General features: G+C 41.0%; 1 protein-coding gene across 1 annotated transcript; it reads left to right on the top strand.

Moving 5' to 3' along the window:
* Positions 1 to 464: 464 nt before the first annotated feature.
* On the top strand, positions 465 to 30,727 carry LOC115014094 (drebrin-like protein A). Its single transcript, XM_029440744.1, has 16 exons — positions 465 to 809; positions 17,592 to 17,647; positions 17,895 to 18,007; positions 18,764 to 18,838; positions 24,149 to 24,292; positions 24,595 to 24,672; positions 24,814 to 24,965; positions 25,124 to 25,178; positions 26,144 to 26,218; positions 26,386 to 26,494; positions 26,676 to 27,215; positions 27,753 to 28,187; positions 28,343 to 28,441; positions 28,527 to 28,660; positions 29,437 to 29,488; positions 29,603 to 30,727. The coding sequence occupies exons 1-16, from the start codon at positions 718 to 720 to the stop codon at positions 29,737 to 29,739; spliced, it is 2,346 nt and encodes a 781-aa protein (XP_029296604.1). The 5' UTR covers positions 465 to 717; the 3' UTR covers positions 29,740 to 30,727.
* Positions 30,728 to 72,089: the final 41,362 nt, after the last annotated feature.

Consider the following 72,089-nt stretch of genomic DNA (forward strand, 5'->3'; position numbering starts at 1 on the left):
CTGTAGCCCCTCTAACCAACATCAACAATTCATCTTCTGGATGTTTGCTCAAACAATAGCCATTACAATTGTTTGAAAAATAACAATAACTATAATTAGCCAAACATATTTTATTGGATTGTTCAATGCCGTTGACCCTCAGCTATCATTAATTTGCTGGCAGTATTATGTAAATAGTGGTGAAGTGGTGCAATAACTCCAGTGCTCTGCTCTGCTCTGCTTTAGTCTTTAACACAGCAAAGTGTAGGTTTGTTGCAGTGTCGGAATTTGAAGCGCAGGCAAATTGCCTAATACAAAACAAGAGTTACCAAGTGACTATCAAGATAAGAAGGATGCACGACACAGTTATGATCTGTACGTGTGGCTGAGCAGTTGCGTTTCCTCCAAATGACCCAGCTAGTGAAGTCATTATGCTTTCCACCCTCTCAACGGGAGGTGGGGCTTTATAGTGAAAACGTATTCTACCCCGCTGCACAAAGACCAGTGTGCAGTTGCAGTCTCCTCCACGCTGTGAGTGCGCAGCGCTTGCACAGATCGCTCCAATTTGGAACTTAAGCCCACATTGCATGAACCTGCATAACTTAACTGCTGTTTTCTCGGCCGTGAACAACCCTCAGTGCTCCGCTGTGGCTGTTTACCAGCAGATACTCCGACCCGAAAACCGTCGGGACCAGTGAAGAGAGAAGCTGCGGGAGTGGTCTGGAAACTTTTGCCATCATGAGCTCGCAGACGGTCAACCTTGATACCTACAGCCTGTCGTTGCTCACGGCCAAAGAGGACATCCTCAACCCCCGCTCCTCCACCAACTGGTAACATATAGTGCTCTTGAATTAAACTGCATCTACCTTCCGTTTCAGAATCCTATTCGTCTATACCTTGACATATGAGATTAAATGGCAATTTAATAATTATTCGTCATTATAATACGAAGACAAGTAGAATCAATAACTTTAACGAAACTTTCATGTTCTCCATCTTGTTTTACGGAGTGAGTTGTAGCCGTTTACGCTTAACCAGGTTGGCTGTTGCGTGAGAAGAGGCTTGATTTCAATTAATCCAATGAGGGATACGGAGGTGGCCAGCACAGATACAACAGGCAACCTGGACTATCTTTACAAGTAGCCTACAGTAATGACAAATGCATGCAGGCTGGGTTTGTAGCTCAGGGATGTATTGACTCTCCCATCCACTCGGAGAGCTGACGTGAGGTGTGGATTGCAGTCTATTACGCACGCCAGGCGGCTGGTGGTGTGGCTCAGAGCGCAGCACCTGGTCGGCGGCCCGCTGCCCTCAACTGGGCCTTGCGCTCAATGACTTTGCTATTCTCCCTCAGGAGTTAGGCTTCATTCTTTGTGCTAAGGTTAAAGTTTCTTTTGATTTGCTGATCTCTGACAGGAGTTGTCTTTCAGGGAGAGGCTCTTTAATTTGACAGACAACCTAGTATGCATGCATGAGTACCAGCCACATGACTAACCAATAATAATGATGAGCATTTACACTTGTAGTGTACAACAAGTAGGTTATTTAGAAACACAATATTAAAGACCAACCAGTATTCAGATTACAAGCAACAAAATTAAGTGTTTTACTCGAAAAACTAGGTCACTGTTTTCATTTTCAACGTAGATTTCAACTCTCGACATATGCAATTAATTAATTCTGCTCTAGTGTAATGTGAGACCACATCTGCTGTAACCCTATCACCTGTCACTGGCACATTTCTTTTGTCACAGGGTTTGGCTGGTTTGTAACTATGGTGACCTATCCATCTTTTCCAAACAATACCATTCTCCCTGTCTCATTCTCTTTCTCCATTATCCTCTCCTGTGTGTGTGGTATTGTCATCTCCAGCTACAGACATGTTGTCACTTGCTATATTCAGCTAGCACAGAGAGAATTAGATATAATATGACCCCACACTTTCCACATATCAACTTACTTTGAGGAAGTTATAGTTTGGCGAAGTAGGCCAAGGCCCACACACACACACACACACACACACACACACACACACACACACACACACACACACACACACACACACACACACACACGTGTGCTCATGTGGAAGTAGAGGGCTGATTATGTCCATCTCTGTTTCATCTTCCTCTGCCTCACATCTCTCGCTGCCGCAGGGTTTCTCTGCCCACATTCTTCCTACCTTCTTCCTGGCTTTTCATGACGTCATGCAGACTTGATAAAACGGGATTCAGAACACTATGGTTTAACTTTGACAAGCTGAAATCTAACATTTTCATGAATGGGGTGGAAATAAGTTCCCCATCCAGGCAGAACATGCTCAGTTTCCATTCTTTCTTGCGTTTGGAAAATCTCTAAAAGTTTCCATGTTCAGTATCACTATGGAGGTTTTGTCCCATGGCAACACCTCACATTGATACTTCACTGATCCAGCAGTTTCTCATTGGAGAGCATTTCCCTAAAGTTTCAGTGAACAACAGATCTGCATTGTGTCTCTGCCAACCCACAAGCCTGTCAAAAAATCACACATACACACAACACACACACACACACACACACACACACACAGACACACACACAGACACACAGACACACACACACACACACACACACACTCACACATAAAGATGCATCTATCCAAAACAAGCACATGTTTAGTCGAGCTTACAAGAGAATAATAAGAGAAAGAAAAGGAGAAATCCCCCTACATTCACTGAGCCCACTTTAGAGGCTAAATAACTCTGCTGTGACTGAATAGAGAGGTGGGAGGGGGACACGATGATGTCATGATTCCCACTGTCAAACCACCGAAACAGAACCCACCACACGTGTGTGTGTCTGTGCGTGTTGAAGGGATTGTATGTGCGTGCATGTGAATATGTTTGTCTCTGGATGTGCATATGCATCCTGTAGAGACTATTAAAGAGAGTCTGAGGCGTCGAGAAGTTTGCATGGAGAGGGGTAGGAGGCTTGTTTTGTTGAATGATCCCGCCCCCACTGCGTGGCCTTGAGATCCCTGTGTGTATTATCTAATGACCTTGTGTCCTGAATGGGAAACAGACCCTTTGTGGGGGAGACTCTGAAGAAAAGAAGAGCTATTTCAATGCATCCTTCATTCAGACCTCTCTGCTCAACATACAGCCTTGGAGGTCTCTCCTCAGACTCCCAGACCATGGAGGACTACAAAGTGTCTCACTCGTAGGCTGGAAACCTGCACGGTCTGCATGTGTTTTGTGTTAGTGTGTGCTTTGAGAGACAGAAAGAGAAACAGTGATAATGCATGTTTCCAAAGACATTGTCTAATCCTTTCATCAGGAAATACTTCTAATTCTTAGCAGCAGACATCATGACTTATGTCCAACATACGCCAAACTAAATGACCCAAATTAGCACTTTAGATCAGCTCAACGTGGCCATGGACAAATGGAAATGTTTGTAGTTTTTAAGCAACTATGCTAACTTCTTCGATATGTGCATTTGCTTTTCATTCTGTATGAAAGGATGAGTGTATGTTGTAGTTCCAGCACAAAGTCAAAAATGTTTCTTACATTTTTTCTTAGAATTCAATAAAATACCTCAGTGAGTGATTTGTTCTGCACATTTTGTGAAGTTTTAACTCAGCCAATAAGACCAAAGCAGCATGCACTACGAGAGGTGTCTTCCTGCCAAATAATGTGCAGCACCAGCTTAGCCAAGCATGTTAACGAGGTGGTGGAAATCAGTTTAGAAAAATGTTTACAGCATTGTTTTGTGGAGCAGTTTAACTTCTATTCGACTTGGGTGTGGGCTTTATCCAGACATCTTGGTGACTTTGAACACACCTTCTTCATAAACTTCTTTCTTGCTGTCCACACTTTGATGCTGTGTGCTGTGTTAAGTGTTTCACTATGTTCTCTTGCGGGGGATTATTACAGTCAGCGGTGACACATAAAGTAAATATCTGATTTCATTGTAGTAACAGAGTGATTCAGTTTGGACAGAGTATTCAGAGACCAATCAATCTCTTCTTCATTCAAACCAGGTTGAAGTTCTATTTTATTTACATGTATGAATGAAATATTTTCAAAAAGAAAACAGGCTGCTTAGAATATGGCAGATTATATTATTATATTATAAAGCTGGTACAAACTGTATTATAATTGTTGTTGAAAGAGACACAACAATGAATGAATCCTCTTTTAGGGTGATGTTTTTACAAGCTCAGATTTTACTTGACCCGGTACTGAGAAATTAAGAAGAACTTCCTGTTGATATGTCTTTACTTGCGACCTTTTTTTTGTTGGCAGAATGGTAGCAACAAATGATCCGTCCCGAGAAGATCAGGGTCATGGAATTCCAGATATTATGTTTCAGTTTCGTCATTGTTTTTAAATATAAATTCACCTCTGACAACACTTATTTTTTCAAAGGCTTCCATTTTTTTTTCAATAACACATATAAATGGTATCCAAGATGTTGTTCTGTTGCAGCTGTATGAAAATAATCTTCCAGTATAATTCAACAAACTGAATTCATTAATTATCTGGCTACGGATCATGTCTTTTTTTTAACCTTCATTTATCTATCCTTTGATTTCGACAGACTGCGGGAAACTTAAATAATCACTCTTATCCATTTTCATCAACACACTATCTCTCTCCATGTCTCTGATGTCCTGTGAAGGGACTCTCCTGTTGATAAATGGAGGGGCCTTTATTTCAGCATCGGCCCGGGGTGTTTGCGCTGCTGCTACTGGCCAGAATTTCCACAGGCTCATGCATGATTAACCGAGACCTAAAGAGTTCCTGGGTCTAAAGTTACGCGCTACATGGAATACACCTGTGTTTGTCGGGATAGGATAGGAGGGAGGAAGGTAAAACGCAGGGCTGCCATTGTGTAAGGATGTGCTTCTGCTTGTATATAGGTGTACAGCATTTCCTGTCTGACTAGATTATATGTGCAGCAAGTCAGTTATCTTGTTTGTAAAGGTAAACAACCATTATCGTCACACTGTCATCAAGAAGTTACTCGCTGCCTGAACTTCCGTGCACTTGGTTCTACTTTTTTTTCAGTTACTTAATTATCCGCAAACATCCACCCGTCAAAAAAGAGACTAAATGGCATAATAATGCCAGCTTTCTACACATGAGCTGTTGTGTAATCCTTATCTAGCTTGGTAAAGGTTGTCATAGCTTTGTACAATGAAACAAATCCTTCAGATCACCTGACTGTGAAATCCAGCAGACGAAAAAAAAAGAAGTCTGGCTGGTTTCCGCTGACTGTTCAGGATAAGACTTCAAAGGCAGCACACGGTGTTTTAATCAGGCTGAACGACAACAGGAAATGTTTGATCGATCCTTGATATAAATAGCGATATACTGTAAAAGTGAAAGAGCGGTAACAAGTCCTCTCTCTCACTATCATACTAGCATGCTATCTCTTATCACACTGTTGTTGCTGTAAAACCAGAAACAAAAATACCAGTTTTGATGTTTTTCAGTGTTAAATCCAATACCAGGGCTGCTTTTCACACCGTGGTGTGCACAGACTCTGTAAGGGTAAGCCGTAAAAAATCACAAAGGATTCAGGATTAGGAGCAATTTTACACTAAAGTCACACCACCGTTGCAAGAGCTTGCAGGACAGGAACCAGAGGAGCTTTACTTCTTGGCTGGACACCGGGGCACTTGAGCATTAACTTGTGGGACATTCAAGGCCTTCTAGTGGGACATCAGAGCAGACATGAAGCATTCAAGTGTCCCATTTGAGCACAGACATATCCTTGTTGGATATTTGTTGACCTCATACATAGTTCCCATTTTAAAGACACAGGGTTTGCACCTGAAAACAGCCCTGTGTAGCTTTAGTCTTCTGCAAAGAGTGCCCTCAACATAGCTTCTTGTGTGATCGTGTCCGTGGGTGGCATGTTGGAAGATGATGACAATGATGGCTGTAATGGCTGTTATATCTGTTTAGATGGACTTAGAGAATAATTCTAACAGTAATCACTAAACAACTGCTTACTACGCATATAAACATTGTTTAGGTTCATTTGGGGTCTAAAATGAAGCTGCAGGGTAATAGTAGGTCTCAGGCATGATGAGACATGGCTGTAGTAAATGATTCTGTATGTGTGTATTGCACGTGTCACTGTATATTTGAGTTCCTTAGCGTGCAAACTCAAGACCACAAATTGACACCGTGTTGAAGTGCGACTTGTAATTGCCCCATAGAAGATGCAAAAGGTTGGTAATTAATGTTTCATGACTTGGTGGCACTGCAGTTGCCACTGTTATTCTCGGTGTCAGTTTTCCATAGGTAACACAATAGCTTCAAGACAAACACAAAAGAGCTGCTAACTTAAAAACAACATTGTATTGTAATAAGAGGTTTATATAAAGATCACTGTGAACAAAAACCGTCCTCACACCTGACCTTTCTATCAAATCCTCCTTTTGTTCGTTCAAGTTCCTCAGAGCAGTTGACCTTAATCCAGATGCCCTCTGCGCATTGTTTCCACTGAAAGCTGTCCTTTATATGCCTACAGCAGTGAACACAACAAATGCGTTATTGTTTTCTTTTGCAGTTCAAGATCAAGGCGAACACGCTCTGCTGGAAAACTTTGGCTGAGTGTTGAATTGTTCATGCAAATACTAGGAAGCTGGATTGAGGTGAATTGCCTGTTTAATCTAACTAATGGGCCTTAAGCGTAGCAGATGGAGTGGAATTACCAAGGGTGTGTCAGATAGCTGTCTAGAAACATCTGTATTTTAGTGTTTCAAACATTGGCAAGAGAATGAATATGGTATAGTGTGTGTGTGTGTGTGTGTTTGCGTGTGTGTGTTTGTGTGTTCTTAGCCCAGCTGAGGCAATTTTAGGGTATGTCTGAGCAAGAAAGTGATACCATAGAAATAGATTCTTCTGCTAATTCTTATGTCTGAGCTGACAAATTTGCCAAATATATAATCTTTAAAAATAAAAACCTAGCTTTTGACACTCAAGTACATTGCAACTCCTGTTCTAGTATTGCAGAAATGAGAGTGACCTATATCGATCTTAATGTTGTTTCCATGATACAATTGCAAAGTGCTGAAGTAGGGCATAGAGAGACATAATGTTCTCTTGTGTTTTGCTCCCACATCTTCCACAGTAGCTCCCACACAGCTTTCTAATGACTAAAGAATTAACTCAGGAAAGATGGTGTTAGAGGGTCAAATGAGGGTAATCTCTTTAAGACTCTTGTGGGCAAGTTAACAAGTGTGTTGCCCTATTTCAAGAAAAAACCCCAAATATGTGATATCTAGAAAAATGCTCATAACTCCATAACTTCTCTCTGGCATCTTTTTTACTAGGCTACTTAATTAGCCAGAGCTTGAATGAATGTTGTGAAAGGAGTAACCAAGGGCACGCTGAAATGTCTCGTCATGTTCTGTGTTGCTTTGTCTCGTCTTTTTGCAAGCGTGCCAAGCAGAACACCGGCAGTGTCTGACAGCCGCAAATCTTTTGACAGACGATAACATGTCAGTTTTTTTGCACTTAATTACACAGTTACAGACATAAGAACAACAGAGTTTTTGCATATATCAATGCACGCTTTTATATAAATTGTGTATAAAGTGCGTGCATTGATACATGCAAAAACACTAACACGCAACACACAGACAGACACTGGGCCACCTCAATAAGGACGCACCCCACTCTCATTCCTATAGTTGTCCTGACGCTGTGAGGTTTGCTGCTTAAACAGTTTCTCCCACTTCACCATGGTAACAATGGACAACAGTCGTTATAATCACGACATTCTTAGGGTTAACTATTTGCATCTTGCAAAGTCACACTGCAGGGCCTTGACTGGGAACTCTCCTTTCCTTTTTGCCTTGTTTGTTCACTTGCTGCTGGTAGAATTGTGTTGTGGGTGGGTGAGGAGAGTCGGGGGGCTCTGTTGTCCTGACGACTCGGGGGGGGGGGGGGGGGTTGTTTGTTGAGAGACTGAATGAAGCGGGGGAGATGAGTGCAGAGGGACTGAGGCGGCTGGGAAGGGGGTGCAAATGAATGGGCAATGACACTTGGTGAGAAATATAGAGGAATAACGAGATGAGAAAGGACAACACGCGAGAGGAAAGAGAAAGAATTGCAGTGAGAGTGGGGTGGTCTTGACAAGAGGTTGTTGAAAAGCAGAATGATTGAAGTTGGAGGAGTGACAGAGCCAAGAGAAGGGAAATATGAGATCACAGGTGGAGGGGGGAAGAGGGAAGAGGGAAGAGAGGAAGATCAAAGCATTAAGAGAGGCAGCAAAGACGACGAGCCAAATGAGGTCTAAGTGGGGATGTGATACTTGAGAGAATTGACTTTGTTTAACTGAAGGAAATGGTTGACGATAAGATGCCATCGTGTTTTTAATGGTCCCATAATAACTATGATATAGAGATATGAGGCTATTCCCGTGTGTGTGTGTGTGTGTGTGTGTGTGTGTGTGTGTGTGTGTGTGTGTGTCTTTAGCAGTGTGGGACAGCATGCACAGGAAATGCCAGCATGATCCCAGTGGACCACAATTTTAGAGGATTTATCGTCACACATTCCTCTCTGCTCCTCTCCTCTCCTCTCCTCTCCTCTCCTCTCTGCTCCTCTCCTCTCCTCTCCTCTCCTCTCCTCTCCTCTCCTCTCCTCTCCTCTCCTCCTCTCCTCTCCTCTCCTCTCCCTTTATTCCATCCAATGTCAGGTGTAAGAAATGTCTGTTCCTTCCCACTCCCCTATAGCTCTCTTAAAAAGACATATACCTCCCTTTAAGACTCATACCAATTTACTCCATAGAGACCCCTTTGATACTTCCATCAAGACACTTGCTCCCAATACCCACATACTCTTCTGCCCCCTTGGAAACCTCCAATACACTCTGGCTGTTTCCCATTATGCGCCATTGTTAAATGTGCCCCTCTTGCCCTACCCATTTATACCTATCTCCCCTGGAGCTTTTCATCATCTTCCCCATGTGAACCCTATCGTTGAGGCTTTTCTCCAACCTGAATAGGCTAGCACTCCCTCACAATGTGGCCCGTCACTCTTAAGCTCACACCCTCATGACATTGAACTTCATGTAACCATCTTTCTTTTAGACCCTAAACACGCACTCAAGTACTAAAACTTACTTAATCTGCAAAATATGGCTATTTCACTGCACAGCATTTGCACATGGAGCTCAGCTCTACATACACTTTTTATTCAGAGAGGAAACATGTTTATTATACAGTGATGCGAAATAAAGTATTGTTTGATCAACTCCAAACGCTGCATTCTGTAATGCCAACACTCAGGTTAATAAATATTAAAAGGAAATTATGTTGGGAATACAGTAGTGACAATATCTGTCTTTTCTATAGTAAGTGTACAGGGACATACATTTTAAAAGTAAATTACGGTTTGAGGTACTTCAATACATTTGTATTTAGATCTGAGTTGAGTTAGAGCTGAGTTGGACCTTTGAGTGTAAACATACCTCAGTTATCAGCTCTTATATACAGTATGTAACACACATGTAACAGGAGAGGTCTAGACTTCTTCATCTTGCTGAATAAATATACGTCCTGTAGCTTTGAGAAAAAAATATCTTATCTATGGGTTAGGGTTAGGGTTAGGGTTAGGGTCTATAATATCTATGTCTTTAAAACCAGTGAGACTGAGCTGCTCCAAGCTTCAGCCTGTTTAAGAAATAGTGCAACACGTTATGGTACAGAAATAAATATTGCTCACACATTCTGTGTCATTCTGCCACACACACACACACACACACACACACACACACACACACACACACACACACACACACCTACTCTGACACACACACTTGCTTTTCTTGATGATGGGTATTATATTACACAGAGAGAACTTCGGTAGCAAAGTAGTAGTACATGTGCAGCTCTATTTACACAATGAATGTGAGTTTATTTTCATATGATAGACAAAACTGATGTGTTCCGCAGAGACTTTATAGCTACATTATAGCACATTTTCAACTGTCGTCCCAAGTTGGACTTTTACATGTGTAGTTTAAATATACAGCGACAATAATTGTATATGACTGGCTGGTGTTATCTGTGGATTAACTCATGGCGGTAACACGGGACCAACCACCACTACTGCCTCTCAGATCATCCCTGACAACATAATGTCCACGCCTGTTCAGCTGCGTCATACCCCAAGAGTTAATGATGTGTTTTGCCTGTATTTGTGGTTTCAGGACATTTCAAATTGACTTACATCTACTTTACAGCAGCATGCCTCTTTCTCTCTCTGTCCATCCCCCGCTCCTTTCCATCTGCCTCAACACAGAGAGGGCTGTTTTCTCTCACTGGTCTTTGGCACTGATTTAATTACTTATTTGTTTAGTTTGTCATATTCTAAACTTCTCTGTCTCCATGTTTTGCTGAGAACAGACATTTTCCTCCCTCTCCTCCTCCTGTCCGCATTCCATCCAGTCTCTCCCTCTGCCCCCAACTACCTCACCCCCCACTGACTGATATTATATGCACTCTGTTGTTTTACTTTTTCTATCCATGTTTTCCCTTCGTTTAATTTAGCTACACTTTCTGCTCTTTCTTATAATTTTGTTCTCCATCACCGTTTTCATTTCTCCCACTTTTTTTGACATTCCCTCCAGGCCAAATAGCTTCAGTGGTCTGTAATAGTCTCCAGGGGAGTCTGCTGTGTCCTCCACCCAGTCAAAAGCTATACAGATCAGAAAGTGTTACGCAGTGGGTGGATCTGAGCAAGTACTCTTATTACTTACAAATAGGCAGCCAACTTGTACTTCAAATGTACGTGCACAGCTGTCGTTAAAAGGGGAGTTAAACATGATTTATCAACAGTATGATCTTTACTCCAGCAATGCACAAGTAAAGTAAAGGTTTCTTGAAGTTTTCCTATTCAATACACGCACGTGGAAACCAATTGACTTTTTATTTAATTTTTGCACAAATAACCAAAACAATATGACTAAGCACACAACCCCTTAGAAAAAAAAAACAGTCTTTGGACTAACAAGAGGTCACATTTCTACCACGGCAAGTCTCAACATCCTTTAGTCCAACTGTCAACGTTTTCAAAAGTATTTGAAACATGCAAAGCAAGCAGTGGGTTTTTTGCATTCATTTGTTTGAACTGGTGTCACTGGAGCTCTGCGAGGTTTCTTGATTGGTAGATTTCTATTGATACAGACCTTTTAGAAGCGTTGGCAGCTAATGACAATACATAATTATATCAGTTCAGCTTCCCTCAAACACGATAGTCTTATAAGTACACCAATAATACATTAGCTCAAAAGCAAAGCTTCACATGGGACATTTCAATTGCATCAATTAAAAAGTATTTATATGGATTCACGCTTGATTTAACAGTTGATCTGAATGGTCGGACCATAAGGGGAAGCTTTTCAACAAGGCTTCTGTTTGTTGCTATTATGGTGAGATTACTGCAGGCGCTTGAATCAAACACAGTTAAAGATCAAGTTTTGATGTGGTGAAATGTCACTGGAGCATAGTGGGTTACACAGACGCGTTGTTCCTTATGGTGCATCATTTTTGTTATTGTAATGGGAAAATCATCTACAGTTACATTGCTCTACATTATTACACTTAATTTAAGACTTTACTGCATGTGGAACATCTCAACTTGTGTGTGAGTGATATCCTAACAGCTTGCCCAGTTCAAATGCTGTTGATTGGGACCTTGACATCGTTTGGTTATGGGATCACGGTTTCTGCGCTCGGCACTACAATCACATCATAACCCAAATGTAGAGCATCTGCCAGAGGTTTACATAAAGCTTTTCCCTGAGCCAACTTTTCTGTTCTGACCCAATAATACACCTGGACTAGACCGGACTTCATATGGTGGACTGGAGTTTTGACAGTATATGTTTTACAATGAAAATATGCTTCTGCTTATTATTCTTGCAGAAATAGTGATTGTGTTACACACTGCCCTTCTCGTGGGGCATTAGTTGAATCCCATCTCTGTGGGAGAGGGGGGATGTTAAATATTGTCTTCAGTAGAAATGACAGCAACGGGATATTACACCTTACTTCATAAACCACATACTGCTGGAGGATGTTTGGCTGCTTGAGGATCTGTGACTTCCCCCCACATCATTGCAGGGATCCACAAACATCCCCTTAGTTATTGTCTTTGCTTTCTGCTGGCTCTATGCCTTGTGGCTTTATCAGCACATCAACAATGAGCGATACATTCAAATGTAAATTCAATTTCTCTATTTAATTCATTACCAATATGCATTCCATTTGTGGCAAGTATAGGAATATTACTTCACTTATATAACTTAAAGTTTTCCTTTAGGAGACTTTGGTGCCGTGTTTCAATCTCTTGCTTCTCAGCAGCTGGTATTAAGGGGCCCTGTTGTTGGGTCTGTGGGGATTACAGCCCACTCTCTGTAGGGCACCTGACTGAATCCTGTGCAGCAAGCAATGAGTATGAGAACCAAAACTGTCCCTATGTTGTGTGCTTTTCCTTTCTATGTTTTCTTTGCAACTTCCAAGAGACACTGTCTCAGCTCTTCTCTCCTTTGCTCCCTCCTAACCCTGTCCCTGTTTTTTCTGGCACTTTTTTTTCCAAGTGGGATATTTAATAAGCACAGAGAGGTGTTCACATAAACAGCATCCCTCAGCAGCAACCTTCCTCATTTTAATCCATGTTTTATCACTTAATGAGGCGCCAACGAGACAAATAATTAATGGGTGACTGCAGTTGTAAGTGCTAATACTATGGCTGATGTTGGACAGTCTTCATGCCTTGTGTAAGGGTTTGTTAACCAGAACAATACAAAACCTTATGAAACTTTTCTTTATTTAAAGTGTTTATACTACCGGGCAACATCTCTCATCACATAACAATTTGAACGCGCCTGTGGCTTACCATGCCACGTTTTTCAGTCATGATGTTTACAGTGATGCATCACCTTAGATTACACTGTAGCACCCTGTACAAGCCAGACAAATGTAGTGGCATTCTCTCTTTTTCCTATTCCCAACTTCTTTGGCTTTAATGCTCTATCACCCTCTCGTTCGTTCCGTCACTTCTTGCTCACATTTCTCAACCTCTACTCATAAACTTCCACATGTCTCTGCAGTCCAGACGGACGGAGGAATGCATTCACCACTGGGGTCGCCGCGTGGACACGATATGAGTAACATGCTGGACAGGGGGGGAAAAATTACTTTTTCAGCAGTCAAGTCTGGCTGGGCTTTTTTTTGCCCATGTTTGGCGAGAGGAAATGAGCGCTGTGCGCTGTAGGGACGTCTCTGAGTTCCCCACTCCAACACAGCCAGAGAGGTAGACAGAGAGACTAAAAATAGCACTCGGAGCCCAGGTCAGCTTTGAGCGAGTAAGAAATTGGGGGGCCGACGGGGGAGGGGAGAAAAAACATATGATGTAAAATTAAATGAACAGAAGGAAGCTTGTGGAAAGGGAGATGTAATGAAAATCTGAAAGAAGTTCAAGCATGAAATAAGCATTCAAAAGACTGCATTGTTAAAATCCCAGGTCTTGACAAATGCTTTACATGAAAGTTGGTGGGACCATTGGGGGATGTGTGTGCAATATGTGAAAGAGCAATGGAAAAAACAACAAAATAATGATCTGATGGAGAGCTTAATCTGGGCACTGAATTCTGGTGGGAGCTCCCAGCCTCTCATCCATTTTCTCATATCTTTCTCTTCGTGTGCAGTTTATCACATCGCAACAGCGTGCATAACCACAAATCTCTCATATCTCCCCCGCTGGCAAACGTGGAATGAATAAATGACCCGTGAGCCCACAAGATCTTCCTGACGGAGAGACACAGAGGGTATAAGTGTGGAGTCGAGGGAGAAAAGATGAAATTGAGATATTGCCTCGGTTTGTGAAAGAGGTATGTTGTGCTACAGGATTTAAAGTAGGAGGGGAAGAAATATGTGTTGTACGAGACAGGGGTCAGAATAATGAATTTAGAGTAGTAATGATGGTGAGATATCAACAGAATATATGGAGAGAGTAGAGGTGGGGAAGTGAACAAGGAATATGAGAAATGGTTATTGGTTCTGGGGCACAACATACATTTTCATAGGTTTATTTTGCTCTTTGTTATTGTATAACAATGCACAAGTACGATGAGACAGCGTCAAAACAAAATTGGATGAGAGTACAAGGAAAAGAAAATCTCTCATAAAGTCTCTTTAGAAATGACAATACAAGAGGAGTGTGTACATAGTGTTCAAGTATTTCTTGCATATTAGCACACTGAAACGGTTCAAACTTTAGCCTGCTATAGTGGAATGCCTGGATAAGTGAAAACAAGTCCTTTTCCAGCAGAGCTCACCATCTGCTTCTGTTATGTTCATCTTGAAATGGTGGAGCGTAGCATGTTTGGTGGTATTACAGGGGCTCTAGTAGTCCAAAACAAACACTCCCTATTGTTACCGGCTCGCAGTATACTTTGTGTGTGTGCATGTCTGTGTTTATGTATGCGTGCCTTTGTCTATACTCTGAGATAAATGACTGTTTATTTGTTTTATAGCTGCACTGTGGCTGGCTGCGGTAATTATGCACATATTTCATTCCTCATTGTTAATTACTTTAAAACAAGTTGATGTTGATTTAGATTATGCCATCATTGTTTTTTCTTCTCGTGCCCCTCACTCCCCTTAATGATGGCCTCTTTAATTTCTCTTCTCTTCTCTTCTCTTCTCTTCTCTTCTCTTCTCTTCTCTTCTCTTCTCTTCTCTTCTCCACCCTCTGTCCCTCCCTCCCTCTCTCAGAGCTGAGGTCATAGCTGGCTGGGTTTGGAGGTGGGCTGGAGTACCGACATAAGAGAGTCTGTTTTTCTCATCAGTCAGTGCAGCTCTCATGAAACCTACATGTGTAAAGGAATGGGGGTCTATCTGCTCTGTTAGTTAGGAAAGATTTTTCTATGAATACTGCTGCTTCAATATTACAGTAACAAAGCTAATCAAGTAGAGAGAGAGAGAGAGAGAGAGAGAGAGAGAGAGAGAGAGAGAGAAAGAAGGGCATCCATATGGATTCATTGTGTTGCTCAAGGACACTTCAGCAGGGTATACACTTGCAATGTGAACCTGAGAACTAACCGTCTTGTGTAGTCAGTACTGAGAGAGAATTTTCCCACTGTAATCATTACACCACAATGCTGGTATATCCATATTATCAATCAGTGGTTTACCACAGCGTTTGACATTATCCTCTGGTACAGTAAACAGCGGTGTAGTAGTAGCACAGTTTTAAAAACATGTAATATCCAGAACTGTGAAATCTTGCAGGTCATCTCGTCAAAGATAATCCATTCATTTCATGTCAGCAACAAGGATTCACTAATAACTATAGATATACTGTAATAGCAGGTTTAATTTACATTTCAACTATGCAGATAATCTTTTGATAAAACCATCTGAGGAAGGGAACAGTCCTTAAAATGAGACTTTGAGTAAAAGTAGAAAAAGAAAAAGGGTTGATCAGTTCCTGACCTTATTTATAGTTTTCTAAATAAGATTTCATACATTTTTACTTTTAATTTTTTTGTTTCTTTTGTAAAATCGTCACATTTGTAAAACCCTAAACCTTGTTACTGTCTTAGACAGGGATCAGGTAAAGTCCTGAGCAGAAAAATGCCTGAAAATAGGATATTTGCAAATTCCATCTCTGGCAGAACAAAGAGTCTCCCACTACACAGTGTATCCTCCTGTGCAAGCCTGTTCCTTGTGGGTGGAGAATTTGCACATGCAATTAAGACTCCTTCAGAGGCACAGTGATCTTTGACCTTGACTGCTCGTGAATGGTGACCTTTAGGAATGTCTTGAGGACCTAGGATCAGTAAGTGTGGATTGGTGTCTGAGCTCTGGATGCTGCTACGACTAATGAGGGAATGGAGTGTGTTGTTTCTGTAGTTATTGTGGCTAGACTAATCCCTGAGGAGATATGTGAACGATATGTGAACAACACACAGCTCACATAATGCCCGAGAGCTCTAGAGTATGTTTCCATGACTTCTTTATATCCTGACCAAATCTTATTTCAAAATAGTTGCTTCTGATAATAGATTAAGTAATCATTAATCAGCATTATCAGCACAATACAAAAATGACAGAGCAGTTTTAGCCTCCGCCCTCACACATGCGGGGTCAGCGTGCAGCTTGCTCAATAGGGCGCACAATGTAGTTATTGTGTCCTCACCACACTCACACACATACCGATTGACTTTTGTCGCTCTTTGTTCTTTAAACAGACGGAGACTTGTTGTATCAGGAAAAAGAAACTGAATGATTCAGAGATGTTAAGTGACTTATCTGGCCTGTTGTCAGCCTTTTTTCCAAGCTGCTATTGTTTTTAATGTAGATTCTTTACAAAACGTTTTAAGCTAATACTTTCTTTCTCTCTGTGTCACATTCTCACTGTGTCAAACAACACAGCCCATTCACCTTTGGCCCATTGTAATAGCTGTTCATGGCCTTACACTCTTGCTCCCCAGCTCCAGATGTTATTGACACACCCCAGGAGTCCTGCAGAAAGAAATTTACACAGACACACAGTCAAACACAGAAACATGCACACACATCTGCTCACACAGACACAAGCACATACACAGTCCTATAAAGCTTTGACATTCATTTCTCTGCATGCCACCTCCTAAAGTCACTTAGTAACACACACACACACACACACACACACACACACACACACACACACACACACACACACACACACACACACACACACACACAACTGTGCTACAAACACACACAGGAATCAGGATTATTTTAGAAGCATGTCATGTGAAATAGCACACTGGTATCATTTTGGACTCTGAACTAGTGGTTTAGATAACAGCCAGGAAGATACCGAGCATTACAAGTACCAACTTTAGTAATCCCTCTGTAGTTGGTTTCTCTTTGGTTGATTATGAAGTCACACATTTCTGTCTTAAATATTCTTCAACAAAGCTAACATCTCAAAACAATACTGCTCTTAGTTTGTTCAGCAGTGGTTGTTGTTGAGTTGCCACAGTGACCTGTAGTTTGACTGACTGAAGGGTGCGGTAGGACAGGTTTTCACCTGCAAAATGTCAAAAAACCCCGTTGCTGTGAACAACACTGACAGCCTTTATTTCACATTCAGGAGCCATCCATCTGATGCAAACACTATGGATGAAGGTTATCGTGCTGGCCTTCCTGTTTTACGCATGCACTGTAAAGAAAAAAGTGAACAAGTGCATGTGTCACAACTGAAGATAATTCATTTTTGTTGGTGCATTCGGGAGATGCTTTGCACTGCAGGGAAGCTTTTTATGGTTTCGACAAAGTATATGCAGTAAAGCATCTGGCTTTGCATGTGTGAGTGCCTGTGTGTGTCCCCTGTGCACAATGAAAGCCTGAAAACATGGATGTCTGCAGCTGTCCACATGCTCATGCTTGGATTTAGAAAAAGTTGTGGATGTGCCTTTACTCTTAGGCATACAGTAATCAAACAAGTAGTTGTTTAGTTCAGAAAATCCAACCTGTGTTTTGTTGACACTCTTGACACACTTTGTCCCTCACATTTCTCAGTTGCTGACCTGTGTGTTTGTCCGTATGTCCACAGGGCAATATTCGCATATGATGGCGTCACCAACAAGCTCAAACTGGCTGACTCAGGAGGTAAGATGTACTGTCATCTGTGGTATGTTTGTTATGCTTACTTTGAATTTGTAAGCCCTACAAAGAATGAAACTTGTCACACTTGGCCTGAAAGGAATTCACATGTCCTCTTGCGTTTAGAGAATATTCTAACATTCTTACAATTTGCTGTTGAGAGCAACTCAAACTGTTGTTCAAACTCTCCATCAGTTCTCCTTTTTCCTTTGTTCCCTTCAACTTCTCCCTGTCTCTGTCTCTTTTCTAACAGCGGGTGGTGTGGCAGAGCTGGCAGGGAAATTTCACATCTCCAAGCCTCAATACGGACTGTGCAAAGTGGGAAATGTGGAGACAGGAGGCCCAAGGACTGCTATGATCAGCTGGGTGAGTGGCAGACAGGTTCATGGGCCTTAGCTCATGTAAGCACAAGCTTATCATGTTAAAGAAACACACGTACCCACACAAATTACAGGAACACAAACACAGTTTGCACATACAAAATAGAAAGAAGCATAGAAAATCCTAAAATATTTGATTTATTCACAGAATGTGAAGTGTTATCTGACATGTGGGAAAATGCTGTGAGAATGTATCATAAGGTCATTATAGTACACAACTTTATGAATCACAGGGTATGTGTGTTATTTGTCAGACAGTTGTGGGACACCCAAATGACTGTTTTGAATTAATGTTTTTTTTATTATTATAGACCTGTTACATTTTTTTTAGCTTTACACTGCCTATGATTGGTTAACATATCAACCCTTTCCACAAAATATAGGGTCATGAATTAGTGCCAGAAACAGATGCTGGGAGATTTACAATGATGCCAGTCTGCAGTCATGGTGGACATCTCCACCTAGCCGAATATTTAAAGAAGTCACACACGCATTATTTTCATGTTAGGTTTATAAATCTACCAAATAATACTGCATAGTTTTATGATGCTGTAAATTGTACTTCATAGTTTCTTAATCTGTAAACCTTCCTGTTTTCACTATCCAAATAGTTAAACACAGATTAGACTACAGAAATGTGTATCATATTGTTCCTCAGCCTCTCTTCCTCCTCTTTTTTTTAGTTCCCTCTGAGAGAGGTATGATATGAATGTAAGTGTCTACATCCTGTGTTTGTCTGCAGGTCGGCCAAAATGTGGATGACTTCCGAAGGACAGAATGTGCCAGCCACATTCCAGCCATCAAAAACTTTTTTAAGGTGCAGTAGATCATGTGATCGATCACAAATCATTAACCTTTGTACACTAAATCCATTAGTTTGTTGGGTTTCTCCATTAAACTGTGCATTAAAGATGACATAATTCCAACATTTCTACCATCGAGGAGAGACAGAAGCACTTCAGTACACTGTATAAGTAACAAACCTGGCTCTCTTTGTTTTCCCAAATCCCTTCTAAAGAGAACATATTCTGTCCTCTTCAGTTGTTTTTACCCCTGAACTCTAGACTTTGTGCTCACCAACTCTATATTTACTCACGGTAGTTTACTTTGTATTGTTTTGAGAGTTTCCTGTCCTCAGTCTACTTCCTGTGCTGTTGCAGTGTAGGTCATACGTTTGGTTATGCGATTGGTCTATCTGCCATGTCTCTACCAGGGGGAGACAGCTCAGTTTGGTCCTTGAAAGCCCCATTGTTTGCGGTGCAACCTGAAGTGACGTCACAAACTGAAACAAAGTAATGATAGGAGAGACAGGAAGTAGAGGGAATAGGGAATAGATAACTTCTGTATATTTTTATGATTCAGCTTCATGTGCGTTTTTATGATTCACATGTGTACACAGTATATCAGCAACTCCTCACATCACAATGTCAGCTGCAACTTCTCCTCTCCGTCTGTGCTCCTCAAACTGTGTTTATTCAGCGTTTCAATCTAACTAGGAGAGGTTCATCTGACCCCAAGGTTTACTAGTTTCCATATAAAGGCATCACCCAGTCAACTGCAGAAGCATCTGTGGAATGTTTGTTGTTTTTTGTCTCTTTTTTTTAAACAGTAAATGTTGAGTCTGGGATTTTGTGAGCCTAACCCTTCTGTGAGACTTTGTGTGTGTGTGTGTGTGTGTGTGCGTGTGTGTGTGTGTGTGTGTGTGTGTGTGTGTGTGTGTGTGTGTTTGTGTTTGTGTGTGTGTAGCACCCTTTGGCCTGTGTACATATTTCAATATTGTAGGGAAATAATCACTTGGTCAATATGTCGTAGAGTGAAGTAAATCGTCTCTCCCTCTGAGAATTGTGGGACAATTGTGACCCCCTAACCTGACACACACACACACACACACGCACACGCACACGCACACATACGGTAACAGCTAGACCTGTATCACTACAATGCAATCCACTTGTGGTCACTACTAACCTACTTCTTTGTGAAAAAAGGGAACACAACTTATTTATTTCAGATCAAGACCAAACTGATTTGGTGAATTAGAAAAAAAAAGCAAGTTTATTTTTCCTTAACACACCAGTTTAGACTTTGATGCATTAGTTATATCTGGTTCAGACTCAAAGAGAAAATACTATATCACCTAGCACCATGGACATCCTAGCCAGACATATGGATTGCATTTGCAAAGACTGTAGTGATGATACATAACTGTGCTATCCTGTCTTCTGTTTATTCTAACGTCTCAAGTGGACGTGACGTTTTTCGCACTGTGTTAAGGCCACGTAATCGTTATTCACCTTTCCCATCACGTACATTGTTCATGAACAAAAAGCAAAGTAATGTCAATGTCAATGTAAACATCGTGGGAAGCTTATAAAACAGCACAGCAGTCTGCGTCATACTTTACCTCTCACCGGGAAATCATCTGGGATTGGTGTGTGAGAAATTCCTATAAAACGATTACTCAAACCGGTTTCTTCTTTAGTTTCTATTAATCTTCACAAAGATTTAACAGCCCCCTGGCAAAAAAATGAGCAGTCCGAGAAGTGACCCACTGCAAAAAAATAAAAAATGTAGCAACTGATACCAGTGTTTGTATCTATTGAGACACGTTTCAAGGATACCAAGCATCTTCTACCGCAGGCTCCATACATTGATTTGCTGTCTTGTCCATTAAAATTGAGTGGCAACGTAATATTGATTAATTAATTAATATTTGTCAGTCTTCTCATTTTGCATTAGTTTCTCTTTTTTACTGAAGTAAAGTTTTTAATAGAGTAAACTTCTTCAAACTTCTTCCACCAATGCTAATATAGAGTCAAAGACATGGCATTACATTATGCATTTATGAAAACTCAAAGGCTACCTGTTTTAAGGTCCCCTGTTTCAATTTGTAATTGTTTTAATATGCTCTCAGGGGACGTAGAGCACTAGATGTTTTTAGGGGAAAATAAGTTAAAATAGAGGTTATGACAGAGTTAAGTTAATATTACAGTAAGGGAAGGCGAGGTTGCATTTAACTGTTGTCCACAGAATAAAACAGACGCCGAAGCCTTAAACAATCATGACTCTCAGCTAAATTCTTACTTGACCTTGTGATGAATGGGAAACACAACTACTGAGATAACCCACATACATAAATTGAGTGATGTGATAATCACTGGGAGCTCAATTAGCTTGTTTTCTTAGAATCGTGGCTTTCATTGCCTTGGATGCAGTGAGTTAGAAGTTCCCTCAGCGCTTTGTTAGTTTGTTTTCGTTATTTGCTTCTTTCCTTCACTTTGTCTTTCTGGCTTGCTATGCTGCATGTCCCAGCTGGCATTGAGGGGTTTTTATCAAGGCGAGTCTGCAGCAGCACATTTGGGTACGTTACATACTGTACTCCGGTGTGGCGTTAAATTAGGAAAACTAAAATATGAATAGGGTACAGATGCTTTCATTGTTCTACGATTCTACTAAAATAATAGCTGAATAAAGTGAGTCAGAAGGGCGTGTGTGTGTGTGTGCAGTGACATCAGATGTTGATACTGTAAGCGATACACTGGAGGAGAAAGTAGATAGTATCTGACACAGTATGAGAAAGGGTTGTAAATCTGGAAATGAAGACAGAGAAAAAGTTGAATCCCTTCTCCTTAACTCTAGAAGATGCATGCTTTAATAAATCAAACATTTAAGAAGCACAATTGTATTTGGCCATATGAACACTTGTCACAAGACCAAATGTCTTTTAAGGTGGAGAAGGAGATTTGGATTGCAAACAAACAACAGTGCTTCTTAGACACTTGAGTATCCCTACTTCCACGTACTGCCGCTCACAGTCTGAACAACTCCTGAGCAGGAGAGACTGTGTGAAGCAGTTACAGAGCAGACAGTTTGTGCAGAGCTGAGCACAATTATATGGTGAGCTGGTACCTCTCAACCTGTCACATCACCTTGGGCTCCTTTGCCTCCCAGAGAGGTTATATTCTTACACCCATCACAAGTTTTCACCACCAAGGTCATCAATACCACAAATCCTAAAAAAGATGGTTGGTTCACATGCAAGGTTCCACTTGGAAATTATACTGAGATTCTCCTATGGAAATATAATTGGATGAGTACGACACATTTGGTTAAATAGAGCAGTTTATTGAAGCAGTACTATGAGCTTAAATAGAAAGAGTGAAATGCTAAAGCTTGGCGATTGGCATTTGTGAAGGCATTTACAGCAAATCACATGTTATGGGGTGGAAATAGGGAGGGGGGGGGGGGGGGGAATAGGGAAAAGAACAATGAGGGGAAAGTGAGAGAGCAAGCAAAGTGTAAGGACTTTATATAAACGTTAACACAAACTGATAAAAAGGGAATCCAAGTCCTATAGAATAGCTGTTTAATGAGCAGCCATATCATGATATGAAAAGAGTTGTGAATAGAATAAGAGGTGATTTGCGTAAAGTTTGCGTGGAAGAAAATACATTTCACTCCCCACCCCCCCAAGAGCAAACTGTTCTAGTATGTTTAAAACCTCTTACCGGGTGCAGGTGTTTTATTGCGCCTGTACACGTACATTTTTTAATTCTGAATTTTTTATATATTATTTTATATTTTTGGAAAGCTTAGAATCTCGTCTATTTTAATATGGAGATGAAAATCACAACAGCGGTACAATCAGCAAGTACACTCAAAATCAAAATCATAACTTTGAGCCCACTTACCTATAAAGCTTCATAAATATCCTCTTTTCAGCAATATTTGATAAGAAAGTGCCCACCCACTTCTTTTGTTACAGACTGACCCTGGACCAGCTCAGCGTCCTGGTGGCGCGCGCATCATATAGAAAACGAGCGCCTCTTTCGTTAGATGCGTCACTTCCCTTGGTTTGTTTTTCAAAATAAAATGTATTTCCAAAATAATATTTATTATTTATTGTACAGAAAAAAAACAAAAAAAACATACAAATATTCGAAAAAAATGTGTTTGTACTTTTAGTTTATACTGTGATTACTACTAACAGGGAATATGGGTATATAATAGTTATTTATAAATAAATAAATATAATATTTATTAAAGTAAGTTTGTCGTCCTGCCAGAGTAACCTGCACACAACTCTCTGAACTCCTGCTACCATCACTGAGTGTGGGTGATACCATCGCTAACCCTGGCAGTTTTTGTACCTCCTGTCCTTAATGAAATACAGTTCATGAGGATGCAGGGTTGGTGTCAGTAATGGGCAAACATTTTCTGCTACTCTGAGCTTTTGGTGTAGATTGTGGTTCTGTCTATTTCCATGATTTTCACAGAATCCCTGGCAGCACTGTGGACTGCTTGTCTAGTTTGTGCGTGTGCAGTTGGCAGAGACAGCTAGAGTGATACGGATTATACACCGTAGTGACATGTATTATAGGGCACATTGAATGCTCTGTTCAGTGTCAGTGTCAGCGTTGTCACTCAGATAAAGCTGTGGTTTCCTGTTGGAGGCTGACAGCCCTGGCCCTCCATCAAAAATCCTGGACTTACTCTATGGAAATTGTTCTAAGGTCCTGGCCACATTCAAGTGGCTGAATATATGCATGAGTTCAGCTCATGTTTAACACCTATCCATCCCATAGAAATAGCAGCAGTGCAACACCATGTTTTGGTTCTGAGGTTTTTGAATATGATCTTTTTTTTTTTTTCATAACTCTTAATCTCCCTTAAGCTTGACTTCCAGGTATTGAGCAACTGTTGCATGTTAAGTAAGGGCCTCTCTCTTTTTATACCTTTTTGTAAAACCCATGCTTTCACACCCTCTTTTTCTAACCTTCCCTATCTCACACCATATTTTTCCACCTACTGCCATCTATAACCATCCAAACCAATGCATTCCTGTCCTCATTCTAAAGCCAGGGAGTATTTTCGCTCTCCTACAATCCTTAAAACTGAAGCAGTTGCACAACTGTTTGGCTCAAAGTTTGCATAACTCCAAGTCAGACCAAGAGAAAACCACCAGAGGGACTGTGTGTACTTGTGTATGGATTTCTAGCGTTTGTGTGTGGTTGTGTGTGTGTGTATTTGTGTGTGGCTACAGTACAATATGTAAGGGTGGATTATATTCACATCTGTCTTACACTACGTGCCATCTCTCTTTCTTTCCCTGCCCTCCGTGTTTCAGGAAGCACATGCTTTCATTAGTGCAGAGAAAGTGGAGGATGTGACAGAGGAGAAAATAAGAGCTGAGCTCAGCAAGGTCCAGGCCCACACTCCTACACAGTGGGTGAGAAGGAGCTCCAGGTCCGTGGATAAGGAGGACTTAGTGGTGAGTTTGCTGCAATACTCCATCTCTCCATCAGATGGAGACAAAGACTTTCATATACACATTGCGACAACATATATGGTAGAAACCTCCTTAGTAACTTCAGTATTTTACTTTTGCTTCCACTATGTTCTTTCAGTCATGCTCATGAAAATAATGAAATTAATATAAAAAGGTTTTAAGTACAGTTACTGAAAATGATACAATATAATACTGCGACACAAAAAATTCCACACCTGTTCACATTTTTGGACATTTTAAGAATGTGTGGCTCTGCATTCACTATTCTTTTCCCCCCCCTATAGGGTACAAACTACAGAAAAACTAACGCTGCAATGGAGATGAGATTAATAAACAGAGACTCCTTCTGGGCACGTGCAGAGGTATGCCAAAGTAGCTTTTTCTCTATTTGGCATCATTTTAGTGGCTGAAATAAAGTTCAGCTGGATGTTTATCCCATTTACATTTTCTTTTATTTGAAAGTGAAATGAAAGTATAATATATTCTCCCGTTGTGTGTGTCAGCGTGAAGAAGAAGAGAGGAAAGACGAGGAGAAGAGACGAGCAGCGGAGGAGAGACGCCGCCTTGAAAGAGAAAGAGTTTCAAAGGAGCGGAGGGATGCAGAAGAGAGAGACAGAAGAATGAACGAGAAGCTTCAGATGATAGAGGAGCAGAGGTAAGAGCAATGTCTGTTTCTTGTCAACACTGCCCTCCAGTGGCTGTATTTTGAATAGGTTGGAAGAACAAAGATTCATGTACACAGTACATGCACTAATAATGACTTTTAGCAACAGTATTAAATGACGCTGTTTTATTTGTTTTCCTGCCTTGCAGAAGAAAACAGGCAGAGCAAGAAGAACAGCTGCACAAAAAGGAGAAATTTAAATGGGTGAGTGTAAACATGTGGAGGCTATATCTTGCAAGAATGTTCTAGCTTTTTGCATGTAAAATGATGCAAAGTGTTTGAGCAATGTTTTCATTGGCTTCACCATTGGCTTTGCTGGCTTCTGGCTTTGTAGTTTGGTCAGACTTGCCTGAACACATTGACCCCTGTGTAAGAACCGGATTGACCTTTGGCTTTGAGAGGTCTGACACCTAAACTGGAATAGTTTCTGAGGACATTATAACTGACTGTTTAATCTATGTAAGGGCCACCGTTGTCTGTTACAGCATCTGATTTGCTTCCACATGAAAAAACAGTGGGCTGATTTAAATGTACAGGGGAAAGTGGACTATGTACCCACTGCTGATCATTCAGTGTATAATGAGACATTTAAGAACCTATACAGTTGATAAGAACGTCATCATTTAGCCAAACAACCTGTCACTGATTCCTTGTCACACACTCTGAATAGTTGCTTTGCATATACATCACTTGAAATAGCAAGACATGAAATACTTTATGACATTTTGACATACAATTATAAATATGCTGAATGCCCTAACACTCCTGGGTTGTGACCACGTTTTGATCATGGTCTGGAGGCAGGTGTTCCTCACTAGGGTTACAACGTTTCCTCCAGCATTTACTGAAGGCTGTCTTAAAGCTTAGTTATGAGTGCAGACTGCTTACATTATGTGTATTCTTGTGTGAGGTGAGAGTAATGGTGGATATAATTGTTTGTAGTGAGAGGTTTACAGATGTCAGAGATGCCAAAGAGTACTTCCAAGGTATTGCTTTGTGTCAGCAGTTACCGTATCATTAATTAGGGCTCAATGTCAAACCATTAAAGTTACACAAGTGTTGTGTCATCTACTTTTCCAATAGTTCCATTCTGAATGAAGAGATTAAAAGCGTTAGTATGTGTGTGTGAGTATGTGAATATGATTGCTGCTTTGTTTCTGCTCTGACAGGAGGAGCAGCAGAGGGAGCATGTGGATGATATGCGGGCTCGTCTAAGAAGGAGTGAGTCCATAGAGAAAGCAGCAGTAAGTGAATCTACTTACTATTGTTTTGAATTAACACTTAAAAAAACGTCAAAAAAACCTAACCTGTCAGAAGAATGCTGGATTTTTGTGAAACCTGCTTCAAAACTGGCTATATCTGTTTAATCATTTCAATTTCATGCCTATACTGTACGTTACTTAACCTGTAGGAGGCAGCAGCACTAGTGTCCCAGCGCTCCATGAACCCAAGGGAGTTCTTCAGGCAGCTGTCATCATCATCATCACAAAGTCCCACCAGCCCTGGATCCTCCCGCTCTGGTATGTACACTCTGTGAGCTTGAACAGAGAGAAATGCTACCATGTGTTCGCTTTGAAGGTCCAGACGAGCTTATTGAAACACAAGAATCTGCCCTGGATTGCAGTGCCTGCCGTTTTTGGATATGCAAAGTGTATTCTTTCAGTTTCTGAACTACTCACAAACTGTTTTCCTTCTTTCCAGGCAAACCCTTCAGACGATACCAGCGCAGCCTGACAGACACAGCCTTCATCTTCTCTAAAGCAGAAGACAACACGTCATCCTCCCCATACAGCTCACCCCTGGTCTCCCCGTTTTCCCGGGCTCCTCCCTCCCCCATCTACCGTGCCACGTCTCCCCCCACAAGCCCTGATTTCCGCCCTGTTACCTCTCCACAAAGGTCCAGAGCGCCCATGTCACCGCCTACATCACCTCTTCGCCCTGCCCCTCCTGTCTCTGCCCTACCCAGTGTTCCACAAACTAACAACAAAGTTCGGGCTGTTGTTGACCCCAAACCCCCATCACACACAGAACCTTCTGCACCTCCGGCTTCCCCTAATCTCTTGGCTTCCTTGTCCCCCAGTTTGGTAAAAAACAACCCCTCTCAGTCACATCCAGAGGCCCTGCCTGCCTCTCCCCCAAATACCCCGACCCAGCCAGAGCAATCAACTTTCTGCTTCGAGCCTGGTGTAGCTTCACAGACTCCAACAGCTCCTATTTCAGAGAGACCGCAGCCAAACACAGGTAGGGTGGAGCAGGACACAAGCAATTATATTGGGATCTGATTATACAATGTTATAATATTATCCCTTCTCAAGGTAATCATTATTACCTCTCATTGTGAAAACAACAACATCAGGGTGATGGTGCAACGTGAAGAGCATATTACGCTGCTTATTACGTTGCCAAACACATTAATCATTTGACATTAAGTAGCGGTTGGTTAACATTTTTATTACAGGCTTAAGTAACTTAGATGCTTTTGCCAAAAACTACCCCACCTACTATTTGCAAAGCAGGCCAGAGACTTTGAGTCAGTGGCCTGTTATACAGAAATGACAGAGCTCAGAATAATTTTACAGTCTAGTCGCAATTAAATATTCCTAAAGTAACCACATATACTTTTAGTCGTGCCAAACTTAACTGTATAGTGCACCCAGAGAACTTGTGCGTTCTTTATCGTTCTGTTTTTCTACAAGAGACTTACACAGCGTTCCTCTTTTACAACATGTGTCACATTCACAGTTGTGTTTTTAATGATATAATTTTCTCAATCAACAGACCTCAACACAGCCACTCATGTGCACACTGAGCTGGTCTCAGACATTGGCTACAAAGTACAGGCTGTACTGGTGGAGGAGGACGAGGACGAGGAAGAGGATGTGGAGGAGCACGAGGAAGATAAGGTTGAAACACAACCACGACCTTGCGCTGTCAACGCAGAACCGGTTGAGACTGAGGCAGAGGAGCAGGAGGAAGAGGAGGAGGAGGAGGAAAAGAAAGAGGAGCAGAAAGTGGAGGAGGACAACGAGGACGCATTAAACGAGAAGGGATTAAAACAGGAAGATGCGCATGCACTGGAGGATCCAGTGGAGATGGTGCAGGAGGAAGCAGTGGTAGAGGAAGATGGAGAGGAGAATGACCAATCAGAAGATGGACAGGCCCCCTCTGAGCCTGCTCAGTTTTCAAAGAAAGAGGAAGAGTCAGCAGTCACTGGTAGCCCTTTTTCTTATCTTATATCCTGTTATTTTGATTTGATTTACACACCATTTAATTTTAAATGATGTACCTATAGCTTTCCAAAAGTTCAAATGACATTAGATAATATGGTGAACAACGACAAAAAGATCTCAACCAGGTTATCATTTCAGATGCCGAACCAATTTGCCAACTAATCAAACACGAGACTGTCGTCCTGTCATCCAATGGGATCACCAATGGAGAGGGCACAAAGGAACAGAATGGCATAGGTTTGGCAACACTTTACATTAAAGCACATTCATTCTCTGTGCTGGTTGGACTGTGATTAATGCTTTTCATGCTGGTCTTCCTCAGAGCGATCTTTGAGTCCATCTGACACAGAACTCAGCTCACCGGAGCTGACTGGGTTCTACGATCTCCATGGCAATGCAGAGGAGGATGACGTCATCGAGGATGAGGAACAGATGATCTCAGAAAATGGACAAGAGGTACCGTATCTACAAACATACTTTGTAATTGTAAATTGTGTTGCACCAAGTCTGTTAGTCAAAACATGTAAATCTATTCCACTTTATAATCTGTTATTTGTAAACAATGTTGTTGAATATTTGGTTGGCGGCAAACGTAATCAAGTCATCATATTTTTCTTATAGTCAACAAATCCCACGAAAAAACAACAGTCTGTCTCTCAATATTCCTTGACTTCTACTAGCCTGTAAGTGGAACTCAGCCCCAAGCTCCATGATTCCTAATGAAGGTGTAGATCTCTAAAAATAGGTCACAAACATTTTTTTTTAAAAGGCTCAGTAATTTATTTCTAAATCAGCTGGGTACGTTAGTTTTCAGCAAACAGAATTATATTATACATGTGTTGGGGACTATTTTCAGCAGTGGTTTAATACACATTCAGTTTACTACTGAGCAGCAGGACAGCATAGTGGGATATAAAGTAAAGAACAATGCCCAGGTTTATAGTAATGTAAGATCAAGTGCTCAGTGATGTGTTTTTAATAGTTTTTGGGCAACAATTGAGGTTTATCGCTCACAATAATACGATATATCAGGCTTTGGCTTCACAGGCAACACTTGATAGTAAGATAAATTGATGGTTTTGGCATTTCATGGGCTTTGTTGACAGAAATATAGAATATGGAATGCCCCATCTTTTAAACTTAAAGTTCATATCAATAAAGTTTCCCTGAAAGTGATTTTGTTTTTCTATGATTACTGTCTTTCTCTGATTCCATATTCCTCTTCACTTCAGGTTTTAGCCGAGCGTCAAATGTGCGTCCGAGCTTTGTATGACTACCAAGCAGGTAAGCTGCCACTAAGAGGATAATCGCCACACATGTGCACATAAAATGCCTCCACTTACAGTAATTACACCGTGATTAGTGGGTCTTCATTATGTTATCTTGCGGTTCCCACAGAGGACGAATCTGAGATCTCCTTTGAACCCGGTGACATCATCAAGGACGTGGAAACGGTGGACAAAGCCTGGTGGAGGGGATGGAGCAAAGATGGACGTCAAGGCTTGTTCCCTGCCAATTATGTGGAGACCATATAGGCAGGCAGACACACTAGCACACACACACAGACACACTCAGACACACACACACACGCACACACACGCACACGCACACGCACACACACACACACACACACACACACACACACACACTCAGGGACACCATCTCCCCTTACATTTCTGCATGTTTTTACCTTAATCCTCCCACTGAAACTTTGTACTCTGTATTTTGTTGGAAGGACAAAGAACACTGCGACTCCCTGTTTTGTAGAAAGCATAAAGAAAAGTGTGACTATCTATTTTGATGTTTTTTGAGCAAAACAAAATATTCTCACAAGTATGGAGAAATTACCCAGCCTCATTTTCTTGGATAAAACAGCGGAGACCTTTTCCTGGACCAAAATAACTTATTTCCTTTTGAGATACAGCAGGAATGTTGGTGGGAGGGATCAGAGCTCGATGACAAAGGATCACAAACTTGCTTTTCTTGTGACAAACACAAACAGAGTTTTACAGTGTGTTGTCGTCTTTTTGATCCACACATATAACAAGCGTTCCATTCTACGTTTGCGTTGTGTGTTACATTGCTAAAAAAAATAATTTACTGCTCTTGACTGGTATATATAATCAAGATACATGTATCAGACATCATCTTATAATCATCTTCCTGTTTTTCCTGAGTTATTTTGTAGCACTGTTTTGTCACAAAAGATAAACAAGCAGAGGAAAACACAGTGTGTTGACACCTGTATTTTGTTCATATGGTGTTGTCCTTCCACTCATTTAAATTGTTCCTTGATTTTAAGAAATTAAAGCATTTTGTCGACACCCAGATGATATGAGAATAAATCTTCCTATTTTAATCTTTTGTAATATCTTAATAATCTGCACTGTATATAAGAATGTATAAAAAAACATCTTCTCTTTTTCTATACTTGTATGCTTGTATGTTTGTATGTTTGTTTGATGGTATGTATGTTCTTTGTATTTACTCCAAACTTACAAATATATAGCATCAACAAACTCATACGGCTTTAAAATGTTTGTCTCCTGTTTAATTCTTCACATTTCTGGTTTTTAACAACCAAACATGTTGTTGGATGTTATTATTATTATTATTATTATTATTATTATTATTATTATTATTATTATTATTATTATTATTATTATTATTATTATTATTATTATTATTATTGTCAGCTGTTTTTGAGTGTCCACCTTCTTTTAAATTTAAATGTATAGCTTTCTAATATTTTTTACCTTAATGGGCGTATTCTTGTGCTTGTTTTAAATCTTGGCAAAATAATAAGTGTTTATAAATAACAACAAACATTAAGCTAGAATTCTTAAATTATTCTACATTGTACACATTAAACCATAAATATGTCAGGTACATTAGATGTGAATTACTTTTAAATAAAGCAGTTGAACAATAATAAATAAAATGTTCATAGAACACATAAATTGACTCATGATTGATTGAACATGAGCAGGGGATTACTGGTCTCAGAAAAGGATCGCACACACTTTGTCTTATGTAAGAAGACATTTCGATCTGTAAATAGCTTATTTGACACATTTTCAGCAAAGGGTTAACATTTTATTAGTAGAGTATGCATTATTAGTACACTTTGATATTATAGTTTTCATGAGTAAACTTGATTTAAAATAAATGTTGTTCTTATTGTACTTAACTATTGCATTGCTTCTTGACTGCATTGGGTGGAAGAAGAAAAAAGTTGTGTACTGTAGTGCTGTATTTGTACCTATAGGTGGAGACATTGCCTTTTCCAACACGTCAGCGGCGACATTATTGAGACGGAGCTCACTGAAATGAACAGATTCCTCAGGACAAAAGGCAAAAATATTTTGACAGGCAGAGAGGAGGCTCATTGTTACACACATTTTAAAAGTGAGATATCCAGACATTTTCAAAGCTAAAAATTGCTAATGCTGCTACACCTCAAATAGGATTTTCTCCTCGGGTAATAATGATTGATTGAATATGACACTAATATTTCTTAACCATACACCTTTAATATTTATGTCAGGGCTACGTTACGGTCTTGTAGTGCCAGTTCGATAACAGTGTTTGGCAGATGGGCCTCTGTTCTGAAATAGAGAGGTAATGTTTGACATGGGTCTCATCCTGCCTGAACTGATGCCTGTTGACAGACTGACTAAATCTATCCAGGAGACTATTCTGTTGAGGTTATCCCAGAAGGCTAATCATCAGTGATATGTGTGAAAAGGTGATGAGCCTCTTATGAAAACTAATTGGGTTGCAAGGTGAAGACCGTGAAAAGCTCAAATGAGCAAGATTGAGAAATATTTAAAAAAAGGAAAACTTGGAACATTTATCATAAAACATGGTAAATAAGTGTACATTGGTGTGCGATACAGATACGATACTGGGGGAGAGAGGACATCTGTGCACAGAGAATGTGAAGGCAAATTGAAGTCGACAGTTGTGTCCCCTCTTCTCTCACTTCGCCATATCCCTGTTCCCATGGTCACCCCGACAACTCAAGAGATCCCTTGTCTCTTCAGATTAAACAGAGTGATAGGGAGAAACAGGCTAATGTGCCACTCAACTTTCTCCTTCCCCTACCCCTCTGTCTTTAGGCTGTTCATTCCTTTTGTGACCCTCATCAGTAACAAAAACCCTTCGACTAGGGTGCTAAACTAACAGAGAACAACCCCCTCCCTCCTCCTGACGTCCCTTTATCTCTTATTTAACTGACGGAGCCTATCTGACCGGTGGAGGACTGACAAGTGTGGGACAGCTGAGGTGAAGTGGTGGTAGGGAAGTGCCACTCATTGTAGTGTTATCAGCACAAAGACCAACGACAGACACCTAATCTGACCTGGCTGCTGATGGCTCGTGGCTTATTGGCTGGGTTTCTTGCTCCGAAGCAGATTCTGGCAAACCTTTGAGGGGAGGACAGACACACACAAACGTACGCACATGGGCACGGATTCACGTGAAACACACATACATGAAGAAACAACAGCAGACGCCCACTATTCTTAGCCTCCATTTGCGAGACAACCTCCTTCTCCTCAACCCCTGCCTGTCATCGTCTAACTAATAGTTTGCTGCATCTTTTTGTGATTAATTATGTGTTTGGGAGAGTGTCAGTTTACAGGAGACGCAATCTTACCACAGCAGTCTGATAACTCTGTGTTCAGCTTTCCTCATTTACTGTACTGTAGCTGCAAGCACCGGTGTGCAAGTGTTAGCAAATGGGACTTGTTTTCTTTTTGGCTCATTGTTCTGTAGAAGGAAACATGAAGGACAGGGTCACCCCGTCTGTCCTGAAGGCTTCAGGTTACCATACCAATATGTGTGCCAGAGGACTGCCCAGTTGGATCTTCCCCACTCCAAAGTGCTATGAAAGCTAAAGTACCCACAGTTGTCTTGTTTTCACAAAGGTTTGGCAGAACCCAGGCATGCACTGTTATTTTTAAAAGACTTAAGAAGCTCCTGTTTCTCTCTTCCCTTGCTGAAATAAAGATCAGTGTTTGTAAGCACCTGTACGTAAGAGCACTCACTGAGAAAATGGGTCTCATTTTCTTCTTGGCTCTTTGTTCTGCAGGGGCAACAGTTACCACAGGCAACATCTCATCCATCGGATCAAACATTACCCGCCGGCAACGGGAACTCTATGGCAACCCTTGGTGCTTTATCAAAATGTGAATCCACCACTGATGCTGTTTGCTTGTGAGGCGATCTGAAGGCTACAACTGTTATCTGGGAAAAATGTTCTCTAAACTATTATGCTTCCTCAACATAAATCAGCTTTAGCTTGGTGATAATTCCATCTGCTGTAAGTCTTGATTAAACCTTTGCTTTTAGACGTCTCTCTTGTTCTTGACATTGTCATTTTTCTGTTTTTCCCTTTAAAGATAATCTTCAAAAGCGCTGAAGTACATAACGCCTCGGAAGCTCCTGATGGTTCCAGCCAAGATTTTACTGTCAGCATAGAAATCGGCCCATTAACTTCTGAAGCCCTCTTTGGCAAAGCTCCCTTTCCCCTCCATTGCCATCGAAAAGCTATTTCCCTCGGCCAGTCCCACACAACCCTAACAATGAACAGAGGATTAGAACATCTCTCTGTCTTGAAGCAAAAAAAGAAAAAATGGGTTTTAAAGAAATCTCTTTTTACCAGTCATTGGTAAGGACTAGTTGGCAGCATTTCCTCCCCGGGATTTTTCCTGACATTATTCCCAAGAGGCGTTTTTTTTTGCTTTTACAATACAATTCCTGCGCTTACAATCAGCCAACATGTGGCATTGTGATTCAATCACACATATCCCCCCCCCCCCCCTCAGTTCGTAAATGGTTAAATTTCTCAGTCTATTGTGAAGGAATCTTCAAAGTGCTTGGAAACCTCAGGGGAACATTGGTAGTTGTTAATTAATGCAACAGACTCTGTAAAAATGCTTTATTTCCCTGATTCTAAAGATGAAAAAAATAAATCATGCTTTGAATCTAGCAACAGGCACGTCCAAATCCGTTACCTCATCTTCAAGCCGTTATCCTCGACAATGCAATGCTGTTGTTTCTATGAAAACCATAAGTGATTTTTATAAACCCTGCTGTGGTTCCAGAAGAAATATCACCCTTTCTGGTTTAGGTTTATTGGATTTTTGTTCATACCGATCATTTATGTTTCCATTCAGTAAATTGACGTAAGATGTGTTTAGCTACAATTATATTTTCTGCTCTTTATGACTATCATTGAATTTGAAAGAAATGGGAAACATGACAGCGGCTGTGGTAACCGCTGAAAGGCAACGAGGCAAAATTGTTCAAGATGATTGACAGATAATAGTGTTTAATCTTAAGATTTTCTAAATTGCTTTCAATCCAGAAAATGACTTTAAATGTTTTGGATTGCTTGTAATTGTACACATTTTCGTATCTTTTTTCTTTTTAAATAAAAAGCAGTAGTTAAAATTCTACGAAGAACAGTGAAATATTGTCAAAGTAAATCATGACCTTAAAATGAAAACTAAATTGTTTTCCAATTTTCCAATTTTCCAAGTCACCAGTCAGCATGTAAACATGGGTTAAGACCTAGTGGTCAATAAGGAGATGAGCTGTCCTTAAAGACTAGCAGGGGTGAAAGCCCTCATTCTCCTGATGACTCACACACACACACACACACACACACACACACACACACACACACACACACACACTGGGTTTCACACACACTGCCTGTGGCACCACAATCACTGCCAGATGCTGTGACTTTCTCTCAGACAATTCATTTCACAAGTATCTCTGAAGGAGCAATGCCGATGGTGGCAATTGAGGGAGACAAATGTACATAAGCGTGTGTGTGTGTGTGTGCGTGTGTTGGTGAGTGATGGGGATATGCCGGTGGCAGTGCGTGAAAAGGACACATATGAGATCAGATAGAGTTGAGACTAATTCACAGCTTGGCCTGAGGACATTATGCAGGATAAAGTGAGACATCTTTTCTCACACCACTTAGGCTAAGCCCATGGGGACACATTGTTTATTTCTTGGCTGAACTACATGATTTCAGGCTACAAGTGTGGTGTTGAGACACAAAAAAAAACATGCCATCATTTCATGTAGCTGCAAAAAACAAGTTTATGGTAATAGTAATAAAGATTGTTATAAACTTATCAATTCACATTTTTAACCCTGCAAAAGGACATGTACAATAACTTATTTCCTTCATACTGCTGTTCCAATGATTGTGATGTTAACCGTGCAGATTTATAGTGGATGAGACACCCAGAGCCAGCCCTTGGCAGGCCAGGGACAGTGCCCGCCCCAGGGGAGGTGGATGATGGAGAGCAAACAGCTAATAATTAATACCATGATTACACAGGCTGCAACAACACAGGGAGACAAACCTTCACACACCCAGGCAGGGACCTGACCAAGACTGATAGCACAGGAGCACGCAAGTACACACACAGATGCACAAATATAGAGACACAGGCATGCACGCACTGTATCTGTCACACACACATATTAACAGGGAAGCAGGGGCAGCACTCACACAATTAATACCACAGCATCTAACAGCTCTGTGTTCACACTAAGATCAATTTGAAAATGTGAAAGCCACACTGGAGCATTAGAGGAATAAAATAAGAAAACAGTCATTGTATAGTTCTGTTTAGATTTTAAAGCCTATCTTCTCTTCTATTCTATTAATTTTCTGCTTCTCTGAGATGAACTGGTGTTTGGTGTTTCAGTGTAAACAGATCACCAGTCGCTCTGTGTTAGTTTGGCTAGAGTGAGACATTTAAAGTAAATAAATCCAGCTTGATAACCAACCTCTAAACCCTACCTGCCATGTGTAGAGCTGATACTATAATTCAAAGGCTAAGAACACCATAAAAATGTGTTTAGGCTGTAACAATACCGCCCGGACCCCCCTATGTGTGTGTGGATCCTATACAGGCATTACCTAAGCCCCACAGTAGGATAACAACATAAAAACGTCATAGTCACCCTCATTAGCAGACATGCTGAAGTTGCTTTGATTTGTACGTGCATGCACGAGGTCTGCGATGGCTTCCATATGGGCCCCCCTTCATTTTTTAATATAACCAGCATCATGTTACTTCGAGATGAGGTGATCCCAATTTCTCCAAACCTCAAGTATTTTTCTAAATGTGCTCGACATGTCCAGGATTTCCTACCATTTGAAGGGATGCAGGGGCGGTGTGTGTTTTCACTACAGTGCGGCTTGCCGAACTCCCTCATAATGGTGTATATGTGTGTGTGTCAAATCCAGAGAGGGAGAGAAAGACAGGTTGTGTGCAGTCATGTGTATGTGTGCATGAATAAGTGTGTGGGTGTGTGTGTGTGTGTGAGTAAAGAGATGCCAACCATGGAGGCCATGCAAGGCCCAGGGCTCACAGCCCTTGGCCACCACTTCCTCCCCCTCCGTGCCACATTGACTCTGTTTCCATTACCACAGTGGAAGGAACAATAAAGGGCTGATGTGTGGATGTGTGGTCTACTCACACAGCAGAGACCTGGACAGCCCAGGACAGATTGGACTAAGCTAGTTAGACCTGGGCAGCTTTGTGTGTGTGTGTGTGTGTGTGTGTGTGTGTGTGTGTGTGTGTGTGTGTGTGTGTGTGTGTGTGTGTGTGTGTGTGCATACTGCATGTGCTCTACCTGACGACAGCTTGTCAGACACAGGAGAGAAGGGTAGAGGATTACTGCAGTAATCTTATACGTTTGTGCCCCAATCTAATTTTAACACCTCAGCCTGCTCAGATCAGGTAATAATTGAGCTTAAGTTCTCAGTATTGACGCGTCTACTGTATGTTTTTGCTTTTATTTCACCTACCTATGGGTCTCGGTTTGGTTTTAAAGGTGCTGCTGTAAAATAAAAAAGCTAAATCATGGTTAAAGCGGACAAAAATGAATTTGATGAAAATTGAAACCTGGATGTGATAACAAACAAAGATTTGCTTAAGGTACACAGAAGAGTTTCTCATCTCTTTGTTTCTTTGTTTGAGGAGATGATGACACATTTCATCCTGTCTCACAGTGTCACATGTCAACTTCCTCATGCCCTGTCACTCTGACAGCTCACAGCCTGCGAGGCAAAGGATCATGGGTGCTGTGTCAGACACAGCGGGGAGGTCGGAGGAAGGCAAGCTAAATGCACGATGTGTGTTTTTGTGTGTGAGCGCGTGCGTATGTGTCTGTGTGACTATGTGTGTGTGTGCATGTATGTCAGTCTGAAGGGATGGATGCATGCCAAAGGCAAGAGCAACACCATGTCAGAGTGCTAGCAGACGATGCCCATTTCAGATACACTAATTCAAACAGTCAGCTCAGCCATGAAACCATTTCCTCCCGTGATTCCTCCACTCCCTTCCTCTCTGCTTCTGCTCCATGTGCGACAGCATGGTATTGCAAGGAGTAGCATCATACCTTAGTTTAAGTGAGTCCAAATGTCATTATCTTAAAATTATCCAGTTGGAGCTGGTTCAGCTTGGTTCCTTAGAAATGTAGTCAACATGAGTGAGTTTTGAAGTTTTGATGGCAATTAGTTTTTATATGAAGTTGACTTCGGGAGCGGAGACACACCAGTATTCAAAACTTAGACAAATGCTGCAAATCAGATTTCAAAAGAGTCTACTCACCATGGATCTTGAACAGCAGATTAACCCGCCTGAAACTGGTTATCCTCCAGCCATGATACAGCAGTCAGACAACAGCCAAACGACCCAGCGGAGCCGCTTGCGCTCAGCAGTTACATACCACAGCCGCTCCGGCATCTCTATTCAAAATCCTTCAATGCTCTTCGGGGCCAACCCTGGAGTGCAGCATAGCATTGTGATACACATTCCAAACCGAATAAAACTCATCAAAAAATGTCTTAGTTTGGTCTTTCCACTGTTCCAACAATTAAACAATTAAAGCTCCCTCATCCATTACCTTCCTGGTCTAAGGATTTAACTGACTTAACTGCCATACCAATAACTTCAACCACCTGGGCCGTGCTCTTTCTAACTAGCACCTTACACGTCTGCTCTTTCCACAGAGGTTCTCATGGGCTACCCGCTAATCTACCCACAATCTAACCACACCTGCAGACTGACTAGCACGGCAACGCGGCACACCCTTTAAGGCAGGGAAATACTTCCTGACAACTCGGTTATGCATTCGCATAATCCCACAAGTAAATCCTTCTTGTCCAATCGTTTGACTAAAGCTGAAGCTGTTCCCTTTCTCCATGATAGTCTTTCTACATGATGCACGCAACAGTAATGCGTCAGTGGCAAACATATCCTGTCTTCTCCGAATGGAATAGCATTTCCTTCTTCTATGACAACTTTATCACTCAACCTGAGGATTTCCAGCTTTACACAGACGCAGACTCATATCTTTCCATAACTTAACTTTAAATGGAGGGAAATGGTTCGCTTCTGCATGGCCCTCAAAGTTCTTATCTCTTGACCTGGAGTCCCACTCTCATTCACCTGCGCTTCACAAGCTATAGCCCATTGCCATAGCTGCCTTTCTTTTTTGGGGCACGAATCCTCTTGGAAATCCATATACATCCTGTCCATTAACACCGCAGTCACAGCTAAGACATTTAGACACTTGGTCCCAAAATCGAATTTTATCCCGTACCAGTCCCACCATTTTCAGCCACAACATTCAACACAGCTGGGAAATATCTCACACTTCATAAACCATCCTTAAATAGCCTCACCCTAAGCGCTCTTTCAGTCTACCTCACTGGCCGGAATTGTTTCAAGTCACTGTTCAGACCTACTTAGCAGTAATCAACGTCTTTATCAAACTCCATTGTCACCGGCCTCCATCGTTCCTCTACCTCTTATTCCCACGCTACAATGTTAATGAAAGGCTTGCAAAGTCAGGAACTGCTCTCTCCAACGGGCAAATCTGAATTTGCCCAGACTTCACCTGCCTATAATCCTTGTCATCATCCCTGTCTATCTGACATCAACATCCACACTTCCTACTCCTCCTATTTATACTTCGACGGAGTAAAACAGATCAGCTCTTTCCCTACCTATATCTTTTTGCTTCAACTCCTATCTCAGTGCATACAAGCCGCTGACCAAATACATCAGCTCTAGGTACGCCGCTCAGGCATCACCCCCACACCAACTCTTTTTATAACCGATCAGGCAGAAACACGCCTGAGAGGGAACCCCCACCCTGTGTCTGGACTTTAGTCCTAACACCGGACCAGCCTAACAGACGACATCCCTTCTCCTGCTTCACGCTCCCCCTCACAATCATTCATCTGTCCTGAACATCCAATACCTTCTACAATTCCATTAAATCTTTAAACGACATATTGTTGTGCCATGATCCTTGCTAATGAATAGCTTAGAGTTTTGGTGGGGCCTCCTGCTCTCTCGCTCTCTCTGAAGCTCCCCAGGCTTATCAGTGATGTGAGAGCCCCCTCAGTGGATAACCTATCAAAGCTACTGGTCATGACATGCTGCAGTTGATAGAGTGAGTGTGGGGGCATTGCATTTCTTGGCTGCGTTTGTATGTACGCTGCAGAAGGCTTTTCCCCTCCATCAAAAGTTACTCTCTATTGATACATTTTTTGTCGCATAATATTGATGGATGGTTTGAACAAATAACAAATAAGATTTATCTAGTGCAGGGGTGGGGAACCTTTTTCCTATCAAGGGCCATTTTTTTTTACAACATCCTTCTAGGGCCATACTAATTATTTAACTCATAACCTCTGCAATTTTTTAAAAGACACACCCCATTCATTTCACCTTTCCTTTATGCTGTGCAAAAAAGCAACTTTTTTATCCGTGTATCTTTCTGTTTTATCAGAAATCAGAAATCTTTATTAGTCCCACAACGGGGACATTTACCTTGTTACAGCAAAAGAACATATGAAGTAAAAAGGCAGTACACAATAATTAAATAGAATAAAAAATAATATAAGTACCAAGTGGTTGATAGAAAATAAAGTGAATATTGCACATGGCAGTGATAATTGCACAGCAGTGGTGCAACAGTCTGTTCTTGGTGTGGTGGTCTACCTGTTTTCATGTTCCGCTCTGCAGAGAGCTGCTTGTTGGGCCAAACTCTGCCGAAGAGCGTTAACTTTATCCAAACTGCACTCGTCCTCTCAGCTTGTGCAGTTCGGCATGTTTCGTGCAGTAATAACGCTCAAGATTATTTTTCATCACTGCAAGCCCGTCCGCACAAACTAGACACACTGGCCTTTTACTTCCACAAAGAAATAATCGTTCGTCCATTTCTCCTGGAAAGAGCGACATTCAGCTTCTACCTTTCTGTTTTACACTCGCCACGCTGCGTTCGCTGATGTCAATGTCTCATTTAATATTGAAGTTTTTTGACATGACGTGACCACGTGATGACACGTTCCGCTCGTGTTGTGTTCAAGGACCCTGACCTTGGCCAGGAAAAACAGTCAATCGCCCGTCTATTGCTGTCTAGATTCTTTTGTTTCTTTTTTTCTAGTGGATTTTTTTGCGTGTGTTTATGAATTACCTCGAGGGCCGGTTCCCCACCCCTGATCTATCGGATGTAATGTATATTAAACAATAAGTGTGAGAATGTATTTATTTCCATATTTTTAATCAATTGTGATTCACTTTCTATGTTGGGAACCCAAAACTATAAATATACTAAACTGTGTATAATACAGTAATTCAGTTTCTCCTTCTCTCAGCCAGCTGTCTGGTAGTAGTATCTGCTGTAGTTCCAAATCAGAATTTGTGCAGTTTTGTCATTGAATATGATGTTGTTTTATTCTTAGTGTGTTCAAGTCTGCTGTTGTTCAATCTGAGGTCGAACTCCCAACTTATTAGGCTATAACTATCACAGTGGTAATTTTACCATGACCCTCTATCAAAACATATTTGCATATTTCTATTGGCTGAACATTCTCTGTCCTACTCCACACATACACAAACAGACGTGAAAACATGTACTAAGTCCTTGAGTTTTCAAACTTGAAGCTAAGCTTATTGTAATATGTGAAAAAGTGTCTTCCTGTCTACAAATGTGGAGATTTGGGAAATAAAATAAAATGCTAAATGACAGCATGTTAGTATGATTGAGACAAACGTCACTGCAATACTAACAAAGGTATTAAATAAATAAATGACCGTGCCTACAGTGTAATTGCCTTTAAGAGCCTGGAACATTGCACGATTAGGATCTGTCCAACAAAGACCATTCTGTAGTTTAAACCAGAGAGCAATCATATTACATACAGAGCTAGTGTGGAAATTGTGATGGCCTCATGCAAAGATATGAATAGCCCATAATAGTTGTGGCTTTGCCTGAATGATCCCTTTTGAACCAACAGTTGGTTAAAGCGTTGCTTTCGAATTGCTTTAGCTGTCTGCCACTGTCAGACAAAAAGAAAACCACCTACATTTAGTGTTTTGGTCAAGATATAATGGGTTTCACAGGTGTGGGAGTCTTTGGATAATTGGTAATGGGCAGCAGCAACTGGGGCCCCTGTGTGCCACCTGGAGAATCACGCTACCCCTGCCAACCACCAACGATTTACTCCCCCATCACCCACCCTGAGTTACATACACACACACACACACACACATGCACCCACAGTAGTCACAGAAGGATGTTCCTTGAAAGCAGAAAGAGCGAAAACTGGCTCTTGATGTGGATGTATAAATAGTCCTCACACTGCACAACATGTTCTGTTTTGATGTAATTATGGCGCAGGAAGAGCCTGGTTTAGCAGGGAGCGCTCTTGGGCAACCGTTGTGGGGTCTTTAACAAGGGATTTGGTAAGAAAAACGGTTGCACCTGGCTGAGCTTGGTGTGTTTTGGAATAGGAAGGAAAAGGAAAGACGTAAGGAGGTAGAGTGAGTGAGAGACATAGAGCGGGAGAAGATTAGAGACCCTCTTTCCGATACACACACACACACACACACACACACACACACACACACACACGCACACACAGTTACAGACACATGTACACTCAGTTGCAGGAACACCTGGACTTGATGACTTAAACCGGGTGTAAAGTGGAAAACAACGAGAATTTAGGGGTAATACAAGCTGGGACACTTAATCTATAATCTCATTCAAACAGATCATCAAGGCCCCCCATGCCAGTCGGAGTCACTTGCCAACAGGTTGGATTGATTACATTTACACAAATCCCCTGAGAGCGATAGGCTCGTTAACAAAAGTTAAGGAGACATTACATTGTCAGACTTTTCAGAGAATCGAATGGAGGACAACATGGTCACTGTGAAGAAAGGAAGAGGCCGAATGTGATGTCCACAACTTTGTTCACGTATCCACAGTGACACAGTGTAATATTATTTTAATGTGACCTAGAGTTACAATGTCTCACAGGGTATGATCACAGTTTATGAAACCAGATTGAGACCGAATGACAGGCAGAAGTATGTGTGCTGAACACAAGGGGGAGCACTTATCCTTTCCCTGTGTTTCCCAGGCCGCTCAGCCTGCCGTCACTTCAGAGCAAAGCAATCTTATCCAGTCCATTGTTCCCTTGTATAAATCATAAAATCCTGAGTATGTGTGTGCCTGTGTGTGTGCAAATATACTGAACACAACCTATCAGTCTACTCAACCTAATCACCCCCCCCCCCCCCCACACACACACACACAGAACGCATAAATATGGAATATATAAAAAAAGCAACAAACTCAAACTTTTCCAAAATAATTCAGCACTCAACCTGAAATCTGAAAAGAATACAAGTACACAAAACAAACACAACATAAATACTGAAATGATATCAGGATATGTAAGGCAACTGTTTTAATTCCAAAACACAATGGAGCTCAACACGCTCCCTCTTAACACTTGTTCAGGCCTGTGGCATTGAATGATTTGAATTCTTACTCTGGTGAGTTTCCCCCCTCAGTGAATTAATTAGTCTTTGCCAAAGCGGGCCACATTTGTCATTCGAATTTATGCTAATGAGTGCCGAGGTCTCGTGGAAGAGCTGATAGGCCAGAGCAGCTGCTCTGTCCTTGCGGGGCCTAACTGTCTCCCCCTTTTTAACTGCTCCATCTCTCTGTCTACTCCTCTGTCTGGCTCCTCATCCCATTTCTCTCTTTCAGGTTTTGTCTGCCTCTCTTCCCCCTCCCCCTCTCCCCTTTTCTCTCTCCCTTCAGCTCCATCTCCCTGTCTCTCTCTCCTCCTTCTCCTCTTGTGGCCTTATCATCCCACTTCCTCCTTTTCTCCAACCTCCCGCTGGTCCTGGGCTCCATGACCTGTCAGTGGAGAGGAGACTGCCAGGCTGATAAGGCAGCTAATTATCCAACACTTCACACACTGGGGGAAGTGGATCGGCAAACAGACAGCAATACGCATACAGAACTATATGGCCTGCAAAAACAGAGTCAGACATATGCATACACCACTAGGAACACAACACTAGAACACAAGTTAGAAAACAAGATAGATAAATAGATAGATCATGCTTTTTTTTTTCTCCCACATAGACACATGATTTAATTGAAAAACCTGAACAAAAACAAAATAGGAAATCTCATGATATTGGTCAAAAATATAATGGTGAAAAAAGTTGATTCGAACCACAATATTTGAAGCTGGTTGAAAAGTCAGTGGCATTTCTTGGCAGGAATTTTTGGAGCTGAGCTCCAGCCACCCCGTTTGATTGAGTAGAAATAAGCACGTTGGTGCTCTTTCTGCAACGTCCACATGCAGGGAGAGGTCCACATTCTGTAATGCTCTATTTTGAAGTTTGCTTCAAGTAGTGGTTGCGACAGTGTGTTAGAGGACGACACAACCAGGCAATATTATGCATTTTTCCTTTTTGGACCAAAAATAAATAGCAAATAAAACTCTTTTTTCTGACCTGGTCTTTCAATATTTCATAGTGTCTTTATCAATTACATTAACTATAACCTGTATAAACAATTTGCAATGATAACCTATTTCATTCTGGTGTGGTTTCAAGGATTCTTCTTAATACATTATAGTGACCAACAGAGGATGATGAAAAGTTTACCACAGTAAATGCTCACTATTTCAGGCAAACTATTTTATAGACCAAAATTCATTTACTGTAGAGCTTCTAATTGGCTTAACATGGGATGCTAAGCAGACACCATATTTATACTTTTTAGACTTAATCAAATTACATTGGGAACTTTATGTGTTTATCACATCGTTCCCAACACCCTAGAGTGTCTTCAGTAATTTGGCTCAGATACATTCCACCTACTCAAAGAGGAGAGTGAAGACTAATGTCATTTCGAGGGGATTATTGTGATCTTTCAACACATCTTTGGGGGGTTAAGCATGTTGTTAAAGAGAGGAAGGGAAGAGCAAGAAAAGTGATAAAACCCACCATAGAGCCTCTGTTTTAACTTTCACATTTTCTCCCCTCTCCTCCGATCTCTCTCATTTTCTCCCTCACAGCACCAAAAGCCATATTATGTGCTTGTCAAGATGGATAAACCCCTCAGCCAAATGTTTAGATGAAAACAAATAAGTAGGAGACGTTCATGTAATCGCTTCTGCCAGAGAAAGGCTTTAAGAAGAACATAAACACTTTCTGGAAATGTGCCTCGCATGTACTAATTCCCTCACGCTTTTGTTTGAGTCTCATTCAACTTCAGGACCATTTCATACTGCGCCATGATGAGATGTCACCATTGGAGACACGCTTAAAACTACTTTGCAACACGGTTAGCAGCACCGAACAAAAATATGAGATCATATTACCTTGCTGCTTGTAAAACTGTCATGATTATACTCTGGGGAATTAAGGAAAGAATTCTTAAATTAACCTGGCTACAATTACGAATGTGGAGATGACAAAAAAAAAAAAGAATTAAAAAAGGGTGAACTGCCACTACTTTTTTAAAATGATTAAACTCAGAGTGCCATATTTTCAGGTCTTGGATGGTATTAGTTTGTAGTGGTGTGTTTTTTATGGAATGGCTGGGCCCTTTTCACATGAGAAAAGTCCCCCAACTGTCACTGCACTCCCACAATCTTTCCAGATAACCCTTCTAGTAACGTTCCCATGGTGGTCTTTGGAAAGCTCACAGATTGGGAGTTTGTTTAGGTCGGGCACACCATAGTGTGACTTCAAATTCTGGTATGGGAACATAGAGATTAGATTTATTGACCCACTGTACTACTGCAACTACTATGTTTATGAAAAATGTCAAAAATATTTTCTCGTGTGTGTATTTGAAAGCATAAATTATAAATGTTACTTTATTCGAGGGTGAGTGAGCATATTTGGTTTAAGTCTCGGTTAAATAAAGTTGTTAAAAAAATATTAAGTCTGCACGACCAGCTTGCTCCTTTGTCCCTTTTTACCCTGTGTCTCATGCACAGAAAATAAAATAGAAAAAGCAGGCAGCGAGAAAGAGAGAGACAAAGAGAGAGACAAAGAGAGAGAGAGAGAGAGACAAGGAGAAAGAGAGAGAGAGAGAGAGAGAGAGAGAAATAGAGAGAGAGAGAGAGAGAGAGAGAGAGAAATAGGAAAAAATATATAGTGACCAAGAGGATGCTGAAGAAAGTTTCAGAGAAAAAGCTCTCCTCTTGTTAAATATTTAAGCGATAGGACACTTAACTTTCCTAACAACTTCTCTGAGTTTTTTAAATTCACTCATACGTGCAGTACATAGAGTCAATTTCTCTCCTGAATCCCGGCCTGAAACTAAAAGGTTTGTATCTTTGCCTTGCCTCAGTGCTCACAATTAAATCTTTAAAGCAATGTCTGTTTGAGCTAAATGTCACATCTATATCAACAAATCAAATACACCTTACATGACTTTTAACGCAAAATCTACAATCACATTCTGTTTATACAGTGAAATGGAGCAGCTCGAGAATCGATTTCTCCTCAGCAGTCAGACGTCTAAAAAGAAAAATAAGTCCATGTGATGTGGTTGGAATTTTAAGGAAAACCGTAAAGCCTGGCAATGGGTAAATCCCAAAAACTAACACTGAGCTTGTTAAAAGGGAGCATTGAGAAGTCGATGCTTTGGACTAGCCTGATTTCAAAGTGATGTAATACACACAGAGCACAAATAGCAACTGGATGAAGGGCTGTGGCCATGACCTCCGTGTCTAGGGAACTCATTTTCATAGTAACTAAACACCAATGAAATATCTTCCCTGGAATGAGCCAAACCAGAGCACCAACCATCCAATATAAGCGATAGGGATACGTAAATATGCTGAACAGGAAATCACTTTGAGGATGAAAAATGAAACTGCACTAACCTGTACTAATGACCTATTCAATTTCCTCTGAACTGCAGTGCATCTGCCACTAATTTATTTATTGAGAATCATTTGGACGACACATTTGTTGAAATAAAAAAATATATACTATGTGTCTCTGCTTTGTGAATCCGTGTCTTTTTTTTTAGAGCCAATAAAAAGCTTCAAAGCAGCGAAAGGACATTATCGTGAACTGAAAGCATATCACAATGTGAACATTGATTCAATTCAGTTCAATTACTCCTCAATAGGACAGCCAAAAGAATTGAGCTGTGGACAGCAATGTAAGCCTGGTTTTAGGCCTGTGGCGTGTTAACTAAAAAGCAGGCAGAGCATGTCAAGCCTGTGGGCCAGCTGGCAGGGCTTGAGTGTTTGTGTTGTTCTAGTTGGGATGTCAGGGCTAGAGTGGGCTGAAGGGGGCTGGAGGGGCTACAGGAGGACTAGGCCTCCTCCAGTCTTAGCTGCTCCAACTAAATGGACCAGATCAATCACATTGGACGGCCCTGTGACAGTGAGTTAAGGTTCTGCAGCACGGCACAGCGTTTTTGGACGCAACGGCCCTCACCACGGCTAGATAGCTGGCAGACAGACGCACACAGACTGTTCCACTCGCTTTCTTTGGGCTGACCAAGCAGATGGCGAAGGCAAGGACGGAGGCGACAAACCGGCCGTCAATCCCATGCCCCCATCCATCCAGAGACAAGTGATGATAGAGATTAGGGTGTGGGATATGTGGAGAAGGATGGAGTGGATGGTGTGGATGGAGGGTGGACTGGTGTCAGCCAGGTCTGGGCTTGATCACACAGCTGGGCAGAGCTGGCCTGAGGCTGGATCTATGAGGTGTGGCACTGGATAGTGGTTTGGGGATACAGTGGCAATTGAGGTCCCAGACAGTGGTGCAGTATGGTAACATGTCTGAGGTCTGCCTGGCACTGCTTCTGTTGGAATCTGTGTGTGTGTGTGTGTGTGTGTGTGTGTGTGTGTGTGTGTGTGTGTGTGTGTGTGTGTGTGTGTGTGTGTGTGTGTGTGTGTGTGTGTGTGTGTGTATGTGTGTGTCCCTAGAGGTAGTGCCAACTCTGTGTTTGGTGGCATCCAGAGATGGGGCAGGGCTAGCCTCATGCTGAGACACCCAAGAGGCCGAATTGGAGGAAAATATGACCTACATTGCCATAAGGTATGGAGAATGCTTAGCTTTCACAATGTACACAGGAGAAATCTGAATACTTAATGTGCACAATAACTATACATCATGTACAATTTTATCTCAAAGATATCCTTTACGTATATACATTCCCGAGCAGCCTACATTTTCCCATGCAATATATTATATACATGACTTTTTTCTGCAAAGTTGTTCAGCCAATTGTATTTTAAGGTTGGAAATGGTGTTTGTTTTCATCAATTTAATCAATAGCAACATTTTCTAGAAGTGGGAAAAGATAGGCTACATGTTAAAGAGTATGACCTGATTTTCAAAAAATGTATCTGAAGAAAAGATCCACTGAGCTTCTTGGTGTACCCAGAGTAAATAATAGTATATAGAAGAATACAGTTGTACCAGATTGTGTACCATGTTAAGTCTGAAGCTTGCAATCTATACAGTTGGAAGGTGCATGTAAAATGCCATAGGCATTTTATTCTTAATCCAGATTTGATCTGATTCTTTATTGTGTTACACAAACTGGGGGTTGGGTGGTGGGGTATTGGCTTGTCATACTGGATTGTTTACTTTCTGACAATGCATCCTCCCACTTATTTCTATGCAAGTGGCAGAGATTGTTTTTATTCCTGATAAGCCACATTTCAAAGCTTCCACATATTCCATTACAGCATTACATTGGTTTCTGTGAAAATCTGCAATGTATTCACTATGCAAGAGGCTTTGCTGTATTCATTGATGTTTTTATAATAATGTTGTCAAAATTGATTTTAATTATTATTCAATCCATGTGTATCAAGAGGATCTAATCCAGCTATTGAGCATCCATCATTCCTTTCAATGTGCAGTACATCTGTTTGAATGGACTGAAATGAATGCCACTACAAAATGATTTTAAACCACGCTCAGTGGTTATAATATTGAATTCTGGTAATAGTTCTGGCCCTGCAACATACAAATTGGCATCTATGATCTGTTTCATGGTTAAAGGCAGCTAAAGTCGGAAAAGAAGGTAATTTCAAAAGTGCCCACAATGTAAAGTAACAACATAAACATAGACTGTTCCTTGAATGTAATTACAATGTACATTAAACAGCTCTTTTAGAACTAAGCCTTTATTGTTTGTTCACTCTTTCCCACTAGTAGTTTGAAATCCAATTGAGACGCCATGGAAAAGTATTCAACTCATCTCCCCCAATAACTTTGGATGATGACCAGCACAAACCAAATGGGTTCTAAGACACATTACAAATATTTATCAGAACCGTCATAGTGTCTCGCCATGCTCTGGACACTGTAACTAATTGGATATCCCTTTTTGTTATCACTCCTCTCTTGGTGGTTGAAATGTAAACAGGGTGTTATGAAAGTGCCCTTATGGCGTGGAGGGAAGCGAGCGAGGCCACTCTGGCACTTACACGGCATGCCTTATAAATAAGTAATGGTACTGGACGTGTAGCGGTTAGTCATAGAGGAGGAAGGTCTGCGCATCAACCCCACCTCTGTTTGCCTTGTACATATTTCATAAGATGCTGGGGTGGAGGGAAGTGGGAGGTTGTGGGGCTTATGGCAGGGTGGCTGAAATAAAAGGCAGCTCACACAGGCTCCTCTCTGTTCACTGTCATGGGTCTGTTACTATTAATAATACCAAGTGTCCTCTCTCTTTCTACTGATACAAGTTCATGGTGTTTTTCTCCTCCCAGCCTTCCTGTATTTGACAACAAAATAGAGCCAGCTGCCGTAGTGCTCACTGTATCCCAGGGAGAACACAGTACAGGTTGCACAGTGTTAGTTTTAACAATTAAGACAAAGTTTCCTTTACATACTCCAGATGACCATTTTCTCAAGGGCTCTGATCAAAGTTGGCGTGGAAAAGTACACACAAGCTTTTATACTTTAGACTGAGAAATGAAAAAGTACAACTCATATAACTATAAATGTGTTCTATGATGCCTAATTTTTTTTGAGTGTGTCACACTAACTTACTTTCTTTTTCATCATTTGTTTTAGTTTATAAAAAATGAGCCTCAGAACTATTTGTATGTTTGGTGAGCTTTGGTTACAGTGGCATGTATTGATTAGAAACTGTAGCGGCAAGTCGATCTTCTTACCGCTCCATTCACAAACATGTTGTCTATTAAATGGAGCTGCAGATGAATCAGCTTGAAAGTCGCTAATGATTCCCCACCAATCAATGACCTTCATGATAACATAATGGAGGTCATGTTATCTGAATAGATCAGGATCCTGTTTACAGTTTACTCACTGCTCAAAAAACACCTTGAATTATTGATTGGAAGGAAGGAAGAAGTCCTTCAGAACAATATTATCCAAACAATTCTTAACAGAAGACCACACGCACGTACAGGAAAAAAGCTGAACCCCGTTAATTAAGTGGCCTCTCTGTGGAAAGGAAGTGCCACGAGTTCACACGTCTTTAGGTCCGAATAGTCACCTCTGGCACACTGATCAAAGAAGATATAATTGCAGGAAAATATGTCTACATACATAGCTTGTATTCCATGTATTACCAAGAATGAAAAGACTGCGCCTTCTATCCCCAGTCTTTAACTCCGGTGTTCTCATGCTGTACCTACCAGCATGATAAATGGCCATGCTACCCATCAAACCCTGATAAAAACATGCTCTCATACAAAAGTTAATCTTGAATAATGTTGAGGATAGCATCCACCACAAGAGTGGAGAAGATGGAGCATAAACTTACCATATATCTGAAAACCTACTCTAAGTAAAAGTGCTCAGTTAGGCCATAGCTTCATTATGCAAGGGAACATGCAAGATCCCAAGTTTCTTTCCTTCCCCCTTCCCCTTCTTATGGGTTGACTTTGTTAAGAGTCTTTAACCTCCAGTTTCCTTTCCTACCTGCCAGTTTTTATAGACACTTCGACAGTATTTTTTCTACAGGAGTGAGTGAGTTTACCTGACTTTCTCAACTCGGGTACACAGGCAAATATATATTTTTATAAAAGCACACAATCAGTGAAGATTACCTAACCTGTTGCCAGGTTACTGCTAGCCTGCAAACACAGACTCTCAAGTTGGAACAAAGACAGAACAGATAGCTAGCAGAGCCTCAGCAGCACACCTCTAAATATAAAGTCTTCAGCTCTTGTCTGTTTGCAGTTCTCTCCCCCCTCTTTGGAGGAGGTTAATGGGAGGCGATGGTCGCGCGGTCTGTTGCCAAGGGCAAGTTAGCCTCAGGCCACCACACATCTGACTCCCCTTTGTGTGTCTGTGTGTGTTTGTGTGCATGTTTGTGTGTGTAGGGGTATGTGTAATTGACCATTATATGGACAATGTTAGATTTAAACCTACTTTGGGAACAAAACATCCCATTTACGCAACTACTAGAGACTAATTTAGACTAACTAATCTGCAAGATATTCACAAATTACACAGATTCTACACAAACAAGGTGATTTTCTTTTGTCTTTTTTATGTCCTCATAGGTTTATTGGTCATGTGAGGTCAGCCTATTCAATCCCGTATAAAACAGAGATACTCGACTTGCTTTGCCCGAGGGCTACTATTGCAAAATGACAGGAGGCCAGGGGCCATTTATGACATTTGAGGCTTGGCCTGGATCTCTGTCGGAGGGTCTCCCTGAGAAAACATTTTTTTTATCAACAAGCTCTATCAGTCTATTTTGAGGCTTTATACACTCTGGCACCTTATTTACATACAAAAAAAAATCTATTTATTTTGATTGTGAATTAGAAAATGGTAAGTGGGCCACCCAGCACACTAACTGGCCCGCAGGCTGTAAGGTGAGTGTCATTGGTATAAAATATGGATGCAGTCTCCATAATGTCACCTATAGGTTACTGAAGAGCAGTGGCGGGCCGTGCATTTCACACCTAGGCCTTCAGTGATGTCCTACACAGTCCTACCTGAATTATTCCACCTCTTAATACCATCATTATGACGCCATGGCTCTAGAAACTATACATTTAGACAGAAACGCAGTATAACCGGGCGTTGCATCACCCTAACAACAGAGTTATATTAATATTTACGAAACATTTAGTTGTAAATAGCAGGCATTTCCAGCAGTACAATGTGCAGTGCCTCTCGGAGGCTGTGAGCCGGGGGTACCGCTCGTAGTTAGTGATTTGAAAGTGGCGGACAAACCCTTTTCCCAGCTGTGATTGGCGTCGATGTCTATCTTTTCTTGAAAAGTTCGTCTTGAAAATGGCGTTGTAATTATATCTGCGACCAAATCGATCTCTTCTCCTCCTTTGGCCATTGTGGGTTGAAAAAAACCAGCTTGTAGAAATCTACACAAATTAGCTTGTTCAAAGTTTGCTAGCTCTGCATAGCTCTGCCTCTCAATAGTGCGTATCCAATCAAAAGACATGGACGTGCTGACGTACGCCTGCTAGCTGGCCCCGGTGTCGCCAACTCGAAATCTGATTGGTTAATGCCACAGTTTTGTCTCCGTTCACTTTAAGCGACAGGCGCCCGCACTATTGATTCTGAAGGCCCCAGGGCAGATCTCTTGGACCCTGGCAACACATCATGGCTGAAATATGATTGGATAAAAGCTCTAACATAAAGTCCAGACCTCCAAATCTTGATCTGAGGCTGGAAGCAGCGCAACCAAGAGGAAAGCTATGAAATGAAGAGAATAGACTATGGGGAATAATTTAATACATATTTGTGGAAAAAATGTATAAAAATTTAATTTATATTCTGTTTAGGCCAGCAGAGAAGGCCTTGCTGGCCCTGACGGCCCACCACTGCTGAAGAGCCATTGTGAAGCTCAATGTGAGTAGCTCTGGCCGTCGCCATTTTGGCAGTACCAACACTACGTAACTCCCTGCTATTCCAAAAATGGGCAAAGGGGTGTATTGTCCGAGGAGCTGAGGCGGGCCCAGGTGATGCAGCAGTTCAAGCAACTGCAGCTTTTGGCACTTCTCAGTTGGCTTCATATTTTAGCACCGGAGGCGGTCACTTGATTTAAGCATGTAAATCAGTTCTTACCTACTTAGGCACTACATCATACTGTTTGTGCAATGTTAATCTAGAATAGAACATATATTTTATTAGAGCATATCAGAGCTGGTGTGTTGGGACATAATGTGAACAGAAGTGTTAGTTTAAGTACAAGTAAAGTGTTGTGAAACTTAATGTATGCTGGTGCTGTACTGTACCTAGCGTCAAGCTATCTGGGTCAGACATTGTGCTCCTGGGGGCCAATTGTAGCCTGCAGCTGAGGGATTTGGCTGAGTCAGCATCTCCAGTCCACTCTCTGGGACCAGCGTGCAGCGCTGTGTTCCGCTGTGACTAGGCAACCAGCCTCAATGTTATGTGCACACATGCAACTCCTGTGCTTCTCTCTAATTTAACTCTGGCTGTGTCCCACTTTTACTTCATGCAGTCAGGACAAAACAGCTATACTTCATAGTATGAGTCTACAAAGGTTATGCAAAGAAAACAAGAGTGCATCCATTTTCACTCCTTGATCCATTAGTTTTTACTGTAGCTGCAATGTTGTATCAAGATGCTCTCTTTGTTTTATCTATTCATTCTAATATTAATGTGATTAGGATTTACATGAAAGTTTAATTGCCATGTGAATAGTCATGTGTTATTTATAATTATATTTGAGCAGTCAGTATAGATGAAATATATTCAAATACATGGCCCTAAACAGGTGCCACATATATTCTGAAGAACATAATCACGTTTTACATTTTCAATTTTCAAACTGTAAAGACTTAGATTTAAACAAATATTATTAATTCATTTGGAGACTAAACTAATCTCTTACCTTTTTGTCTAACTAGATGCCTGGCTCACTGAACATCCTTAGAGAACAGTGAAGCCCGCGTTCCTAACTGGTCCTCAGTAACACAGTGTCCTTGATTCTTTTTACTTATCAAATGTACAGACCCAGTGAAAAATATTAACATAACCAGTCAGTGGTTAATAATGAAAATAAATCATGTTTTTACAATTAAAACACAATATAAAGTTAACTATGAACTTGTGGTTTTACTGTAGATGTCCACACACATACACACACAAAATCTTCTCCTAAGTTGGGTCAAAAGTTCAAATCAAATGAAGAGGGTTGTCTTGAGGATGCAGAGATTTGAAAGGGGCTGACTACGGCTGATATAGAGCTCAATTCTTAATGGTAGGGATGACAGAGAACTGAGTTGTTAGGGTGATGAAAATGGATATATTGTGTTCAGTAGCTCGCCCTGCCAACCTTGTGATTAATAATAAAGTTGTATTCATTTTCTCCATCTATGCTTCTATGTGATGAAACCTCACACTGACGTTCCCCATCTCTTCTTCATGATAGGATACATGCAGGTGTCAGGAAGTCCAGAAGAAAGTACTTTTTTTTTTTTTAGAAGAAGTGAATGGTAGCTATTTCTTGGGTATCAAAAGCATAGACCAGAGAAACAGAGAGCCAGCTTGGTGGCTCTCTCAACTTATCAGAAACCATATTAAAACTGACTCAATAAGTAGGCACCTTGGAAAAATGTCACGTATTAAAAATATAAACATAAATTCATTAATTACTATAACAGATTACAGTCTCTTCCACAATGTTCTCTTGGTCTCTTTTTGAACATCTTCTCTGCTCTCTCTTTCTGATCAGGTAAGGCCACATCATACAGATATTACTTTACTTCAGAAAGGTTACTGTGGATACAAAGCTATTACTTAATCGCTCAGATTGTGGCATTTTGAGTCTCCGCTGCTTCCCCACTATAATTACTCAATTCCTACAATTCCATCCATTGCTTTGATTCAGCTGTGATTTGAATAATGGACCACTTCTGAGCCCATTGGAGTGCCTTGGATACTGTTATGGGTCATTGTGATTAAGCGGTAGTGAGTAATTGTGGGAGGTTTTGGAGTCAATTGAGGTTGATAGCATTTGCTGTCATTGGCCATCTGTCTCTCTCACTGAATCAACACTTTGGTTATGACGGACGGCAGAGAATCATAAGGTTACATAGTAGTCTGTGGCAGTTATTTAGATTGAGCAATTTAGTGTACAGAAATGATATCTAATAAGGGCACTGACATGTACTATTACATATACTTGGACCTTCTTCTAGACTTTTCTCAACAAGTCCACAATCTGATTTTTAAACCTAAACTTGAAAGTGATTGTCAATATTTTAAACATAAAACAACTGTGTGTCTCTCTAACACACATTCAAACACACACACAGAGGGAAGAAACAAACACATGAGGTCTATAAAGATTTTTCAGTTGAGGCGGTTGTCTCATAAAGTCTTAGATCACAATGTGATGAAGTGAGTTTACAAGATTTCATTTACAGCTGCCTCTCCATCAGCATGCCTTTATGGGCCCCATAATTCCTTTTTGTGTGGCTTTGCTATTGCATACGTTTTGTGTGTGTGTGTGTGTGTGTGTGTGTGTGTGTGTGTGTGTGTGTGTGTGTGTGTGTGTGTGTGTGTGTGTGTGTTTATGTGTGTGTGTCAACAGTTCACATTTCAGAGGCGGCCCACTTTTACAGTTACTCCTGATGACAATGCTGTGGTACACAAATTACATACATATTTTTTTCCCGGCCCTCCCCACATGAATAACAATTTGTTTCGCCCAACGTAAACACAATGCCATAATAAGGGCTCATTATGAGGCGACCAGATTCATTTTGTCTGTAACAGGAGAAAATGCTCCGGAGATTTAATATGACAGCTCCTTTACGAGGATAAATCATTTCCCCTGATGCATTGCTGCATTTCTACATGTAGTAGTTCCGATATCAATAGCATTCACTGAATTATTGGATGGAAAAAAAACAATACGTATGTGCCTCTCCTTTCATGAGAGATGAGAGTCATGAAGCACTTGATTCAGTTCCTATGGTTACATCTTAGATCAGTCTTACACTGGGTGATGTAGTGGACCAAGTAAATGGTGGCATGTTGTTTTCTATACAGAATGCACTGTATGACTGATTGTTAAGTTATGTTAGGACTGTAATGTGACAACCTAGCATCAAAGTAACCCAGATATAGTGAGTATTAAATGATCTCTGTAGACTTGGATGTCTTTAGTCGATGAAAATCAAAGAGACTGGCGCTTTCCTTTTGCACCCCTTCTGTGCCTTTGTCTTCCTCTAAGCCTTTGGTAGTCCTCAGCAGACAAGTGCAAGAGGCCGCTTGCTGTTAATTTAATGCTCTTCAGCTGAGAATTTATTTTAGCAGGGATACAGTGCATCATGCCAAAAAGGAAGACTTCCTGACCCACAATCTGCTTAAGCCCCGACCAAGGGCACAATGAGTTACAGCTCACCACAGCATGGTGTCATGGAGAGAAGCATGGAGGAGCAGAGGTCTGAGGAACAGCGAGGCGCGTGGCAATCGATTTCTCCTTGGGGGAATCCAACACAGACAATGTTGTCGCCTTACTCATTCCTCTCTTCCACCTCTCTCTGCCCTCTATTGCTCTCTCTTCCTCCTCACTCGCAATTTATTTATTTATCCTTTTCGTCTCTCTTTCAAGGATCTCTCTCACCTTACTCAGGCCCAACTGTCAGCTTCAGATCTGGAGGGGTTACTCCACAGTATCTGCTTCCTCGAATCCAACAGCCTGGCTTTGTGACTCTGGCCTGACCCGGCCCTAATTAAACACAATTAGATAAATCCCATGGACTTTGGCGTAATCCTCTGGACTGCTGCAGGAGCAAGAGAGAGCACAAGCAAGAGAGATAGTCAAGGGAAAGAGGGAGAATTGGCAGGAGAAGGGACAGCACATCCCTGCAGAACAAAGCCAAGCGGAGCATCTAATGTATCAAACACATGGATTAGTGGTTAGCTGGGAGAGCTGGGGCTGAGCGAGAGCCTGCGGTTTCCAGCTTTCTTGGAGGCTGACTTGGCCCAGTGAGAGACAGGGGGCCCTGGTTAGTCTTGTGGGAGGCTGAAAATCCATTTTTGAATGTGCAAATTGACAACTGTATAAAGATAAGTAAATATATCATAATTCTGTCCAGGAGGATTTATTTTAGTTTGAAAAGACAGGTATCGTGATTATTAGTTTACCACATTGATGTAACCAGAATCCCATGATGAAACACGGAAAAAAAGGAAAGACTGCAGATTTACTCATGCCATGCTGAACAGAGGCACACTTCTTAGTCCTTTTCAGTGAGAAGTAAACATTTCTTCTTTTTCAGATAGGCTTGCTTTTAGTTTGGATGGGAAAATATTATCTCTCTACAATACATGACTGAACAAGGCTCGAGACATTTCGGACAGGGTTTTCAGAAACAACTTCTGAAGTTGTTCACACGGAACAATAACTGTGAGCCCGCTTCTTACGATCATCTTCTCACCTCTCCTATTGTGTTACCAAGGCTGCAATATTTTCATAACCGTGGAAAGATAATCTCACACTTGACTCCCAGTATTGAGTCATTTCAACAGACCCACTTTTGGCCATGTATTATTCACGGGTATTCAAGCCCCACTCTGGCCCAGGGAGGAAGCGCTCCCTCCCGAGCTCCGTCACAGGATATCAGCCTCTAATTCATTATTCAACATGCTGGAGCAGGGCCACTCAGTCTAACTCACTGAGAAGCTGCCTGGACAGGAGAGGATAGTGTGGTACTACAGAGGCTGGTCTGAGGCCTCCAGTGATTTCCCTTTCCCTTTCTAGATGAACGAACGGATGGATGGATGGAGTTGCATCTATCTGGGTTTCAAATCTTGTTTTCAGAATTTATGTATGTGTGGTACCCAGCAATCACAGTTGTTTACTCACCTGATGAAGACAATGATGATGCCGTTCGTGGTAATAATGACGATGCAGCTGTGGCTGCTGCTTGAAAACGATAGTGATGATGGCAATGACGATCATACTAATGACAGCAGTGTTAAACAGTGAAAAACTTTATAATTAATATGTACAATGTTTTTCATCTTACTGCCGTCTTTACTTTCTGCAACAATAAGCATGGGCTGACAGCTAGATTATGTCATGTCTTTGATTCAACTTTTTAAAGCAAACTTAGAATCTTAAATATTTTGAGCAAAATGTACTTCCTCAGTCACATTGTAGTTTGTTTTAGAAGGGATGTGGCGATGACAGTGCTGCATGTTGTACTGATATTATAAGACATTTCTAATATTGTACTGTGGTATTATTACGACCAGGCTTTGCACACATTCTATCATTTACTATTCAACTTTAAGCTGGATCATCAAACAGTGAAGTGAAATATCATCAAACACATCCTGTATGGTATAGCACAAGTTCTTTAGAAAGGTAAACAAAACATTTCCCTCTCAGAAACAGGATATAACAGCAATTCCTGAGATGCACTACCTCTTTTCAACACATTTAATCTTGTTAAACAATAACAATGCCTGATCTCACTGCAGGTTTTCTAAACACTGCTAGTCTCTTTTCTGTATCCTTCTACTCTTTTGATATTAAACAGCTTTCTCACTGTCAAGAAGAAGCACCATGAAAAAGCAACAATAACACAGTAGTCAGATAGACTTGTTGATAATACATGAACACTTTTTTTACGTTGATATGCAGCTACGTAAAATAGGCAAAAGATCCATTAAAAGCATTAACCCGCTCAAAAATTAAAGTTTACAATCCAGATTTGTAGTTGTAGGAAAGTGGCTGAGAGGTCACATTTGAGGGCTTGGAAAAAGATCAATCAGTCTAAATTAGGTCAGTGCCATGGAGGTCTCGGGAGGTGGACGACAGCAGGGAGAGTTTCTAGTTTTGGGTCAACTGTGCCCCTGACAGAGCTAGCTGCAGACTAGTGGGCAAACAACAGACCACCATTAATTTCCATGCTTCCTTCCTTCCTTCCTTCCTTCCTTCCTTCCTTCCTTCCTTCCTTCCTTCCTTCCTTCCTTCCTTCCTTCTTTCCTTACTCCCTTCCTGAGATTTTCCTCTCTTGCTTTCTTTTATAGAGCTTTGCTCCAATGCATCGCCATCATCCTTCATTCATCCTTGATATCTCTCACTTCCCTTTCTCATTTCCCTTTCTGTCCCATTATAATCACCCTCTCCATATTTTAATCACTCTCCACTAAAACCATTAAACCTCCTTTGTCCTTTGTTGGAACAATACATTAAGTAAATTAAAAAAAATACATCAGCCCATTTGTTTTATTTTCAGACATATTTCCAGGTCTGAGACAGACTGGATGTTTTTCTCAGCGATACTCTCAGCTCATCCTCGGGGATACAGGAGTATTCCTAAGCTAGACAGAATAAAAAGAGTGAATACAAAAACATTTAATGGAAAAAAGGACTTGAATAAACAGCAAAGACTAGCACAAAAGTTGGTCATATTTGGTTGCATGTTATCAGTATATGTCAACCCTGTAGGCCTACATGACCAGTGCAAAAAGCATTGCTTGACAGCTGGTTAAAGTCAAACTGAACTTTGAGTTCTCCTCACTTTTGTGTAAGGAAATATATGATAGATATTCATATTATTTCCACTTTTTAAAACAGTAACACATCATATATGGACACATATGTGTAAACAGTGTCAACGATTGAAGCCTCAGGGTGGGCGTTTCCCATGGCCCTGTTAACTGACATTGGAGAGCCAGTGTTGCTAGGAGATGCACTAACCTCCTTTTGTGCGTGAATGACTGGAGCATGTCATAGCCCTGTAAAGATAAACTAACGTGGGTGCTAAACCTTTTCACCCTTTTTCAAGCCCACGGGGTATTGGTTATGTTTCATTAAGAATTTAGGACAAATACCTCATTGCAAAATTTAACATTTGGGAAAGCTAAGTTTCTAGTGAGATAGTGAAAGTTAGCCTCTTCGGGAATGTTTGCACAGATTCTTACTAGGCCTTTTTCCGGGCATGTTACACCCACACAGCTGATCGAGTAAATAGCAGCTCCTACGCACTAATTGATATGTCCCTCTCCAGGTCTTAAAGCTGTAGGCTACCGTTTACTTTATTCACTTATTAACTCCAATAAAACTTCAAAAGAAACTTCACTCACAATGTTAATGTTTTTTGTTTAACATATATATACAACGATAACTATTTTTGTAATATATGTATTGAAAAAAAATGTGGAGAGAGTTATTAATATATAAATTCTGAAATACATTTGTGAGTCCTTCTGTGTGCATTCATTCATTATGATGATACTGCGTTGACCTCATATTGATGAGCATGAATGATTGGCACTTATGGCTTCTGCATACTGCAGGTGATGCTGTGCTGCTGGTTGCTCAATGTGCTATGCTGCTGAAGCACTGTGTATTAATGTGCAATGCATATGTTTATTAATTTGAATTAGTATAAACCAAAAATGTGTAGCATGGGCTACTTTCTTGTGGTGTCGTCTGGTATGTGCTTGCCTTGTTGTTAATGTCCACAGAGATAATTTAAGTAGCCTACTCTGCGTGTGCTGAAATGGTTTTGGGCATTTCCCCTTGTCTGTCGTGAGTTGTTTGGATTAAGGATGGCAGATTGCAGTGGCTCTGTTCTTTTGATCTCTCTCAGCAGCAGCATCTTTGAAATCTTCTTCAAACAGCAGAGCCTTTTCTGCCAAATCTAGGCTAACTGTATAGGCTCCCCCTTTGCTATAAATGCTCAATCCCTTGACGTGCCTCTGACTGAAACACTGTAGTTAAAAAGTTCACAAAGCATAGAAGGTTAAATATTTGCGTAATATGAATGGCTGCCGATGTGGGTACAAATTGTGTAGTTTGACATTTTGTGAAATAAGATTATTTGCTCTCTTGCTGAGAGTGAGATGAGAATAATCGATACCGCTCTCGTTTCCATGCTTTAAGTACGAACCACGATCCAGGAAGCGATAAGATTAGTTTAGCATGAAGACTAGATTACAGAATTAATAGATTACTAGTTACAGAATTTACATAACTCTAGCTGTTCCAACCCTGCTTCCACTGACTCTATCTTGATTCTTAGCTCAGACATGAAAGTGGTGTTCTTTTCATCTAACTCTGTAAAAAAAAAAAAAAGTCTAAAAATGAGGTCTTCTTCTCTTATACTGTGCAATAAATTAAATTCAGATGGGTACAAATGGCACGGTTGAGATAATAATTGTGGTTTGCTTCACAACTGTCCCTGAGCATCTAAAGCACAGGTGCAGTAGGGATGGGGCAGGTACCAGATGTGTCCCAACCACAGCCTGTCTCTGAGCAGATAGGGATAGGCATCTTCACTTGCCTCTCATATCATTCATGGCTCATTAGGTCCACATTGTACACTGGACATCTGCTCTGCATTTTGTCTGTAACAGTGCTTTTACTGTCTGTATTTTTTATACACATTATATACTATTTCATCTCCTCTCACTTTCCAAGACACATTGAACATACTCTTTCTCTTCGCATTTCTCTGCACACTGGGGTGTTTGATGTATTGCTTCAGTCAGGCATCAGTGCATACGAGAGATTGATATGGGATTGACCTCATTGGCGGTTGGGATAATTAAACCTTTACACTAGTTTTAATGATCCATGTCTTAAGTAAGAATGAGCTTAAGAAGATTTGCCCTCTGATTGAGTCTCAGTTTGGCTTTGTGCAAACACATTTCCTTAAAGTTATTTCTCAGTCCACGGAGTGGAAATGTTCTTGTTCCACACACAGTCGCAGAGACGGGGTCAGGGTGGATGGCTTGTGAACTAAATGCAGCGCTTTGACACCGGAGACCAGGAATTGTGTGTTGTTAGGTGGCTAAGTTTAGGCTACTTTGATGTAGAGGAAAGATTGTGGTTTTGGTTAAATATTGAAAAAGTAAACATGCCGTATCGCGTGCGTTACGCCAGCTTTGACTTTTCCAGTATTAAACCAAGACCTGAATCTCTCCCTAAATTTAACCAAGTGTCTAAAAATGTCTTTCACGCTTTAGTTGCTTGCCACATGCAGATAATGTAGAACAAATAAATGAAATATGTTGACCATGAAGGTTTTGCAAATATGCTCAGTATGATCATATGTTCACAAAAACATAGTAAATAAACATAATTTCTATAAGGCAAGATGAATTCAGGCTGAAGTTAATCTTACATGGGCTGAGCTGGATGTTCTTGGATGTGAAGGAAAACTATTCAAACTGTTTGACAGCCATTCATTTCATTGTCAATAGCATGTATTCTCCTCACAAAACATGTTTTTTGCAGTGTGCTCTCAATTACCCAGTGAGTTAGGTTTTTGAGGCTCCGGTTATCAAACATTGTAAGTTTGGATCATGAGAAGCTACTTCATTTTCATCTCTTTGATAGTGTACTTGTTCAGGACAGTTAGATCATTCCCAACTGATTGGCAGTACTTTTGAAGGTCAGTGATTGTTTTGAAAAACCCAAAAGATGTGATCTGGATCCCTTTAAAGAGTTGTGATAAGATTTATGATTGTTGGCATCACTGGTATAATACTGTATTTGTAATGTGGGTGTCACAGTCTTGGTTTCTGTTTCCTGTTTTATTTTGAAATGTTCCCTTCCCCTTGTGTCATGTCTGATATTACTTCCTGCCCTTGTTTTCTCTGCCCTTCTCCCCAGGTGTGTCTCGTTCGCTTCATTAGTTTCCTCCTGTGTATTTGCCTTTCTCTCCCAGCTGTGTCTTGTTCCCTCATTTAGTGTCTGTGTATATATCCCTGTCTGTCTCAGTGTTCTTTGTGGGATTGTCATTCATGTTACGTGTCCCGCTCGTGTCCCGCTCGTGTCCCGCTCGTGTCCCGCTCGTGTCCCGCTCGTGTCCCGCTCGTGTCCCGCTCGTGTCCCGTCCCGCTCGTGTCCCGCTCGTGTCCCGCTCGTGTCCCGCTCGTGTCCCGCTCGTGTCCCGCTCGTGTCCCGCTCGTGTCCCGCTCGTCCCCTGATTAGGTTGTGTTGTTTTGTTACTTTGTATTTCTGTATGTTTATTAGATTTTGTCAATAAAGCTCTCTTTTGGTTAAAATCATCATCTGCGTCCTGCAATTGGGTCCTCACCTTCACCGAACCGTGACAGTACAATCCCACCAAAACATTTTTTTTTTATGGTATTGTTTTCACCTTGTGAGTGTGTCATGGCAACATGTGGTCCTAGAGACTCCTACTGTGTATTGGGAAATACCACAGAAGCGGTTTTGAGTACTTTTCAGGTGTTTATGTGTGTCTGGTCTGAGCAATGTCCTAGAAAGTGGGGAAGGGGCCATTGGCTTGATTTGGTGTTGCGGGTGGTGTGATCCCACCACACTGGTCTCTAGTTTTGTTTTGTTTTTTTTGTTCTATGCAAAACATAGCACAAACAAGTCCAACCATTTGATAACTGCGGTCTGTGATCTCACACGTTATTAAAGATTGAAAAGATTTGAAGATTTGAAAATCTATTTGTGTGCGCCAGGCTATCTTCTTCATCAGGCAACTTTATTAATGTGACACATTTTATTTAGATATTTTAAAGTACTAAATATAAATAATGGAAAAAATGTGATGCTGCATAAAACACAAACAAATATTTTAAGAAAATATGCAAAAGAAAGTAAAACAAATTATTAAAGAAACACATCTATACAAACATACAGTATCTAAAACTCCCATGGGGTTTATCATGAATAAAATCAATTGTTAGTAAAGTGAAAATGATTTGTAAAAAAAATATTTAATTTCCACTTCTTTCAGAGCTCACTACCTCAAGAAAATAAAAATCGATTGTCATGTCTACACAAAGAAGTTTGAAGAAACACAAATCCATATGCTATAAACTTTATTATCTTACCAGTTCTCATCAAACAATCAATGCTGTGATTTTCTTTTGACAAGCAACATGTTCAATTAAGTGCAAATAGACTGTGAAATCATAAATATTTGGACTTCTTCAAGCATACAATAATTAAATACATCAGCCATACATTAATAAATTGTTTACTTGCCTCAGCAGCTTCCTTATTGCGCTAATAGGGCATGACAGATTTAGCTTGTTAATAATTCTGCCTGTTGCCTGCTAGAGATGATGGATGGGGTGCAAACAGCTGTGGTATCAACATGCATTTCATGTAAAACAGGGACATGAAGACATGTGTGTATGTGTGTGTGTGTTTGTGTATGTGTTTGCACTATGCGTTGTTTGGCACATTTTCACGGAGGGGTGTGTGTTATCCTTGTCTTTTGGAGTCAGACCCGAGGCTATGTCTAATTGGAGTCTTCACACTTTCAGGCTTGACTCACACTGACACGCTCGACCTTGGCTCTCCTCCCTTTGCCATGAAAAGGGAAAACAGTGACACAGAAACATGCCTTCTTCTTGGCTGAGAAGAAAAACTTTGCTGCTACTTATTTCTTTTTTCTTGTTTTCTTTCCCTCTGCCTTTCTTCTGCTGATGTTGTATGCTTCAAGAGACTTGTACACTATTTTTTTTTCATTTGAAGAGATGAACTTTTCAACCATAGATGCAGGATCTAAGAGACATGCAGGAAGGTCATAACTGTCTCTAAGCACTGTGTTGCAGCTGGACATATTCTTTATCTTAATTACATGTACTCTATGTAGCACAGAACTTGTGCACCTATATTTGTCAGCCAAAAATCAAACATGCACAGGTATACTGCACATGCATATTACGATAGGGGAAAGTGCTATAGGGTCAACACTTCTACTTCTCGGAACTCGGACATCAATATACCTCTCACCATACATTTCAATCGTCGGTCCCTCAGGTCTCACTCCACTTTTAGCATCCAAGGGCCTGTTTATGGGCTTGATTTTCCCCTTCCCATCAGGCAGCATTGATCAAACAGCACACTTAGGGTTTTTCAAGGTGGACATTACTACTGATGGCAACCAGTACTGGCGGCTACGGTGTAAAAACTATGGCCATTATTCACCTGATTGGCCTCTCCTCCACCTCTCAGTGGTAGGCATTTCATGATTCGGCAGGTATTTATATCCCCACAGGACCAAATCCCCATCACAGTGTCAACTGTGAAGTGCATGCTTTCTGGTGGTATCAATTTAGTTGTTTAGTTCCGACGAAGGACAGGAGGTGGGTAGATGATTGTAATGATGTGTTCAGCTTGGAAATACACTTTACCTGTTGGGTTGTCTGTCCGGTTGCCAAGTGTTTCAATCTGTCATGTTGGTGGCTCCTTTATAAATGTATAACTAAGTGTAATTAAACACTGCTTTAATATACAATTGATTCAGAGGAATGGTACACATTTTTACAAAGATATAGACATTTCTTGGAATACAAGTGTAGTTTGATTGAAGTAATACGATGTAACTGTTGTGCAGTATAAAACAGAAACAGGGCTTCTGTTAATAATATCACAGGTTTTTTTTTGTTTCCTTTTTTATTCAGATTTCAAAAAAAAGTTTAGAGTGAGAACTCACGCTATTGTTGAAAAGTGAAACCTGTTAATAACTTAATACTGCCAAATACTTGGTTAATGTGCCATAACCACATGTGGCTTTGTGTTGTTCATCAATGCCAATTATTCACCAAAACGCAATCCTCCATTCCGACAGGAATAATTGCTGAACTGCTTATTCACATGTTTGCATTGTTGATATAATTGTGTTGATCATTTTACTGATTAAAACGATTAAATAGTTGAGATTGGGCTTTGGAGGAATCATGTTGTTGCCAAGGAGACAGTGACTTTTACATTCCTTCTCCTCGTCAGTGGCAGGGAACCTGTCTCTGAGCAGGAAAACAACATTCCCTCGCACCCCATGCTCTTACTGTAGTCCAATTGGGCATACACACTTAATCTGCCTGTGTAAATGCACTCTGTGAGTAAAAGAGCAACATTCAGATGTGAACGTCTTCAGATTTTAAACACAGAAGTAGCAGTGGAAGTAGTAACGGAACAATTATAGTGTGCTTCTCTTGTGGCCCTCAGGCCCGCATCTTAACATCACAGTGCAGACATCATGAGTGAAAGAGATTGACAGACAAGCAGCTTCAAATCAGCAGCTGCTTCCTCAAGCAATTCACATGCAAACACCATGTGATGTAATGATTTATTCATTCCAAGCAGACAGCCGCTGTGTCCCTAAATGTGTCCATGTCCATGTAACCAAGAGTTGGCATAATAGACCCTCCTCATTTGTTTCCTGGGCTTACAGTGACACGGTTCACCATGACCTCGGCCTTGACATGTGCTGGTGCCACGAACCGTCCTTTGTAGCAGGGGTGTTTTTGAAGGGTGCCCAATCTTTTCAGAGGGCATTGTGACACAGATTAACATTGTGATTCTTTGTGTGTGTGTGTGCGTGTGGGTGTGAGTGTGTGAGTGTGAGTGTGAGTTTTGTGTGAACGCAGAGAAAGCTGTGTAAATGTCATGGCATCTGTACAGCAACCCATGGATGTGGTAAGCACCCCTTTAACACCTAGAAAAGGTAGCGATAACAGAGGAGCAGGGCTATTTGTCTGTCTCCACCTTTTGTCAGATACAACCATTTAAGGACCCACACACACACAAACTACACACATACAGTACATGCACACATTCAATTGGACAGAAACCCTTGTCCTTCACTGGTAATGAAAAAAAAAAGTAAAAAAAAAAATGATTGTGTAACATGTGTGTGTGTGTGTGTGTCTTACATTATTAGAACAATGCAACCATGCTACAAGGACTTTACCTCATCTTGTTAGAAGTTTGACATTTTAAGTGTCAAAGTCAAGTTGGATCACCCACATCAGACTCCAGACAAGAGAAATAAAGGGTAGTGATGTTCTGCAGTCCCACATAAAGGCTTCTTTATTTTTTCTGAAATTGAGTTAACAATGTCTCATTACATTTCATACTAAAGCAAGGGACCTTTGGGGTCTGATCCATAGATGAGAATGAGCACTCTTCTTCTGTCGTGTCTCACAGAGATGCACAGAGAAAAGGTCCTTAAGAATATCTTTCTCGCACTTGGACAGGAGGCGCAATTATGCCTGCCACAATTTCAGCAGAGACGCACAGATACCCGTCATGTTGAGTGGGTTTGCAGGCTGTGGGCGGCGTGCCAGGGGAAGGTCAGAGTGCCCATCTTGTATCCAGATTTGTCGGCTCTGCTCCTACATGTGTTTTGTCAGTGCTGAGCGGTCCAGAGAAATCATGAAAGAAGAGTGCTGATTGCTGTGATTGCTCCGCTGCCATACACCTAGTATGGCATTTCTCAAGAGATGTAGACGTAGAATATCTTTCTTTAATGTTTTTGAATTAAATTGCATTTTTTGATAAAGGATATCTTAATAACTTCATGGAACAACTAGATATACAGTTTGGCTTGTCTTCAGTTTAAAACAACAGTATCACAGGACAACCTTTTGTAAAAGTACTAAATAAGCTGATGCAAGAGAAATGCTAACTGCTCTATCCCAACATAACACACTTTGTATTCAGAGCTTTACACAATCAGTCACTGAGTCTGTTCATAATTCATACAGAGTAGGGCACTAAACACACCATGAAAGTGGGTGCCAGAATGAGGAGGGTGCTCCCAGGAGATTCCCAATCCTGCATTTGTACTTCATCCATACCTTTTCTCAGGTCCCATCTGTTTGCCTGCTCAAATCCCTCTGGCCTTGTGCTAAACACAATGCTCTGCACTCCTCCATGATAGGAGAGGGAGAAATGAATGGGCAATATTTGGTATTTAAATGTGGTCTATGTATTGCATGGTATTTCTCTTATGAAGCTATATCCCTAGAGTAACATTTAGCTACTGCTGAGCAGGTTACACATGTGACTGGGTGAGTTAGCGGCACCCACACACTGTAAGTTGAACAGACTGGGAAATGAATAGCAGAGGAAGTTGAGAGGGAATAAGTAATGCTTCACCAGCAGGCTCTAGTTGTTGTGTATATGAGTTACTTTGTAAGACAGATTTTCCTCTGAGGATGCTCATTTCCTCATGACTCGTTTCACTTTGTGAGGCAATTACCCTTCCAAAACCCAAAGCACCCAATCTCTTCAGCTTCAGCACAACGCTACATACAAGCAAAAACACTGCTTCTGTCAGGTTGAACGACTGATTACAGATCTGAAACGGAAGTCATGATGATTACTGTACACGTACACCTCAGGAGAGGGGCGTTCCTCTTGTGTTAAGAATGTGACACAGTCAAACCACCTCCCTGCGGTGTCTGACAGGTGCAGGGAGTTGGGGTTTTCTGGATCCTCAGCGGGGGCATTGGACAGGGTATCACGCCCTCTGATCCCTCACACTGTGACCGGGAAGTTGCCTGCCTTTTGTCTCTAACCCTCTGTTGACAAGTACCTCTTACTGCCATGTGGTCTCCTGGGGCAGCTGTCATGATGAACAGAGCCCCCCATCACAGACTACACTGTATTAATACCTACAACTCCTTGTACATCCATTCATAACATGGGAACTTATTCCCAGAGGATGTGTTTATACCATAGCCAAGATCAATTTGAACAAGACAAACAAATTCAAAAGGAGGTTCATGCAGGGTTTATGTCATTTGTCTTGGTTGCATTAAACGCTTGGCCATTTGGTTGGACTGCCTTTTGTTTTAGGTCTCTAATTATACTTTTAAATTGTTAGCTGCGGCCAATAGCAGATTTTTGTATGTTATTCAGTCAAACCAAACAGAGACCTGCTTATAATATCAATATAATATAAAAAAATTGACAATTCCCAGAACATAGCGGGACGGATACATATCACAGCCTTTCAGAAGAATTATTACTCTTGTATCTTTCTCTTAGCTGATTCCCAGTGATGCATTTATATGGGCTGTTCCCAGTTATTGGAGGCTAATGAGGAGGAGAAATGGGGTTTCTGCCCATCTCTCCTATCTGCCTGCATGCCTGTCTCGGCTGCTCAGGGTTGTCACGGTGCTCTGAGCTCCTGATGTGGCGTATTAGGCAGGACAATCGTTATTAAGCACATTTCAGGCTCAATTACCACTCAAATGCACAGCCATCAAGGCTCCACCACGGGCTCCCAACAGATGGTTGCGGGTGTCAGATAGGCAGGACTGATGATGTTTTCATCAGACTAGGTGCTGTAGTGGGGGGAAAGGACCATATTGGCCCCAAAACAAGCTCATAGCAACTCTATTCTGTTACCACTTTTTTTGTCTTACCGGATTCATCAATATCTTTTACCGCAATAGCAAGAAGTTTAACAAATTATAAGACACTGGTCTTCAAATCAGTCATCTGTGAAGCCAATCGACAGTATCATGTGCTTGGCCTATTTGAATGACTACATCTGCATTCATCAGATACCAGATGCATCCTCTTCACATCATGTCCCTCTTTAGATGCTACTATTTTTCGAAGTGACTTTAGCTTGTTTTGCTCACCCACGTTTGGTGTTTTGAAATATAGGGTGGCTGGCTGTTATCACAGGTTAGGCAAGTGCTCATAGAAATAGGAACAATATAAAGAAAAATCTTTATTTTTGTGGTGTGATATTCCTTTTTTATGAGTGCATTGTGTGAAAATGCAAGTACTGCATGTTTTCTGTTAAATAGAAGTATTTGAAGGTAAATATTTGATGAATTTATAATACAAATGGAACAGAATACAGAATAGTCTAGGGCTGGGTTTTGAAAGTCATACATTTTCAAGCCTGAAAATGTAATCATTCATCCGTCATTGGTACTGATAAACTGATATATTATTATATATTATAGATGTATATTATTGTATATGTGCCATTGGAACATAACATTTTAGGCAGCCCTTCATTTCGACCAACTAAAAAGCGTTACTTTTATACTTCCTATTTAATATTACTTGCCACTTGCTAAAAATACAGTGGAAGACATTGTACAGTGCATTCTCATTTTTCCATTTAAAATTGATGTTCACAGAGTCATAAAGCATTATTTCTGTACGAGAGCTTTACTTAAGAGAACACTGTCAGTCCAAGGTAAAAGTCCAGCCAAGGCTTTGTGTGTTGTGCGGTTTAGAAAAGAGACATTACATAGCCTTCAGATAGTGACTCACACTCTGCTTTACAGACAGCCAAATTATATAAAGATAATCACGTTCAAAGATAAGCCAGTTGCAGTTTCCCCCAGTGCACGCAATGTTACTTAGTCACTTTAGCCTGTCAGGGAGAATTACCCATGGTAGAAGCGAAAATCTAAATCTATAACTTAGGGCAACATTTTAAACCTCTCCGCTGAGGAAAGGGCTTTGTTGTCTATCAGCATTTGACTTGTGGGCCTCCAGCAAAAGGTTATCATATCTATGATTTAAATTTGATATACCTCAAGACCATAAGATCATGTTAAACTTTTATCTTTAAAGAAGTGTAGATCTTAATCACAACCAAACACAACAACAAAACTCTACTTTGTGTTTGTTTTGGTTTGATTTATTTTGAATATAGCTTTATAGCCTTCACACTGGTACAAAACATCCAATAAAATCAAACATTTCATTTATTCACATCCATTCTAAAACACTTTCTTGTGATGCGGCAAATATGAAAATAACTCTGCATGGTTTGGATGATTATGATAATGCTGATCTGCTAATGTTATTTTGACTCCGAGGCTGAGGGAGCTATCGTAGTAAGTAGCAGTCATCACAGCAAATCAAATCAAGAGCTTTGGTTTGTCTCCAAAACAACCTAGAGATATAACAGCGACGATCTTTGAACTGTAAATCACATTTACAAAGCTGTTCACGTCTCCAATTTGCAGTGTTTTAGCTACTTATCAGAATATCTCCCATGTGAAAGTGAGTGCGTTGGAGAAGCTACAGTTAGCCTATTTAACCACCCACCTGGGCCCATACCACCCACCTTAGCATCTGAGTCACACTCTGCCTTCTCTTTCAGATGGGCTGAGCAGGAGAATTAACAGCGCAGCACAGGACAGCTCAGCTCAGTGTACGTGTGTGGGTGGAACAGCCTTATGGCTTCAGTCATTCAACCAACCATGAGGGCATCAAAGAGACACAAACAGAGCGGGAGAGAGAGGGAGAGAGAGAGAGGGTGGAGAAACAACAACTCAAAACGAGATGTCAAACAAAGAATAGGAGAATATGAGGGGAGTTGAGGATTCATAGACAGAAAGTGAAATAAAAAAGGCAAGAAGGAGCAGGACAGACAGGCCAGACACCAGGGGAGCGAGCATATAGAGAGGAGAATGCACAGCAAACAAAAGAAACATGACAAACATCCTCTTCTCTACATCCATAGCCTGACACACAGGCAGCCACTGTTGAGAGCGGTAATATTACCTCCACCACAACTCAACTCATATGCCCAAGAACTTCCTTCGGCAGCATTGTTGGCATGAGCGCTGAAGCTTTTGTTCTGCCAAATAACATTAGGAGGTGGGCAGGCAGAAGAGACAGGGCCCGCTTCTGAGATGGCACAGATGCCGGCAAAGAATGTGTGAGACCAGTTAAACACAAGGAAGGGGATTGTACAGAAGTGACAGAAGTGACAGTTAAGCTTCCCGTGGTGGACACTAATGCTATTGAGATTCTGTCTCTTGTGCATATTTTAGAGATTTATAGTATGTCAGCAATGTTCCTAGTCAAGAGCATGATTTAGGAATGTTTATTGTGATATATAATATATATATATAATGACAATCAATTCATCATCTACTCATTGTGAATATAGGGAAGAGGTGATTGAAACTAAAACGCAATGTCTTCACAAGTTCTTGTGATCAAGCAGTTCCCTGCAATGTATTTCAAGAGTTTAAGACAGACTACCGAATGTAGATACCAATATTCCCTCTCCACCCCCTTTTCTGCCTGCGAAATTTGCCTGAAAAAAAACATTTTTCTTGAATAATCAACTCCTTTCTCCTTTGGCTATAGCAGTCATAGCTCTGAAGAGCCTTCCACCACTAAGCTCCTCTACACATTGAGCCTCTCAATTCTCAAAATGATATACTTTAAGTCAGGCCTTGACTAACTGTCAGCAAAAGCAGTCTCTTGCTCTTTTACACATTATATATCCTTGTATTGTCTGTTCATTTCCAATGTCCTCCAGCACTAAACAGATGATAAATCTTTTCAGCTAACTGTAAGACCAGTACTTCTTGATAGCTCCCCCTGATCCCATCAAGGAATCTTTGTTTTTAACTGCTGACGCTATAATGCTTCTGTCTGAGCAAAAAGCGGATGATTCCTAAGCAATGGAGAGAATGCATGTTTTTCCATCCCCGTGACTGGGTGAGCGTTGTGTGTTAATGTGATTAGTGAGACATTAACGCCTCCATGCTCAACCAGGCAGACCCAATAACAGGCTTGCTATAGAACAACTCTCTCTTTCTCTTATTCTCAACGGAGGCAGCTACCAACCCTGTGGTTGTTTTAAAAAAAGATTCCTTATCATATGGTAGTGGAACTAATACTATGAAAATCAATTCATCTGTTCATTATTACTTCGATTGATCAATTAATAATCTGATTAAAAGACAAAATATATATTTTAAATTATTTCCAGCATTCCATCATTTTTTTAATTTTGTATTCCTTG

Source organism: Cottoperca gobio, chromosome 9, assembly GCF_900634415.1.
Source record: "Cottoperca gobio chromosome 9, fCotGob3.1, whole genome shotgun sequence".
Lineage (NCBI taxonomy): Eukaryota > Metazoa > Chordata > Actinopteri > Perciformes > Bovichtidae > Cottoperca > Cottoperca gobio.

What these genes read in the sequence shown, in the direction of transcription:
- LOC115014094 (XM_029440744.1), top strand. Translation starts at nt 718, where the DNA reads ATGAGCTCGCAGACGGTCAACCTTGATACCTACAGCCTGTCGTTGCTC. An exon ending in CAAACTGGCTGACTCAGGAG is followed by an intron (nt 17,648 to 17,894) that starts GTAAGATGTACT and finishes CTTTTCTAACAG; the next exon opens with CGGGTGGTGTGGCAGAGCTG. An exon ending in TTTGTATGACTACCAAGCAG is followed by an intron (nt 29,489 to 29,602) that starts GTAAGCTGCCAC and finishes CGGTTCCCACAG; the next exon opens with AGGACGAATCTGAGATCTCC.